The sequence below is a fragment of the Anser cygnoides genome, chromosome Z (genome assembly GCF_040182565.1).
Source record: "Anser cygnoides isolate HZ-2024a breed goose chromosome Z, Taihu_goose_T2T_genome, whole genome shotgun sequence".
NCBI classification, from domain to species: Eukaryota; Metazoa; Chordata; class Aves; order Anseriformes; family Anatidae; genus Anser; species Anser cygnoides.
Window position 1 is genome coordinate 20920066 of NC_089912.1, and position 60948 is coordinate 20981013.

Below are 60948 nucleotides of genomic sequence, written 5' to 3' on the forward strand. Positions count from 1 at the left end.
AAAAAAAGTTTGTTTGTTTGTTTGTTTTTCCTCACAATTTTATACTATGGATAATTCCCATGCTGCTACCAGACATTTGAACTGATATCTGGACACCTGACATAGAAACAGCAGTCCTGTTCACTACTAACATGAGTTCCTCCTAAAATCTTGCAATGGAGACAGATATTTTTTGTCTTCTGAAGACACTTGTACGGGTATGTAGAAGATGGAAGATACATTTTATTTATTATTATAAGTTTTCTGTAAGATCTATGGCTCAAAAGGCATCAATAATCTTCGTATTTCCTGAATTTCAGATCCTTAACTGCAGTGATATTTTTCTAGTATATTTAACATTCTTGAAATATATGTAGTTACATAACTAAAGGTGTTCCTGATCTTAGTGTTGTGGAATTTATCTCATAATATTGCAACATAAAAGCGTTAAATAATTTGCACCATACTAAAATAAGAAATTAGCATAGATCAGTTAAAATATCAGTACAAATGGCCATTCAGAATATCAGAATGTTGTTACACACCAGACTTGGAAATTCACATTTTCTTCAAGAGTTTAACATACCCTGACATTTACATAGTTTCTTCTTGTGTGTAACTTGAGTGTCACTCTTCTAGCAACTGCATGTCACAAAACATAAATTCAGGCAGATAAAGAGAGGAATATACCCTAAATGACGCTGATAACAGAATATCAGATGCTGACTGACGCTCTCATGCTCACTAGAATACTTGTAACCAAATGAATGTTTACCAATTTAAATGAAGGATTTCAAAACCAGTTACCAAATTGTAATAACAAAAGTGTTTTGATTGTTATCGTGCCATATGACGTAACATAAATGTCATGACCAGCTCAGTAAATAAACTGATATGTATTTACTGATTTATTTTTATTTTAGAAGAACTTTTAAGAGAAAAATATTTGAACTATTTTGGCATTTTCTGTTGGAACAGCTTTCAGTATTTATAAAATTAACTGTAGGCTCAGCCAAGTCTGAATGAACTGTTTCAAACTTATTGCATTGAAGCTCTTTTCATATTACTCAGACTAAATATTTTTATTGTCAAAATACTTGGAATATTTTCTGCAATAAAATTTCAAATTTTAATTCTGAATGTTATGAGATGTTCAGAAAGGAATAATAAAAATTATTGTGAATTGTCTCTGCAAAAGACATCCTTTGATCCAGCTCTAACAGTGGGTATAAGGTGGACACCTTCTTTCTCATTCTTATGTCATAAAATTGAATTACCTTTTCCAATTCACATTTTGTAATTTTATCAGGCTGACCAACTGAAGAGTACGATTTTCCATGTTTTAATTAAGTTACGTTGTAGTAGAGTGTGCCCATACTGTTTTTAACTAAGAAAAAAACACCATAGCTGTTCAACAAAGCCAACCTAAGCAAAGAGTTCACACAACTGAAAATGACAGATACACTAGAATTCATATACATATTTGGGGTTGTGTTTATATGATAGATCTTTTCCTCCAAATGCCATAATACAATTGTAATTGCAATTAACACTTATATGTTCAACTATAGATACTCCTATAACCCTTAGGGGTATCTGCTATTATGTAAATAAAATTAATAAAAACATCAATATTGCATACCTGTTTATTATTATTTTTATTAATATACAATATATCATTATACATATTATTATAATATTTTTATTAATATATATTTATTTAATATATTGCATATATTAATTTATTTGTGTATTGAACTTACATGGCAATGTTTTGGTGGTGTTGGGGCTGCAGGGATGGCCTCTGTGAGCAGAGCCCAGCAGCTGCCCCATGTCAGAGCAGAGCCAGCTCCACCTGCTCCGAAAGGGACCTGCTGCTGGCCAGAGCTGAGCCATGAGTGACAAAGGGGGGGCGTCTGGGAGAGCAGAGTTAAGGAAGGGAAAGAAGTGCTGGGCAACAGCAGCTGGGAGAGAGGGGTGAGAGCCAGGCCTGCAGCCCCCAAGGGCAGTGCAGCAGGAGGGCAGGAGGTGCTCCAGGCACGCAGCAGAAGTCCCCTGCAGCCTCTGGAGAGGCCCCTGGTGGAGCAGGCTGTCCCCCTGCAGCCCATGGGTCCCACACGGAGCAGATCTCCACGCTGCAGCCCGTGGAGGAGCCCCCGGTGGAGCAGGTGGATGTGGCCTGGAGGAGGCTGCGGCCCATGGAGAGCCCCCGCAGGAGCAGGCCCCGGGCCGGAGCTGCAGCCCGTGGAGAGGAGCCCACGCAGGAGCAGGGGGTCTGGGGGGAGCTGCCGCCCACCCGGGGGGGACCCGTGCTGGAGCAGTTTGCTCCTGGGGGATGGATGGACCCCGTGGTACGGAGCCACGTGGGAGCAGTTCTTGAAGAGCTGCTGCCTGTGGGCAGCCCCCGCAGGCTCAGTTTGGGAAGGACGGCATCCCGTGGGAGGGACCCCACGGGGAGCAGGGGCAGAGAGATGACAAGACAGCCTTCTGGAGTATCATCCATTCCTTTCATTTCTATGTCACTACTAGTTACTGGCTTACAAAGAGGTGTCCTGTGTCTGATCCCCACTCTCCTAGCATGCTTGTTCAACCAATTTGCAACCCACTTAATGGTAAATCAAGGCAAAAAAAAAATAAAAAAGACACATCAAAACACCAACCCAACCCAACAGTCTTTGTGGCATCTGGGGCAAAGTGCTACAGGCCCTGTTGGGGCAGATGGCCCATGGTGACATCACTGAGCGATGGGCTGTGACCTCGCAGCCCTCGCTGCTTATCTTGGGGCGCCAGCAGAGGCCACGTCAGCCTAGCTCGTGGCTTGACTCCTGCTGAGCGCTTGTGCGAGGCTTGGAGCACCGAGCGAGGATTTGGTAGAGCCGTGCTGTGGGGCCGCCGGCAGCTGTTCTCAGTGCCCGTCCCCACAGTCACTGCCTGTGTTTCCCCGGCCCTGCCTGTCTCAGGCAGCCGGGGCCCCGCGGGACGCGCTCGCAGCAGCGCAGGTGAGCTGTGTGGGGACACGTGCCCTGGGGCAGCCCACAGGGGGCACGGGACGGCCCAGCCGTGGGGCTGGGGGGTCCTGCTGAGGTGCCAGGGGGGCATTGCCTCTGCTCACCCTGGCACAATGAGTGACCTTGGCCTCTCTCTCTTGTGCAGATTCAGACATCCTTTGGCAGCTGCAGCGCCAGGGTAGGGGAGCAGCTTCTTCAACTCAGCTCTCCCCAGCCCACTGTAGAGCCCGGTGGCCATGGATGTGCCATCGGACTGGACCTGCCCAGCCTGTGGGGAAGGTCAGGACGATATTGCCTACATGACCCCCTGTCTCCACCAGCTCTGCTATGGCTGTGCCCTGCGGTGGGCAAAGAAGAATTCAAGGTGCCCCTTCTGCAGGGAGACAATCAAAACCATCAAATACTCGGTGAGGTCGGCCGACGATTTCTTGGAGTGTGCTGTCCCAGAGCCTGCAGAGCACTTGGCTGAGGTTGAGCAGGATGAGCAGGAGGCTGTGGAGCCGGTGCCCAGGGCTCCTGACCTCGGCTTCCCACCCGAGGTCTGGGCAGCCTTCTTCCGGGAGCACCCAGAAAACGTCGAGCCCCTGCTTGCGTGGCTGCAGCAGGAGCTGGAGACCATCTCCGGCTCCGAGTGGTGGGAGGTGGCTGCGGGCCTGAGCACAGTGATCGGCTACCTGTGCGTCTACGGGCTCGACGAGGAGGGCTTGGTGCGGGCGCTGCAGCCTTGCCTGAAAAACCAGACCCTGCCTTTCGTGGTGCGGCTCATCACTGCCGCTGTGGAGCTGTGCAGCACAGAGATCCGCCGGCAGCGTGACCGCCAGGACGCCCACGCTGCAGGGGGCCAGGAGGACAGCCCCGCGGCCGCCCACAGCCACGCCACCTCTCCAGCGGGGACTCGTGCCCCTGCCACCACAGAAGAGGAGGAGGCACCTGAGGAGCCAGGGCAGGCGGCAGCAGGTCCCTCTGCCCAGGGCAGGGACTGCTTGCCTGGGGGGCGCCGGCGCGCCCCGAAGAGGAGGGCCAGCAGCAGCCTCCAGGACTCTCCCCAGCCCCGCAAGAGGCCGCCCCGACGGCGGCGCTAGGCGGGCACCCCTCGGCTGGCAGCATCACATCTGAAAATAAAAAGATGTTACTGAAAGAGTCTCTGTATTATTGACGTGCAGACATTGCTGCTGTCCGTACCCATGTTGGTTTCACAGAATCACAGAACTGTAGGGGTTGGAAGGGATGTCAAGAGGTCATCGGGTCCAACCCCCCTGCCAAAGCACGTTCCCTAGCGCAGGCTGCCCAGGTAGGCATCCAGACGGGCCTTGAATATCTCCAGAGAAGGAGACTCCACAGCCTCCCTGGGCAGCCTGTTCCAGTGCTCCGTCACCCTCACCATGAAGAAGTTCTTTCTCATGTTGGTGCGGATCTTCCTGGGCTCCATTTTGTGGCCATTGCCCCTTGTCCTGTCCCCACAAAACGCTGAAAAGAGGTTGGCCATATCCCGTTGTCTCCCACACTTCGTGTATTTATAAACATTGATAAGATCCCCCCTCAGTCTTCTTTCCTCAAGGCTGAACAGGCCCAGGTCTCTCAGCCTTTTCTCACAGGGCAAATGTTCCAGGCCCCGTATCATCTTTTTGTCCCTACGCTGGACTCTCTCCAGGAGATCCCTGTCTTTTTTGTACTGGAGATCCCGGAACTGGACACAGTACTCCAGGTGAGGCCTGACCAGGGCAGAGTAGAGGGGGAAGATCACCTCCCTTGACCTGCTTAGCCACGCTTCTTTTAATGCACGCCAGGATCCCTTTGGCCTTCTTGGCCACCAGGTGCTGCAGCCCGTGGAGAGGAGCCCACGCAGGAGCAGGGGGTCTGGGGGGAGCTGCCGCCCACCCGTGGGGGACCCGTGCTGGAGCAGTTTGCTCCTGGGGGATGGATGGACCCCGTGGTACGGAGCCGTGTGGGAGCAGTTCTTGAAGAGCTGCTGCCTGTGGGCAGCCCCCGCAGGCTCAGTTTGGGAAGGACGGCATCCCGTGGGAGGGACCCCACGGGGAGCAGGGGCAGAGAGGGACCGTGAGGCAGCAGTGGAGATGAAGCATAATGGGCTGAACGCAGCCCCCATTCCCTGTTCCCCTGTGCCACACGGGGGAAGGAGGTGGCAGAGGGTGGATGGGGGAAAGGTGTCTTTAGTTTGTTTTCTTTGTTTCTCACTTCTCTAGCTCGTTAGTAACAGGTAACAGATTTTTCTAATCACCTTATGCTGTCTGCTTGGCCCATGATGGTAATCAGTGATCTCCCTGTCCGTATCTCAACTCATGAGATTTTTTCTCATTCCATCTTATTTTCTCCCCCTGTCCTGTTGAGGAGAGGGAGTGAGAAAGCAGTATTGTGAAGCTGAACTGCTTGCTGGTGCAAAATCACCACAAGTTGTCACCTGTAGTCATCACCGGTTTGTAAACTTCAAATAAGTAGAAGCTTATTGTCTCAGGTGACAGAACTGGTATTCCAGGTTAAAACATCTTTTTTTTTTTTTTTTTTTTCCCATGTGTTTTTCCTGGTATTAGTATATCCTACAAAAACTGATTTAGAGATTTTGATAAAACTGCCAGGGAAGCTGGTCAAATAAAGTAATGTTTTAAAAACCCATTTGACTGGTTTTCTTCATTAGGTGCATTCCCTGCACATCAGTTTCAGTGTGAAACTGGTACTAGAATTTGTATGCAATAGATCCCCATTGCTTAGGTGAATACAGGACATTTTGTCAAGAATCTGACAAGCTATGCCTGTTGTGCCTTTTCAGGTCTTCAATAAAAAACAACTGAGGTTTGTTATGCAGGAAGGGGTAAAATGGAGGAAGCACAGCAGGCTTGCACTCAGCACTCACAGGGCCAGCAGAACACCGTGCAAGTGTTTGAACCTGGGATGTTGTCATAATTATTTATCATTTCTGTAGAATTAATTTCCACAGAAAATATGAAGCTTGAAAAAGTGAGATTTGGGAAAATATTGAAACAGTTTTGGCCAAAAAGATGTGAATTTTTGAAAGAGAGCAGTGCTTGTGTAGGAGTTAGAGCTCCCTATGATTTTTCCTTCTCCATTCCCTGGTCTTTGCGATGAGGCCATCAGTCTCTTTTCCTGTAGTCACAGGGCGTTTGACAGAGAAGTCCCTGGCCATGGACACAGTCCCTGGCAGGCAAATCTACCACGGAACAAATTACAGGTGTCAAAATGACCAAAACGTCCTCCTCTTCCCTTTCCTTTTCCCTTTCCCTTTGTCTTGGCAGGGGGCCGGGGCGGGGGCGGGGGCCGGGGCCGGGGCCGGGGCCGGGGCCGGGGCCGGGGCCGGGGCCGCCCTTCGCGCCTCAGCCGAGCCCCGGGTCCCGCCGTTGCCGGTCCCGCCTTTCGCCAGGCTCCGTCCCCTTTCCGTGACCGCAGAACGCTGCCGGCCAATCGACGCCCGTGGAGCCGGCCGAATTTTGCATGTGTTGACCCGTTGCCGTGGCAACGGCGGGGCCGTGGGCGCCATCGCACGTCCCGCTCCCCGGCACGGGGCGGGCGGGGAGGTAAAACGGGGCGGCGGGCGGGGGGGGGGCGCGCGGTGGGGCACCCGGCTAACAGGGGCTGGGGGGGGCTTCAAAGTCTTTCTTTTTTTTTTTTTTTTTGGTCTTGAAAAGCATAAGTAAATCAGAAAGCTTTGCTTTCATTTCCAAGTTGTTTTTTTTTTTTTCTTTTTTTCTGAAGCTGATGTTCACAGAATTTCTTAAGATACACTCGTTGAGCTGATGGCTCCTATTATAACTCAACGCCATTGACTTCACCAGAAAGTTATTTAATTTAAATTGAATTCTCTGTTTACTCAGTTCCCGAAGACATGGCTCTGCAGCAGTAAGCTCTGGTCCTAGCCAGGTGCAGTTATGGTTACACAGTGCGGTGGGTTGGGCTCTGCTGGCTGCCAGGTGCCCACTCGGCTACTCTGTCTCTCCCCCTTCTCCACAGCACAGGGAGAAAATACAATGAAAAAAATCATAGGTTGAGATAGGACGTGGAGATTGCTCACCAGTTACCACCATAGGCAAAACAGACTTGACTTGGGGAAGATCAGTTTATTTACAGAGTAGGATAGTGAGAAACAAAACTAAACCCATCATCCCCCCATCCTTCTTCCCAGGCTCAGCTTCATTCCCTATGTTTCTGTCTCCTCTCCCACACCAAGCAGTGCAGTGGAATGGGGAACGAGAGCTGTGGCCAGGGCACAGCAGTTTCTCTCTGCTGCTCCCCCATGGTCAGTCGGGGAGAGACTGCTTTACCATGGGCTCCTCGAGATCTGCTCCACTGAAGGACCCACGGGCTGCAGGGGGGACAGCTTGCTCCACCATGGGCCTCTTCATGGTTTCTTCTCCATATGCTTTTTCTATTGGCTCTTGGAATTTAAAAAGGCTTTTATATAAAGAATAACAAAGATGACACAGTGTAAACAGATACATAAACAACAGCTTCAAATATAAATTGAGAAAAAGACCACTGTTAAACATAACAAACTACAGAATCACCAAAGCCAGTGCAACCAGTTAAGACCAGTTAAGAACTATTGTTTATCAGCCATGGTCTCTCATGCCAATTAAAAAAACACTGATGATCTGTTCTTGAGGAAAAAAAAAAAGTAAAAGAATGATGTTTTTAAGATTCATTACCAAGAGAACCCTCAAAAATGAAAGTTGTGCTACCAGTAGCCATCATCAGCCTTATGCTGTAATGCCCTCCAGTCTCATGATAGATCTGCTGTGTATTTTTATACTACTTTTAATAGCTGGTGTATCTTACAGGGCATAGGAATTGCCATGGTAATCAGATTATCTAGCTGAATATACTGTCCATATAAAGGCAGCAAAAACCTTTGTTATAAAGTCACCTGTTATTAGCAGCAGTTTCTGTTGCAAAATGGTTACGGTAGATTTACTCTGTAAAAGATGAGAACGTTTTCCCCTTATTTTATCCTGAACAATTTAACTGTGGCAGGGCAGATTATTGAGGGAACTATATTTCCTGCTCTGAATCACTTAAAACTTCTAGTGCCAGGCTCTCAGCGCATGCAAATTGTTATCCTGCATCAGGCACAGCACTGCCACATGGCTGGAGGAAGGGATTGTTCCGCTCTGCTCTGTGCTGGTGTGGCCTCACCTCAAGCACTGTGTGTGGTTTGGACACAACATTAAAAAAAGGATATAAAGCTGTTAGAGAGTGTCCAAAGGAGGGCTATGAAGCTGGTGAAGGGTCTAGAGGGGAAGACATATGAGGAGCAGCTGAGGTCCCTTGGTTTGCTCAGCCCCGAGCAGAGCAGGCTGAGGGGAGGCCTCATGGCGGCCTGCAGCTCCCTCACGAGGGGAGCGGAGGGGCAGGCGCTGAGCTCTGCTCTCTGGGGACAGCGACAGGACCCGAGGGAACGGCATGGGGCTGGGACAGGGGAGGGTCAGGCTGGGTGTTAGGGAAAGGTTCTGCACCCAGAGGGTGGTCGGGCACTGGGATAGGCTGCCCAGGGATGTGGGCACGGCACCGAGCCTGGCAGAGTTCAAGGAGTGTTTGGACAACGCTCTCAGACGTAGGGTCTGATTTTTGTGTGGTCCTTTGGGGACCCAGGAGTTAGACTCTATGATCCTTGTGGGTCCCTTCCAACTCAGGATATTCTATGGTTCTGTGATTATTATTTCCACTGACTTGGGTCAGTTTATACAAGGTGACATGCCTAGCTTCTGTTTTTGTATCAAATAGATTTATTATCTATTTTGCATTTATCCGTCCATTAGTTTTTTCCCCTGTCAGGTCAGCCTACTTTCCTGAAATTGTCACACAAAGTGCCCACTGTGCAGGCACATTCACCATCAAAATCTCTAGAAGTAAGCCAGATTCTGCACATTTTAGTCTCAAAGACAGAGGTGGTAAACAGAGACACCTGTGCTAGGAAGTGCATGTAGCTCACTTTGAGCTGTGTAAACTTACTTGCTTCAATGTCTGCTTGCTCTCACACTCCTGTGCTGTGGAGAGGATAAACATGCATAGCCTGTTCCGTATTTTATGGATATCTAAGATGCCCTCTGCAGTTTGAATGGTGCTAAATATCACAGACCTTTTGCAGCAGTTGATGCTGGTTAAGACAGTGATGATTGGTATCCTCACTGTCACCCAAACTGGGAGTATGTGTCTATGCTGATACATTTTTCTACTTTCTCATTTTTGCACAAGAGTAAATGTGCAGTCAGGATAACATTATTGATTTAAAAAGTGAGGCGAGTGCATTAAATAGTTGTACATGAGTGAAACTAGGATAATCTTCACCTTAAACAGTTATAAAACATCACTAAGTAAAATGTAACTTTACTTACGAAAAGCAAGAACTTTGGCTGTAGAGCATGAAGGAAATCTGAGAGACAATGGCATTGCTGGAGCTGTTCCAGAATTTTTAATTTTGAAATTAATGACATATTACATTTTTCAACCGAAAATGTTTTAAATTTTCCACCTATTTTAACTATTAATAGTCATAATGTGTCATTATAAGGTTACAATTTCTGTTAAATCAAAGGAATTCTTCCTTACATTTGGCAGAGGAGGACATAGTAATGCAGAAGAATTGTTGGGTCTCTAGAACCAGTCTCCAGTTTTCTCTGGCAACACAGTCATAAACTTAAATCAAATGAAGTTAATTAAATAAAACAAACCTAATTACAGCATAATTATACATAGGGTGTCCTCAAATGCCAAGTAAACAATAACTGCTATGGACATTAGTGAATTTTGGATTGACATGTAAAAGTTTAAGTAGGAAGCGAATCAGATCCAAAGAAAGATATAGGCACTTTAACAGGTCAGAGGAAAAAAACAAAAATCCTTAACTAGGTTGAGTGTCAACCAAGTTGACTAGTTAGCCCATCATGGCCAACACCTTAATTAGTTCTTTATATGAATCATATAGAAGCTTCAAGGTTATGTATTTTCCTTCTCTTATGTCTTAATGAACCTTTACACACACACACACACACACGACCTGATTTTGTTCTTACTGTGCTGTAGTTGATGTAGGTACATTTTTGAAGAAAGTTTTCATTTTTTCTAAATAACACTTCTAACTGTGGAGACAAAGTTTGTCAGAAAATTCTCAGTCAGTTCTAGCTTGTTTGTATGCATCAGGAAACTGTGGCTTTTCAGCCTGGTATTTTTTGTTTCTGAGCATTCTTGCCTTGTCCATCATCTGGCTGCATCCACGTTTAGAGATGTAACCACCAGCCTCTGATAGTACTGGGGAGAGGGTACAGCTATACGTGCAGCTGATGCTCCGATGGAACAATCTTCATGTCTGGATGTTTCTAAGTATGCATTACTCATAAGGCATTTAAGCCAGAGTGCTGCAATGTTAGATTTACAGACTAACAGTGTCATGAAGCTGCCAGAAATGGGGGTACATGCCAATATTCGTGCGTTCAGAGCTTTCAAAACATTTCTTGAGGTTGAAGGATGCATAGAAATGGGTTGTTCTCATCTATGACAAGATAAAACAAGCTGACATAGAAAACTGTGTATTTCTTATGTCTCCGTGGTCTTGTGGTCTTTAATAATGTTTAACCACATAATAGATTGTCCTTTTCACATGAGTGAAGGAAAAGATTGGTGCCTAGGACTAATCAGAGGAGACTCTTCCAGCCAGGAACCATGTACAAAATGCAGCGCCGAGCTGGAAAAATGTGAGGGTTTTAATATGTAGTTAATTCGCTAAAAATATTGTTGGAAACATAAAAATGTTTTGTTTCTTTTTCCTTTTATCTTTCAGTGAAAAACAGATCCAACAGTGAGATAGTGCAAATTATCCAATATTTTTGTCCAATTTATATTTCAGTGTTTTGTTTTAACAGATTTCTAAAATGATTTATAATTGAGCAATACAAAACAACATTCAGGACAAAAAAAATACAGCTGAAGATGTTTATTTAATTCAACATGATTTCCCTTAAAGAATAATGGGAAGCCTCACAGAAAGCATTTTATTTGGAAAGAGAGCCTCAAGCAAGGATTTCTGATACTCAACACAGGATGTCAGTTAGGTCCTTTCTGATGCCTCTTTTATATGTAAATGTAATGAAAACCCATAAATAGAAGAAAAAGAAGAAATATCTTACCTTGACTACAAATGTAGGTATCAGACTCAGGAACCCTATGACCAGACTGATTTAGTGTTGAGGCCCTAGAAAACCTATGTTCATCTCCTTCTCCTTTTGACTTGAGTTATGCTAAGTGAACCATTTCATATCTGTCCTTCTCTACCTTTTGCCCTCTTTGTCTGAGTTGTTCTTCTTTGTCTTTTTACGTAGTCCAGCCCAGACTGAGAAAGCAGGATCTCTGGACACTACTGTAGTACAATAAATTGTTGCTTGTTGTTTCTCATTTAAAGCCATTTATGACATTTATAATTTCTGTAGCGGTAAAGCTAGGTATTAAAAAACAAATAACTTTTCTTTTAGAATTCTTGTGAATTAGCTTCAGTTTACCTAAATCACCTTTATTAAGTAATCCACTCAACAACAGATGTGAAGTCACAAACAGAAAGCTTGTAACTTCAAGCACTGAAATAGGAACAGGCAGCATAAGTAGACAAGACTAAATGTGGTACTGAAGGCAAACAAAGGGAAAGTTGCCTTATAGTGAAGTGGGGTCTTGAATTATTAAGGGCTTACACAACTCTTGTGTTCAAGATCCTGGATTAACCAGTATCTTCTTTCAAGCAAAAATTAATTTGTTCTTTTTTTTTTTTGACACTGACAGATTGATCCATATCTGGACTTCTACCAGGCTGTTGTATTTGGATGCTACCATTTTGGAACCATATGTTTCCCCCTTAATTTAACGCATCATTGTGACCTGTCATACACTTCCTCAGGCAGAGCAACCCACAAAGACATTCTCATAACTCCGTTATGTGGGTCCTAATTTTGTAAGCACTCTGCAATTACAGATGACCTCTCCAAAGAGCTTCCTGCATGTAAGCCACTACCACCTCAAACATCACATTATATAAATCCTTTTCATAGCTTATCAAGCACTGTTTTAAAAACAGTAAAGGAATCAGTTGTTCCCACTATTTATACTGCTTGCTTATGGTCCTCCCTCCTAACTCAAAACATGAAAATTGGTTCTGCCTTTAGAGTGAGTCAAACATGTCCAAGGGGTATTTTCTTTGAGATGTATGAGCTTGAAAGCTCCGTGACATTTTTTTTTTTTTTTTTTTTTTTAAGCTCTGTGTTTATCTGGATTTAGCTTGTCCCTTTCTGTGCTGGCAAAGGGGAACAATGACGGTAAGCCAGCTGTGTAGTTTAAGTGGATCTTATAGTCAGATACAGCTGCACAAGGAGAAGCCATGCTGTCGGTCAGTATTTGTAAGCTGCACATAAACAGGTTCCCCAGATTATCACAGCTATTTCTATATTTTGTCCAGTGAATAAACATGGTTGTGTTCTGGCAGCAGGAGGCTTTATGCAATGTGTTCTTCCACAAGGTAAACTCTTCTTTTCATCTGGGAGGTCTCCATGTGGAATTCTTGCTAAGTCAAAAGCAGTAGTGTTGAGGATTCATTGGAAACAGCCAATTTAATCCCCCAGCTAGCACAAGTATGTTTTGTTCAATTCAGTTAAGGAATCCAGCCTTATAAAATGACCTTATAATGGGTTTTGAGGAATTGTTTACATGAGAGAATCAAGAGAGATGAAAAACAGAGTGGGTCACTCTTCAGGAACAGGCTGCATACAGGAAATAGGAAACGTATGTGTCAACTTTGCTTCCAAGTTCCAACACTGATGTGAAAGAAGACATAAAGAAGGCCATTTCAGGGTAGGAGTTTCCATTTGCCTGTGTAGGTTGAATCACACATGGCAGCTAAGAGAAAGCAGCATTACTACAGCCTGGATAATAATGCTATTGCTGTGCTTTCTGGTTAGGATAAGCTTAAAAACGCAGGACAAGAAGATAAGAGATGTACTGAACTATTTGCACTCTTATCATTCTGTTCTCTTCTGGGTAAAGTGAGGCTCCCAGCCTGATGTTGAACTAGCAGTTGCATTTCAGTTCCTTTTAATTAAATCGATGTCATCCATCAGTGGAACGTGCCCTGTCATTGCAGTTCATGAGGTATTTTTTAAGTATGGTACTCAGTGGAACTGTAGAGGAGATGAATATTTTCCAAAAACTATATGCAATGATCAACTGTACCTTCCCACTTTATTAAATAATATCATAACATTTTTATAAGAAAAAAAAACAACAAAGTTTTGTTTTGAAAAGAAATTTTAAATCCAAAACCTGTTTTACTTCCACATCTTAATTACTGAGCTTGAGAAAATAAGATCTGAACAGCTCATATGCCTTTTCATTACACTGAATTTATAGGAACTTTCCAAATAATAACGGTCAACTTGGCAGCAATAAATGTAGACCAAATGGTGTAATCCCCACAAGGAAGCATAATTCTGTTATGAAGTATTTACAATAGCAAGCTTGGAAATCCAACAATAGGGTATATTGTTAATAGGTTCTTTATAGCATCTTTTATTGACTGATTCATTCTTAATTTTAATAGATTTAGTCACCTAACATTCTTCATGCGGCAGTCAGATCGATGTCCACTGTTCCTTTAAGAATCCTCTCAGGTAGCAGAAAATTTTCTGGGATAAATCAATAAATAGGACATGTAGTTGCGAGCGTTAATCTTGCGAAGTTCAGAAGTTCCCTAAGTGTAGCTGGACTTTCTGATGCTCCCTTCCTGTGACCCTCCAATAACCCTTATCTCCCCTGCCTTCATGACCCTTTAATGTTTCTCTGGCTCTCCATTCCCTTCATCCTCCTAAAGAGCTTGGCTAATTCCCAACTTGGATTCATCCAACAGGCCACCCTCCCTGGAAACTCTCCCAGTCTTTGAAAGGGCCTTACAGTAGGGTAGCCTCTGGGCTAGTTTGCAAATTTAAACCTCACACACTCGAACCACTCACCTAACTGAATCATGTACGCTACCTCACTGAAATGGGCAAACTCTTGCAAATTTGTGGTACAAAGTGGTTGGCTTTCTTTAAAGTTAAGATCAGAAAATGTAGACCTTCTAAAAGGAAAACAAGGGAAAAGCTTTGACATTGGTGGTACTTTAGTAATATTTTCTACACAGTTACCTAACAAAGTTTTTGCATTAAGGCAACATTGTTGGTAGGGGCAAAAATTATTTCATTAAAATGTGGCTGCACCAATTTGGAGTCAGTTAGCTGCCTGCGTATTGTTAATTGTTCCTGTCCAAACTGCTTGTAACCTTTGTCTCTTTGTTTTTAGCATGCTTTTCCATTGGATGTTTTACAACTATACACTGTGTAGGCACCAAACAAAAACGTTTTTTGATACCTGAGTTAAAAATTTCAGTGCTATAGTTTTGTGTGTCCTTTAACATACATATGTTATATGAATGTACTATATATGAATATATATATTATATATGAGTGTATTATATGAATGTCTGATAGCTTCAGACACAAGGGGATGGCACAGCCTTGTAGTTTACTATATTGTTCCACAGACTGCAGTTACCTAATAAAATGTGAGAGGAGGTGTTAACTCCGAGCGCTAAGTACACTGTCCCTCAGGAATTTTATTTTTAGGAGCTAGCTGCAAAATACTTTTTCACAGAGATGCATTCCAGTACAAACCACAGACTGGCTCTGACGATCCTCACATCTTCCAATTTGTGTACAAACATATCTGAGGAGATTTTTTAAAATGAGAAAGTGTGACAAGTGTCCCTGGAATATGGAACCTTGTGAATATTTAATCAAGCAGTGTGGATGCAGCAGTCTAAACATCTTTGTACACCTGGCAAATCGTGAACCTGTTGGCAACTCTTTTTTTTTTTTCCACTGTTGCCTATGTCCTTAATCTATCCCCGAGAATTTATTGGAGGCTAGAACTGACTCAGGGCTTCTCAGTGGTGTAGACAAAGTTTGTCATCTCAAGGGTAATGGCAAAACTGTGTCCTCATCCTAGAGTGCAGGAAAATTCATCCCCTCTGTTCAGACCAGGGAGTGATAAAAGTGAAAAGGCTGTTGAGTGGGAGCAAAGTCTCCCGTGGTTGATACAACAAAAGAGCAGCTCAGGGGAGATCCAGGTTGATCAGTTACCTGAAATGGGTCCGTGGGATTTCTGGGTAGATAAGTTTGGGAGTTAGGAAACCCTGAAGACGTTAGAGTGGTTGAGATCGAGTTTAGAGTATTTGCAAGGGGATTCTTAAGTGAAAGAGATGCCACCTCAGACTATTGTGCCTTGACCTTACCCTTGGTGGCAGAAGAAGAAACAATCAGCTATTTCTTGTGTTATCGATAGACAACGGTGACCCATCCATGCAATCACTTCCATGCTGGTGACTAGAAGCTAGTCTGCTAATTATTCTGTATTCTTGCAATAGAAGAATAACCCCTGCAGTAATGTGCTTACAGTCTGAATTTTATTTTCTGATCCTTGGAGGATAAGCCCAAAATGTTGTCTCTGTGAGAAGTGAATGTTTAAGTGACACAACACAAACTTGCCTGTATGTAGAGATAGACTGCAAACTGAAAAACTGAAATACGTTTGGCTGTCTTCTTGGGACTAGACAAGCGCAGTGTCCCCAGCTTCTTGTCATATGTCATGTGCTTTAGTCCCCACATCATCTCAGTAGACCTTACAGACAAACGCGCTCCATTTTGTTAATATCTCTCTTGTACTGGGAGATCCAACACTTGAGATAGTACCTCACAAGTGCTGAGTAAAGGGGCCTTGTCACTTGCTGCAACCTGCAGACTGGGAAGATTTTCCTTGTTAATTAATCACCCTTTGGAGGTGGATGTTAACATCTCTCTACTAAGGGGCATTTCTCTTGAGGCAGGAAAATTATGTTTAACTATCAATATAAGTAGTTTAGAAATTATAGACTGTGTCAGTTCTGTCAGAAATTGAAAATAAAGAATAACGATTATGCTCAAAAGCGAATGTATTTCAAATACTTCCCTTTATACAAACCTTTCCACTTTCCTTTCCTTCATGGCTTTGAACCACCTGAGTCTAGAATTTCAGATTTTCATTGTTCAGGTGATAATTAGGGATAGTTGGTATTTGATGTTATATGCCTACTATTTAAAAATGTAACGGAGTAGTACAGTCAAGTGATCCTTGTAATAAACCACTGGTTGTAACCATAAAAAAAAATAGTATTTATTAATGTGTACTGACTGAATTTGTTTCAGGATCATGCAAGACCAAAAAGCAAAAGATAAACACACAGAAACCCTCCTTCTCTACTGAAACAGTCATTAGATGCAATTTTCTAGCTTTGAAGGCTCTAGTACATTCCAGCCCATTAAACTGAATTTAGGAGCTGGAGGACCATGCTGAATAATAGACTTTCTCGAGTCCTTTATGGGTAGAAGAGAGAGAACTTGAAATGTACTCTTGATGGAAGCAAATGTCAATAAAAATAATCTGAACAAAATTAGTGACACTCTGCCAAGTGCTGGAGACACCCCTGCTAGTGTCTCTGCCCTCTTGCCTTCAGAGCAGGTTGCACCATCAAATGTGCGGGTTATTCCCCGAATCTTGCCAGAAGAAGTACATCTAGAAGCTGGACCCCAGAGAAGGCGGCCAGGCACTGCAATAATATCAAAGCAGTCAGACTCTTCAAACATGTCTCGAATGCCACTGAATCGACCAATCATCCCACCAAGAAGACCTTGCTTCAGGGTATGCTATATCTGTGGCAGAGAATTTGGGTCACAGTCCATTTCTATACATGAACCCCAGTGCTTAGAGAAGTGGCGTATTGAAAATGATCAGCTACCAAGACATCTGAGAAGACCAGAACCTCGGAGACCTGAGGTCCTTACTGGTGGTTCCTGTACGCTTACAGCTGAAAATGAAGCAGCTTATCAGAGTGCTCAAGCCCAGCTTCTGCCCTGTGGAAATTGTGGCCGGACCTTCCTTCCAGACCGTCTCATTGTGCACCAAAGGAGTTGCAAAGGAAGTGGCAGTGGTGTGGGGTTACCAAGTTCTAACCCCCATAAATCTGGCTCAGCAAGAGAAGATCCATGTAAGACCAGTCAACGGAAGAGCGGGGCTGCACCAGCCACTTTAGACAAGGTAAACTGCTAAAGCATACATTGTGTGAAAGGGTGTGGATGCATTTTGTTGCAGGAGCGACTGAGTTCTTACCAAAATTCAGAATCGCTTTCTTTCAGAAGAACCTTTTGGCTCCATACAAATGTTTCTTTGATGAATAGTAGGCAAAGGTGAGGGGGCTATTGTTTGAATAAAGAAAACTACTTATTCCTATCTCTTTTGATTTTTCTGTTTAAGAGAGTAGTTTGGTACTTGTACTCTGTGTTCCTATGAGAGTTATATTCCCAAAGGGGACCTTTATATGCTATAGTTTATTAGGATAGTCTGTTCAGCAGCTTAGGCAAGCTTTGAATGTTGTGCGTTTTAGTAGATATTAGGCACTTTTATTTAGTTAACATGAAATACAATTCTTCATTATTGTGTAAGCACTACAGTGAATTTCATTTTTTGCCATTATTCTTAACCTTGGCTTGAAATATGAATTTACTGAGGACTGCATGTTCAAAGGCAGCAGAGTATAGCAACAAAATAAATAATACTGCACATTTCTTTCCACTGAATTTGATTTGATTCCAGATCCAAAAAAAAAAAAAAGAGAAGCTGATTCACATTACCCAAAAGCTACACAAAGTTTTGGAAACTGGCGTATTTTTTTCTGTGTTTGTTTCTGCACAAGTTGTCTTTTTGGCTAGGACTGTTTTAAAAAGATAGATGTCTAAATTTAGGCCTAGTGTCAAAAATAAATGTCGTGATGTTTTTTCTCAGTGGGGTTTGGACTCTAGGTTGCCTATTTTACTTCTGAAAATGGCCTTTAGCTATCTCAGTCACCAAAAGAAAGAAGGAATGCAATGCTATGCAGAGCACTTCTAAAAAGGTTTTAAAAGTTGAAGCATGGTCTTCCCCAATTCTCTAGCTGCTAAATATAATTGAGTTGATTGAGGCAATGGCAAATATGAGGATAAAAATGTGAGGCATTTCAATATTAAGCTACTTGAGGCCACTGACTGATAGATAATAGCAATACCAGGCACTGGTTCTCATGGGGGATTTCGATTATCCGGACATCTGTTAGGTAAGCAACTCGGCCAGGCACGCACAGTCCAAATGGTTCCTACAAAGTGTTAAAGATAATTTTCTGACGCAGGTGGTGGAGGAGCCAATGGGGCGGGGGGTGCTTCTGGACCTTGTCCTTACCAACAGGGATGGGCTTGTTAGGGACGTGAAGGTTGGGGGCAGCTTGGGATGCAGCGACCATGAGATGGTGGAGTTCAAGATGGAACTTGGTGGAAGAAGTAAGGCTAAAAGCAGGATTGCTACCCTGGACTTTTGGAGAGCCAACTTCAACCTCTTCCGGGATCTGCTTGGGGGTATCTCATGGGCTAGGTTGCTAGAAGGTAAGGGTGCTTGTAAGAGCTGGGCAACATTTAAACAGCACTTCTTCCAAGCTCAGGATCGGTGCATCCCTAAAAGCAGGAAATTGGGGAAGGGGGGCAGGAGACCTGCGTGGATGAGCAAGGAGCTCATCGACAAGATCAAAAGGAAGAGGAATGTCTATGAAATGTGGAAAAAGGGCCTGTCCTCTTGGGAGGAGTATAGAAGTGTTGTCAGGGTCCGCAGGGACGCGACGAGGAAGGCTAAAGCCCACCTAGAGATGAGGCTTGCAAAAGAGATAAAGGATAATAAGAAGTTTTTTTTTTTTTTAAGCATGTAAACAGTAAAAGGAAGACTAGGGATAATGTGGGTACCTTGCTGAATGAGGGGGGTGTCCTGGTAACAGGGGACGCCGAGAAGGCGGAGATACTGAATGCTTTCTTTGCATCAGTCTTTGCTTCAAGGACTCCCCCCCAGGAGTCCTTGACCCTGTCGGGAGGACAAAGGGTCTGGGAAATGGAGGGCTCCCCCCTGGTTGATGAGAGAGTGGTTCGGGAGCGTCTGAGTGGGCTCAATGCACACAAATCCATGGGTCCCGATGGGATGCATCCACATGTGCTAAGGGAGTTGGCAGAGATCGCTGAACCGCTCTCTATCATCTTTGAAAGGTTCTGGAGAACAGGAGAGGTGCCTGAAGACTGGAGGATAGCCAATGTCACTCTGGTCTTCAAGAAGGGCAAGGAGGAGGATCCGGGAAACTACAGGCCAGTCAGTCTCACCTCTGTCCCTGGAAAGGTGTTGGAACAGCTTGTTCTGGATGCCATCTCCAAGCAATTGGAAGAGAAGAAGGTTATGAGGAGTAGTCAGCATGGATTCACCAAGGGGAAGTCGTGCTCAGCCAACCTTGTTGCCTTCTATGATGGCATCACCAGCTGGGTAGATGGGGGGAGAGCAGTGGAAGTCATCTACCTTGACTTTAGCAAGGCTTTTGATACTGTCTCCCACGACATCCTGCTAGCAAAGCTGAGAAAGTGTGGGATAGAGGAGTGGACAGTAAGGTGGGTTGAGAACTGGCTGACTGGCCGAGCTCAGAGGGTGGTGATCGGTGGCGCAGAGTCCGGCTGGAGACCTGTGACTAGCGGTGTTCCCCAGGGGTCGGTGCTGGGTCCGGTCTTGTTCAACATCTTCATCGACGACCTTGATGAGGGAATAGTGTCCGTCCTCAGCAAGTACGCCGATGACACAAAGCTGGGAGGAGTGGCTGGCACGCCAGAAGGCTGTGCTGCCATTCAGCGAGACCTGGACAGGCTGGAGAGATGGGCAGGAAGAAACCAAATGAGGTTTAATAAGAGCAAGTGTAGAGTCCTGCACTTGGTAAGGAACAACTGCACGTATCAGTACAGGCTGGGGGACGACCTGCTGGAGAGGAACTCTGAGGAGAAGGACCTGGGGGTCCTGGTAGATGACAGGTTGACCATGAGCCAGCAGTGTGCCCTGGTGGCCAAGGGGGCCAGTGGGATCCTGGTGTGCATTAAAAGAAGCGTGGCCAACAGGCCAAGGGAGGTGATCCTCCCCCTCTACTCTGCCCTGGTCAGGCCTCACCTGGAGTACTGTGTCCAGTTCTGGGCTCCCCGGTACAAAAAAGACAGGGATCTTCTGGAAAGAGTCCAGCAGAGGGCCACAAAGATGATACGGGGCCTGGAGCATCTCCCCTGTGAGAAAAGGCTGAGAGACCTGGGCCTGTTCAGCCTTGAGGAAAGAAGACTGGGAGGGGATCTCATCAATGTGTATAAATAACCTGAGGTGTGGGAGACAGAGGGATTTGGCCAACCTCTTTTCCGTGGTTTGTGGGGACAGGACAAGGGGCAATGGCCACAAAATGGAGCCCAGGAAGTTCCGCACCAACATGCGAAAGAACTTCTTCACGGTGAGGGTGACAGAGTACTGGAACAGGCTACCCAGGGAGGTTGTTGAGTTTCCTTCTCTGGAGATATTCAAGGCCCGTCTGGATGCCTACCTGGGCAGCCTGCTCTAAGGAACCTGCTTTGGCAGGGGGGTTGGACTTGATGATCTCTCGAGGTCCCTTCCAACCCCTACAATTCTGTGATTCTGTGATTCTGTGAAATTATGTCCACACCTCAGGTCTTTTATTGCCCAATTTCATATAGTGCAAAGTGCTGCACAGGTACATCTACAGCTGTAGGAAAGGAGATGTTCTTGTTGCCTTACAATGCATTGTACTATTTACTGAAGAACCATTTACCAAATGCATTGTTTTAAGGTGATTGCGCAATGAAAGGCATGGGTGTGAAGCCAAGAGTTTGTCCATCGTGCACAATTCTGTATGTTTAAAACAGGGGGAAGTGGTTGTATGAGGAAAAATGTCCATAGTTATAGTGACACACAAAAACAAGTTTAGCATGTGGTTTGGCATTGAGAATGAATCTGTAAAAATGCTGCCCTCTTGCACAACGTATCGGCTCCCTCTGTGGACTCACTCACATCTGCTGACTTGTTGAACAACAACATTATTACCGCTTTTTACTTCTGTGAGCTCTACAGAGCCAGATTGAAATGTGTTCCAATCTGTTCTTCCCTGTGTGTGAACAGCAGTTTTCCTCATTTACTTCCAATCAGTAAGTTTTTCAATTGCAGCCCTACTAATGAGGCTGTACAGTTCGCAGTTTGTAATTGACTCTAAAGGACTTCACAGTTAGTGATGACTTTCAAGAAGGGAAGATGTTTTTTCTCTCTTTGTACTCAATAATATTTTTCAAGCTGTCCGTCTGTACAGAGGTACACTTTCAAAGCAGAGATGGGTATGGAAAGAGTGAAAGAAACATCCTGTGATTGCAGTGGCTGTTCAGGATCGGAAGACTTCTTCTAAGAAGCAGCCAAAGAAAGCATCTCTTCCATTGATTTAAACTCTCTATGTGACGGTCTCCACCTCCAGTTTAAATTTTTGAAAGGTCCACATATCAAAGGATGTTGAAAAGCACTAAGTTCATGGAAGGACAGCTGATTCACTGTGAGCACAGATAAGGTCAGGGTCCTGTATACAGTCTTCATCTTTTTCCAGCAAATGGTTTTAATTTGCTTGCCCTAACAGCTATTCAGCTGCTTATTAATTCTATTAAAATATACTGCTAGTGGAATGAAATGGCAGTTTGCTTTGGTTCTGGCAGGAATTACATCAGTTACTCCTGATTAATGAAGGGTTATAGTTAAAGCAGCTTCCAGCCCTGTTTTCTGTAGGCTGATGTAAATTCATACGGTGCTCATGGTGGCTCATGAGGGAAAGAGTCACAGTGAGTTTACAGAGAGACTTTGCAAGCTTCTTGGAGGAGAAAAACATTTGGGGAAGTCCATGTTTCTCTTAACAGACCTAGTCAATGTGACAGTAAATTATTTAAGCACCTCTTTTAAAGTCCTGATTCAGTGAAACATCAGAGGGGAGGAATAACTGAAAACAAAGATGAACAAACAAAAAACAACTGAGTCTGTAATACTTTGAATGTAATCAAAGAATCATAGAATGGTTTGGGTTGGAAAGGAAGAACCATAGAATGGTTGGTTGGAAGACCAGCCAGTTCAAACCCACTTACTGTGGGCAGGGACACCTTCAGGACCAGGTTGCTCAAAGCCCCATCCAACCTTGCCTTGAACACCTCCAGGGATGGGCCATCCACAGCTTCTCTGGGCAACTGTGCCAGTGCCTCACTGCCCTCGTAGGAAGGAATTTCTTCCTCATATCTAACTTAATCTATGCTCTTTTAGTTTAAAGCCATTACTCTTTCTCCTATAACCATACTCCCTGACAAAGAGTCCCTCCCCAGCTTTTCTGTAGGACTCCTTTACATATTGGAAGGCTGCTATAAGGTCTCCCCAGAGCCTTCTCTTCTTCAGGCTGAACAACCCCAGCTCCCTCAGCCTGTGTTCATAGGAGAGGTGCTCCAGCCCTCTGATCATCTTCATGGTCCTCCACTGGACTTTTCTAATAGGTCCATGTCCTTCTTGTGCTGGGGGCCGCAGAGCTGAATGCAATGCTCAAGGTGGGGCCTCACAAGTCCAATGTAGAGGGTGAGAATCACCTCCCTCACCCTGCTGGCCACGCTGCTTTTGATGCAGCCCAGGACACAGTTGGCTTTCTGGGCAGCAAGCGCACATCGCTGGCTCATGTTGAGCTTCTCATCCACCAACATCCCCAGGTCCTTCTCCTTGGGATCTCAATCCATTCTCCACCCAGCCTGTATTTGTACTTGGGATTGCCCTGGCCTGGGTACAGGACCTTGCATTTGGCCTTGTTGAACTTCATGAGGTTCTCACAGGCCCACCTCTCAAGCCTGCCCAGGTCCCTCTGGATGGCATCCCTTCCTGCCAGCATGTCAACCACAGCACATACCTTGGTGTCATTGGCAAAGTTGCTGAGGGCGCACTCAATCCCACTGTCTATGTCACCAACAAAGATGTTGCACAGCACCGGTCTCAGTACCTACTGCTGAGGAACACCACTCATCACTGACCTCCACCTGGATACTGAGCTGTTGACCACAAATCTTTGAGAGCAGCCATCCAGCCAATTCCTTACCTACCGAGTGGTTCATCCATCGTATCCACATACCTCCAATTTAGAGATAAGGATATCACGGAGGACAGTGTCAAATGCTTTGCACAAGTCAAGGTAGATGACATCAGTTGCTCTTCCCCTATCCACCAATGCTGTAACCCCATCATAGAAGGCCTCCACATTTGTCTGGCATGATCTGCTCTTAGTGAAGCCATGTTGGCTGTCACCAATCACCTCTTTATTTTCCATGTGCCTTAGTATGTTTTCCAGAAGGATCTGTTCCTTGATCTTGACAGACACAGAGGTGAGACTGACCAGCCTGCAGTTCCCCAGGTCTTTCTTTTTTCCCTTTTGCCTTGTCAGCCACTGCTGTGTGAGCTGCAGGCTCCTGGCGGGTCTCTGCACTCCCATGGACCTTCCCTGGCCAGCTGCAGGTACTTTCGTCTGAGTGTCTCTATCCTGGAGAATTCTTTCCCTTAGCAAGTGCAGGGTCAGCCAGACCAATACTTACTGACAAACTCTTGCCCAGTTTGGTGTTAAATGCCTTTAGTGCGGAACACTCAACAGCCTCCATAAGACGTCGCTTCAACTAACTATCCTCGCTCTGTGAATACATGAACACATCTGAGTTAGTCAAGTCTGACTACATAAAACAAACAACTGCCTATGCTTAATAGAGTCTCAAGAATGACGTCAGCTCAGAAATCCTATTTCTTGCATACAGTTTGGATTCTGCTGTGATACCTTAGGCAATGGAAGTGATGTCTGGAACTATTGAAACTCAGACTTGTGGTAGAGCAGAATGTGTTTTTTTTTTTATTCTTGCGTAGACCAAAATGTTTGCTACTGCCTATGTAAGTGAGTATTAATGACTTGGTGTGGGTATATGTTTTACAGTTTTTTGGATAACATATGGTGATAGCATTGAGCCTAAAATCCTATCAGATGTGTCACTAGCATCTGGTGCTGCCATCTGCTGTTTTCTTCTTATCATGTTGACTACCTAAAAATAAGATTTTAGTGTTCTCCCTTTACTGTAATTCATTTTAACACAAGATAAGTCTTGCAAACTTGTGTAATAACAAAATATTGATTTGTGTAATAACAAAATGTTGTATCTTCCTCTATCATAAAGTCATCTACTCACTTTGTAAAATGAAAACACCTTCAGCAGCCCTGTAATTCAAAGGAGGATGGGAAATGATAGACTTTGTCTCAGTTGTGGCAGTTTTTGATATCTTCTTAGGTGAGTCCTGGCAAATATGCTGGCAAACACAGAAAGTAGATGAGAATAGACAGTGAAAGAATTTTTTGAATTAAATTTAGTGTATATTGTCACTGCTAGTGGTAGAAGTTCCTGCCTTTCTACTTTTACACAAATGCCGTGTTCATTATACTGATTTTTTTTTTTTTAAAGGTAGCACATCAGGATTAAAATGGGATATTCTGCTGATTGCAGTAGGGTAACATCTTTAATAACCTGCATCATCAGGCAGAATTACCTTGTTGTTCAAGGTCATTTTATACCTTGGCACAAGGTCATTTTATACCTTGGCACGTGACCAGTCCTTACATCTGTCTGCTGTTGTGGTGGGGCGGAGGCTGTGAAATGCTCCTTTGGGTGGAGAGCTGCTCCACAGGTTGCCTCTGTCCCTGGTGCAAAATGCCTCTTGCTTTTCAGAGAGGAATGTCTGAAAAAGGCTGTTTTCATACAGCCTGATGCTGTTACTAAGTCTTTATGCCAATCTTTTTTTCTGAACCTGTGTTCCTTGGGCAAGTAAAGCATATGATGAGAGCTGTGACCTAGAGATGGAGGCCTCCCCTCCTCCCATTAAAATACATAGACAATTAAACAAATAACAAATGGGAGGTGGCTTTCATTCCTGGATGACAAATATTTATGGAGGGGAGCTTGGGAGCCAGTCTTGTTGGATATGCTTAAGAAGAAATTAAAAGCTTTGTTCAGTATGGGAAGGTTTGACCTCATGTAACACCAGAACAGCAGCCTGGGGCTAACCTCAAGTAATGTCAGGTCTATTGAAAACACACCATTTTGTAGCGCTCTGAGTAAAATGACTTCATTCATGGTAACAAAGGCATACTTAGCAGTCATGGAGAAGAAAGAAAATACTGAGGCACCAGAGGAAAGCCTAACTGCACCATGAGGTATTTGTAGGTATTTTTATAAGAACACATGTCCTCAGGAACAGACCTTTCTTACTACCCTTTTTAAAAGTGAAAAACAAAGCAGGGAGCAGACAGCCCAGCCACTGGCCTGTGAGTAGTTTGGGTTGGAAAACTGTGGTGATTCCAAAAATAGTTTAGTTTCAAACTGCAGGCCTCCAGATGTGACATTTGGGGTAGGCATACTCTGAAGAGAAAAAGAAATGAAGGATAAATATGATCAGCTGTAGAAATTCCAAATAAAGCATATCATACCAAGGATTCCACAGTTAAGCAATGAATAAGCTATTACTACAATTGGATTAATATGGTAGTATTCTTCAGATTTTTGGTGGGTTTCCTTTTTTTTTTTTTTGGGGGGGGGGTGGAGGTTGTTTTTTTTTTTTTTTCACTGTGTGTATTTGCAGGAAAGGATTTGTGTATGTAATTTAATATGTGGGGATGGTCCAAACTCACTACATTTCTGGAAAGTCATTCCATCCTTACAGTGATCTGATTCCTTTGAATTAATTTTGGTTTATGCTATTGTTTCTGCAGTTTTTAATTCTGAAAGTTACAAAACAGATAAATTCTACTTGAGCGGATTTCTTAATCATTTTTTTTTCACCAAATAGGATTTAGCATTGAATCTGTCTCAACTGATAAGCTTGGAAAAGAGAATCCTCTATTTAGCTGCAGGCCTGATTGTGTTCACTTGCACCATAAAACCCACCTATTAACTCTATCAGTATCTGGAGGGATCACAGTATTGCTCATTCAATCTTTAGGTTTTCAGGTGAGACTATCAGAAAGACCATCCTGGTGAGCTGTGGAAATGTATCCAGGTTGCACTGCACTTAGTTTTGTCCTGTGGGTCTGTGGCAGCTGTTCAACAGTGAGACATTACAATTACTTTAGTACAAGAGTAACTGATCTGAGTGAAGCAGTCAGAGATAATAGGCTATACACAATCACTAGGGAAATATTTTTAAGATAAAAAACACTTGATTTCAGCAGTGATTTTCAATGTTTCTTTTAAATTTATTGTGAATATTTATTTTTAAGTGATTTTTCACCTGGGTCATATCAGGACTTTAAGTCTTCTTGAAGCTACACATTTGTTTTTACTATAATGCTCTATACAGTGGAAATGATTACAACAGTGCAAGCCAAGCAAGCTTGATTTACATTTTTGTTCTAGGATTGCTTTTTACCATCCTGGTACCATAAAAAGCATCACTACATAATGAATGTAAGTCAAATTGATCTGTCCCACTTTGCATCCAGTAAATCAGCTGTTTTACTGAACAGCAGAAACATAGCTAATGGAAACTAGAAAAGAAAATGTGTTGCTGGTGTTCTTACAGTTAGCAGTCTGTTTTAGAAAACTACTTCTAAAACACTGTAAGCATACTCAAAGCAAACATGTACACTGAAATGGGTCCTCTAGCCTCAACCGTCTGTGCTACAGTGTCCTCATCTAGAGCGCTTTGGAGTCTGCAGAGAATCACTCACTGTCTCTGCCGGGACCCAGAGTTGTCTCCAAATCAGGCAAGAGCTAGGTGAAGAGCTGAAGTAAGGAGCTTGGTGAAAGTTGATAAAGAAAAGTTAAAGGGCACTCTTAAATCAGCAGTTGCTATGTTCAGCTGTGAATAGAAAGAGGTGGTTATGCATTCATATTTAAATTACCTTGTTATCAAAGATGACTTAGGAAATTGCATTTGAAAGTTAAGAAGATGAAAAAGTACTCAGATTGACTGTCTTTGGGTAAGTTATATTTCAATTCTATGTGAGAACTTTCCAGACAAAGCCCAACTTTTCCCAGCAAAAATACGCTTTGTAGAGTAGTATTTCTTCATGTAATTGAGTTTACATGTGTGTTACAGGAAAGAAAGATGCAGATTATTCTCTAATGACATTTTCAGACTGTAGCATAAATGCGAGAAGAGCTGCCCAGACTTTCTTGAATACACTGATGGGCTGACAGAGAGAGTCATAAATACTGGAATTGGTTATGCTTTGTCTTACACAGAGGAAAAAATGAAATCCCCACCTCCCTTGTTTGAGTGAGAAGGGCCTCCCGTGTTTGGTCTGGCACGTTCTCCCCCTACCTTTAAGAGGACAGGGAGTAGGTTGTCTCTTACTGGCATTTTGCAGGCAGGAGTGAAGGAAACAGTGACAATTGCGAGAACCCTCACTATGTCTCAAAGTCCTGTCTCTGCAGCACATTTCTGCTTCACACTACTCCTGAACTAGGGCTGGTGCTGACACCACGCCTAGCGCAGGACGTGCCTTAAGACACAGTCAAGTCCATAATCTGCAATACCACAGTAATTATATATTTTTCAAGCTTAGAATGTGTATCTGTGGGCCTTGGGTTTGAGGGATTTATTTTTTCATTTTTTTTCTTTTTTTTTCTTCTTTTTTTTTCTTTTTGTTGAGCTATTTATTCCTGCAAACAAAAGCAGGTCTGGAGTGCAGAAACAATGACTTGCTTGGAGTCTAGCTCTGCCCTCTCTGCTATCACTGGCAAAATTCACACTGAGGTCTTTGGGATAAACAAGAAACAGTTCCTTTTTCTCCCAATACTGAAATATCCTGGATCAGTTTTAATCCTTCAAGGCCAAAAATTCCACTGGCTAACTTATCTGTAATAGAAGTAACACAGTGTTATGGACCAGAATCACAAGCCTGAGGCAGCTGCCTTCACTGTCCAGCTTAAGGGAGGTGGTAAGGCCAGACACAATGCTTGAATGGGGGCTTTCTGCTACTGGATGTGCGTATCAGCAGTTCAGCTGAGGAAGCTTCTGTTGCTGCTGGCCATGCTACTTCTGTTTGATAGATTAAAAAAAAAAAAAAAAGGCTTTGATGTTTAAAATGGTTACTGTGCTGCAGCAATCCGATCAAGAGTCAGCATTTCCATGAATGTGACGGTGGGAAATAAAAGAGCTGAAATCTATGTAGCTAAGTATTAACTAGGTGACACACATGAATTTTCAGCCCAGTATCTGCAGAAGGAGCCTACCTATTCCAAATTGCCAGTTTATGCGGCAATGTCCCCCCTACAATCTCCAAGACTGAATCCAGAGGTAACAAAACTGACAGAAACATTCACACTGAGTTCACACGTATGAACCAGTTTCTTAACATACACGCTTGTTTTCATTCAGAGATGTTCTGATTCAAAATTAATGTTGAAAACAGTGCTTATCCTTCTTTACAATTGTTATTTGCAGGCACGAGTGGTAAGACGGCCTCCAACAGTGATTTGTTACATATGCGGCCGTGAGTATGGAACAACATCTATTAGTATCCATGAACCACAGTGCCTGAAAAAATGGCACCAAGAGAATGACATGCTATCCAAGCGCTTGAGGAGGCCAGAGCCCAAAAAGCCTGAAGTCAATCCCGTTCAAGGTAAGCTGCAGACCAAACAGGAAACAAGGGGAAGGAAGTGGGAGGAAGAAAAAAAGAATTTTAAGCACTAGTTTAGTAATTTGCAGCTACTTCTTTCCCCCATTTAGTCTGAAGGGAAGGTAGTCATCATGGCTTGTTTTAAGCCTTCTGTTAAGTATCCTGTTCTCTTTTTGTGCTCCATCCAGGAGCAATAAAAGTAGTCATTGCTTTGCGGGACGTGCCTTCTGGGACAGTTCTCTTTATGTGTCAGTATATTCTGAATCAAAACACAAAAATATTAGCAACCTGCTTCACCACTACATCATTACTTTTTGATTTCTTTCAAAACTGCAGAAACACATATTTCAAAATGAGCAGCAGGATCCAAGAATAATGTGCAGACTTGATGCTTATAGTCATTAAAATAAAATATCCCTCAGGCAGCATTGGGATTGATAGTTCAGTCAGGTTGTACACCTGTGCTGTTAGCTGTAAAAAAGGCACAACACTAGCACTTACCCAAAGGTAAATAGTAGGTGACCTTGAAAATAGGAGTTCTGTGGTGAAATAAGAAATACAATTCAAATGGATGAGGAGTAGTAGAAAAAAAGGTATTTTTAAACACTGCATAAATATCTATACTGTAGTTTTATGTTTTTGTTAAAATACATGTATAGATAAAAATGCAGTGTCTTCTACAATGAACATCCAGTGGATGTCATTGGTCCTTTTTTATTTACAAGCCTGAGAAGATTACTTTGTGATACACTGTGATATAAACATACTGGGAAAAATATATGTAGTATAAGAAGAACATTCTTTTTCTGCTGATTATGTGTATTTGTGCTTTGGGTTCTTTTTTGTAAGAGGCCTAGATCCCGCTTCTTCAAATCAGTGAAATAGCTGATCCCCAGCACCTCACAGAGCTGGGCTCCTCTGAGTATCCCAGAGGCGTGTGCTCATGGTAGAACCAAAATGAAATCTTAACTGTGCTTTGCCTGGAAGCTGCTCCCAAGACCTCTCCATTCCCATATAAAGTTATTTCAGTTCAGCTGGATGTTTTCCCTGCGCCTGCCAGCTGTTCCGAGATACTTCGTGCCAGGTTTGGACCACTTGCTCACAGGCAGTTAATTCACCCACTTTTTATTTTTATTCTCCGTGATTTCCCACAGTTTCCTTTAATGTCTGGAAAAGTAGATAACTTCTCCTCCAGTTCACTGGGAAAGAATCATACACTAGATCAGTTTACAGCAGTACAAAGAAATATGTCCCCAGAAGACACACAGAGAAGAAAGCAGGACCGGTGAGAACACTAATCATCTGTACAAAACAGTTACAGCTCAAACAGTATCAAATTGAGGCTTGGTTAACAGACGCCAAGCAGCAGAGTTGAATCTGCAGGAAAAGATAGGTTTAAAAGACATTTCAATTGTATTTGCTGTTTTTGTTGTTAGGCTTTTTTAATTACACGTTATGTGGTAAGAAAGATGGAGAAAATGAGAATTCCATCTGGAAGAGGAGGATGCAAAAGGACAATTCAGGTTATTTTGAAATATGCTATTCTTATTTTGAGGGAGTGGAAGCAGAAAGACAACTGTTCTTTGAGAGAACAATCCAGCAGAAGGCTCCCAGATATGAATCAGAGAATTGTCTCATTTATGCAATGAGTCATATCAGGCGCCACGCATCTCCTATGAGGTGTTGTGTGCCCACAGCTCCCCAGGGGGCACTGACCTGCTTCCAGCATCTGTCCCTAAATGCTTGCTGATGCAAGTCTGATCGGTTCTGTAGCTTGAGCTAAAACTGTTCCCCCTGCGGTTGCCTCATGCTCCTGGCCTCAAGAAAATAATCTGTGTTGTTCTTTTTCCGTAAGACTTACTCTCGATCATCTGGTAAATGCTATAACTGACCTTCAGACCACATACACGTACTGCATGTCTCTCAGTTTCTCAGTTTAAGGAGGAGGGGTTACCCCTGTTGTTGAATGGAACTGGCAGTGTTCAAAAAAAGCTCAGAAATATTAACTGCTTACATAAAACTTTTTATAACTTACATAAATCTTTTTCTGAAAACTCAAGTGTCACGGGAAGACAACCGCTGCTCTGATTACACAGTGTTTTGTTTGTGGAATGCCTAACACATGCCTGCAAGGAGAAAGTCATCTTTCTCTCCTTCTTTCTTTCTTTTTCTCTTTCTCTCTCTCTCTCTCTTTTTTTTTTAATATATATTCAATAAACTTTCCAAAGTACAGAAAATACACATTCATTTCCTGCAAGTAAAAGGGGTATTTGTCTCAGCCAAGAAAAGAAACTTTACTTGGTTGCTCTTCTAACAAAAAGAACATTAGGAACAGGCATATTAAGAGATCTAAGGCTTATTGTGGTTATGTGAACCATTGGATATGAATCATATTAAAACTGTATGGGCCTTTAATGAAGAGCTCTATCATGTGCCAATGACAGAAACCATGGAATATTTTTAAATGCACAAATCCTTTTCTTTTAAGATTGTGTGCTGCTAAGAGTTCAAAGACAAAAACAATTTTTTAGTCTTTTTCTGTATTGTCACACTTTTTGGAAAGGGTGAATCAAACACATCTTCACATCAAACCATGTAGATCTTTTTCTTCATGAACTTCAAATGTAGACTCTTAAGATCTAAGTTCTGCTACTAAGCAGCCTACCTTTTGGAAATCCATTTGAAGCAACACTGTGCAAGGCCATTTCAAGATGGAAGTAAACAAGATTTTTTCATACTGAAATACAATCTTGAAAATGCATCTGAGGTGAATGTTTAAAGAATGCTCCTGAGCTTTGAGCAGTCCCTCTTCCTGCAGTGGAAAATAACTGAGGGTAAGACTGGGTTAGAATTTAGATGACAATAGGTGCGATGACCTCACTGGAAGTTGTGGCTATGGAGAGCTGTAGGTTTTGTCTGTAAGGTTACAGGCTTACCTAAGCTTTACTCCAGTTATTGGCAAAACTTGCATAGGCTTCAATGGAAGAAAATTGACCCCCCCTGTCCAAAGCAGTACAAAGAGCATATTCTCAAGTACGATACACTCCCCCTCATAGCCATGGTCAGATAACACATGCTTATTAAACAGAATTTGAAGTAAAGCCAAAAAGTGAAATTTGCTGATAATAGTATGTATGCAAAGATGTTAATAATTAGTAGAGAATGAATATCATAACACACAGCATGATGTTTTCTCTGTAGTCTCATACAATACAGAATGATTCAGTTTGAAGTTAATTTAATTCAACCCCTGGGACAAAAAGCAGAGTCTTTTTATATATATTTTTTACTCTTTTACTTCTTTCTTTTCTTTCTTTTTCATTTGCAAAAGCAATATGGTTTGGTTAAACTGAAAGGCTCAGTCAACAGGTATTTCCTGAAAATATTTTCCATAAAGAGTTGAATGTGGGTCTCCAGAATGAAAACTGATACTTTCTTTTTTTAATTTTCCAGCCAAAGGTTTCTATGATCTTGATGCTTTAAATGAGGCTGCCTGGATCAGCGCCCAGAACCAGCTAGTTCCATGTGATATTTGTGGGCGTACTTTCCTTCCAGACAGACTGATTGTACACCAGAAGTCCTGTAAACCGAAACCTGCAACATAAAGTGGATGTGACACACATACATACATATGCATGCATGTTCCCCCTCCCCCTGCCCCCCTGTGTGTGTAGGCATGAAGGTGCACTCATGCACTTGTACCTTTCAACCAAACTACAGAAGAAATAAAACCCAGCTGGAGAGCCATGGGCATAAAAACTGCAGTGCGCTGTTAAATCGCATGATCCAAAAGTTTCCAGGGTAAAACCAGCAGTTGCTACTGCAGGGTAATGTCAAATACAGTGATATTGAGCCCAACAGTAGCAGATATGCTTCCTCAGTTGAGATTTTCAGTTAGCTTCACCTTGAAAACACAGTTTGAGAGGGATGGCATAGAGAATGCTTGAAAGTAATGTTAAATACCACCTTCTCACTCCCACTCCTGTGCTTTGCTTCCTGTTCTGGAAGGATCCTCCCAGGTTGTTTTTTATTTGCTTTGCTGTCCTCATCTCTGTTGATTGAATGCAACATGTACAGGGCAGGGCATTTGGATTTAGCTAGCTGGGCTTTTGAAAAATCTTGTGCCTTCTGCATGTGTTTCCTGACTTATGTGCCATGTTTTGGTATTCAGCAAGGGACAGAAAGAAATGAGCCATAGCTGCAGAAGGTTTTTCACCGCAGAGATCCCCAAGAGATTATCCCGCAGGGATCCATCTTGTGGTCTTGTTTTTCAACAGATCTGTGAGACTGGGAGAGATGGCTTACTGTCAGGAGCTTCCTTGTCAACAGGCACATTTGGCTACAAATGCTGCTCTCAGTGAATGCACTTACTGCTTCAGAAACTGAAATTTCAGAAAACTTTTAGGAAATCAAAGTTTTGATGAGGACTGGATTTTCAGTGGAAGCAAAACCAAGTGATGTTGGTCAGGAAAATTGTTTTTGAATGATCATCTCAATTTTTGCCTCTCCTTCCATCAAAGACTTGTCTAGTCAGTGTAAGGACCTCCAGCTGAACTTGAGTAATCAAAGAACCCAAGCAGCTCCATTGTTGTTGGGCTTTGTCTGTTGTTTTTTTTTCTTCCTTTTTTTTTTTTCTCCCGTCATCAGTCACAAGACAGTTCATTGACTCCAAACAGAGCTTAAATCCATGCAGCACCTCAGCACTCATACCCTTGTGGGGCAGCGCAGTTCCTGAAGCCTGTGACTACTGCAGACGAAACATCCCCATACAAAGGGATCCATCTATGGAGCAGAAACAGAGGCTGGCTCTTTTAGAAAACACCCCAAAAGGGTGCTCTTCTTGGATCATTTCTTGTTTAAGAATGATACCAACAGTGGGATTTGCCCTCAGCTAGATTAACCAATCGTGCCAGAAGTCATAAATGAGAGGAATCACATCTTTCTCATGAACCTGATAAAACATATTTGTATGTCAATCCAAAAGAAGCATGGTGTGTCTGGTGGATGGAATAAGATACCACCCTGCTCTCTATGTTAAATGTGACCACAGCAGTGTCAGTATGGGCAAAAAGGGTAGGTATTATACAAGAAAGCGTTGGGGAAGGTGTTTGAATGTGTTCCTTTGAAAAACGCTGTTATGTTACATTGCAGAATCAGTGACAAAACACATCAGTGAATAGGTTAAACACGAAGGAAGTAATACTTTAACAAGGTACAGCAGAGAGCACTTTTCATTGTTATTTTAGTTTGAAGTTTTTTATTAAGTAGTCAGTGAAGTTATTCAAAAGGTATGACAAAATCCAGTACAAGCTGTTAACCACCAATATGTGCTTCCTGATACCATGAAATAAACTTTATCTTATTATGTTTTCACCTTCAGGCTTAAAGCCCTAGAGGTATCTCTTACATACTGTGTGACCAGTGGGACTTTTCCCAGAGTGTTCACACTCAGTACTACACTTACACAAATCAGATTAAGTGTTACATATCATGGACGTCCTCATACACACTAAATGAAATATGGGTACCAGCTTTTTCTTTTCCAAGCCATCAAGCTGTGTGACTTGTGGTGTAAGTGAAATGAGGAGTAATGTCGTTATTCAGTTATTACGAGGAACACTCTTGGCTCGAGCCCTGGAGGACTGTTAATTCAGACTGGGAGAGATACCAGCATTCTTTGGTGAAAATAATTTCCAAAACAATCAAGGGCACCTCAGCAGCCCTTTCATCTACAGAATGAAAACTGTATTGTTTGAAGATACTTATCTTCAGAAGTCAAAGGTTCAGTTTCTGCTCTAGCGCAAAACTGTGCAAACCCTGCAGATCGGTCCTCGTTAGCATCTCCAGTGTGAGGAGAGCCACCAGTGGACCTGGACCAGTACCATCCCTGCGCCGTTCGCCTGGGAGAAGGCAAGTGACCCGAGGAGAGGAGAGGGGCAGTGGTTTGTGACTGCTGGACTAGCTCCCAGGAGCTGCTGGCAGCGTACGCTGCAGGAACCTGGAGGCTGCTGTAATTCACATCAGGTGCTGGCCCACTGAAGAGTGCCTTGGTGACGGGAGGATTATGAATGTCATGTGTCCCCTCTTCCTCATCTCAGGCCCCTCTGCCTTTTTTCAGACATGAAAAATGTTTGTTGACTACATCTGCCCCACTGTGTCATCAAGCTTCATTAGTCACTTCAAGAGCAAAACCAGTTTTAAACGGAATAAGCACCCCCTGCACAGTCAGTGCAGTCTTTGGCGTTAAACACTTAGCAGCTCAGCTTTCAGTGAGATTCAGCTGCCCTATGTCGTTCTGAAAGTTGGACTCGGGGTGCCAGTGACTAGCTTTGTCAGAAATTTTACCAAGATGAGTTTTTCCATATTTCAATGTAAATTCTCTTCCTGTCTACTTTTCTGGATTATAACCTCCAAAAGCAATAAAATCTGCTTTACAAGCTAAGAAGAATGATTATAAACACTCACAAAAGTACTGATATTAACCATACTTTTACTGAAGTGGTGTGTCTTGCCCAGAAATATGCCTGTACCTAGGGGCTTCTACCATAGGTCTGAAATAGTTTCCTTGTCAGTTTTCAAGGGAGCAAAATGAAGATTTGTCAAAGTGAGGGCTGCCTCTGCCTATAAGTTTTTGCAGCTGAGCCCTGAATTTAAGATGGGATCTGTGAAACAGGAAGCCCTACCATGCTCAGAGATGAGATAATATTGGGCTGTGAGGGCTGATGGTGAGACAGGAGCATGCAGGAACTCAGCAGGAGGCAACAGACCTCAGAGAGAGCTTGGAGGATGTGACATCTTCCCTCCGTAACACTGTTGGTGCAATGATTTTCAAAATATGTAGAGAGGTAGAAAGCACTGACATGGGAGAGCATATCATCCCATTGCAAACACTACCAAGGTATCGCTGTCACTCTCATCTCCAAGTCTCTCTGCCACGAGCTTTTCTGCTGTGTTCACTGATCCTGATGTTAGTTTGGGCTGACAGTGATGGTGAGTTCTGTGGCAAGATTTGTTCAGTGGGAAAAGCACTGATAGTGCTTTCATGGTTTGCTCTCAGTGGAGTTAAAATAAGATCTTACAAGCATTTTGTGTTATTGCTTGGCATCATTCAGACTTTTTTTTTTCTTTTCTTTCAGAAGAGGAAAAGGAAATGAGAAATTGAGCTACTTTGCCTCCTTTGTTTCTGTACTTTGGTAATTTGTCACTTAACCTTATCTCATCCAGTTGGCTCACAGTGATTCCCAGCTCGATCCTGTGTTTCCTACTGGACATTACATTTAAAGAGCTGAAAAATGTTTTCCTGTACTTCAAAAACAATGATATTCCATTTAGCTTGCTACAAATGTGCTGATAGGAGCTAAAACTATTCTTGGGCAAAATGTACAGAGAGTCAGAATGTGAGTTGACAAGCAAAGTTCAATCACATTAAAAAACAAGCAAACATCCACTATTAGACTGCAAACATAATCCCTGACTGTTGTTTTTATTCAGCCTGTTCCTACCATTCAACTTTTAGAAACAGAGATTTTAGAAAAGCAGTCCTGAAGAACTTAGAAACTTATGAGTTTAGTTACAGACCTTAAAAATTGGATATTAGTGAAACAAGTCTTAACTGCAGGTAAGGATTATATGTAAAGTGGTATAATTTAGCAAGTTGACAATACTTCAGTCCTTTAGTTACCATACAAGCCTTAAAAGGTCACACATTTTCAAGGGCAATACCAAAAACTGCATAGCAGTCCTTCATAAAAGGGCTTCATACACTCTTTTTCTTAAAGACCATCAGCACTTGGTAGCCTGAGGAACAAAATGCAATGTTAGTTTCTATTTGAAAGGTGGCAAGGAACCTACATAGATCAGTGAGTTCTACATACCATAGACCTGGAAAAAACATGGGACTGTATAGAAATCTTGCTTTCAACTTTACCTCCTGGCCACTGAAAATGTGTATGCTTATGTTTTGATTAAGTCTTTGTGAACAGAATATTTGATACTGCTCTCACTGAAGCAAAGTCCCCCCCTGGCACAGGAGTACGGGATGGACCCAGAAAAGAAAGGGGTTAATAAGATATTGACATGTATGTGCCTTAATTAAATTATTTCTTGGAGTTTTTTTGGATGCTATGCAAACCTTCCTGGGTTTTGTTTCCTTAACAATAGAATTCCATTACTACAAATTATGTTTGTTTTTATTACTCAAGTCAGGTAGCTGATCATTGCACAGGGAATTCAGGGGAGGCTCTCATCTGATTCAGTGTTTCCTTCAGGGTCCCTGTCTGCCCAGGTGGATAGTTTTGCTTCATCCTCAGAGGAATAGAGTTTCCTGAATTCTGTATTTCTATATTATGTCAAAGTGATCTCAAGTAAGTTTTCTACATCTGGAGAGATGCCACACTCAACAAGACAGTAGGGTCATACAACAGGAGCATCCAATTTGTGCACGAGTTCCACTAGGAAACAGAAATTACAAGCCTGGAAAACCCTCTCAAAAGTTGCCTGAGGACGTTCTGTAACCAAGAGTGACAGAAGGTGGGGACATTGTTTTTCATTCTGGATATTTCCTCATCAGTGAAAACAGTGTATTTTTTGCAATCCTATTCACTATTGTCTGACTCTCTTTACCCTGAGCTTCACTCTGTCCTCCCTGAAAACTTTCATGGGCTTTTTCTGCTTCGTTTCCAGCTATTTCCTGTGTATCCCTTTTTCTCTACCTTTTTCTTTGAAGGCAAACTTACTGCTTGTCTTTAGCTACTTAGTTCTAAGGCAAATTAAGATTACTTTTTTTTAATTTTAATTATGACAGTGGTGTGACATTTGAAGACAGCTAATCTTCTGTCCTATCAGTTTGTTCTGTCCTGTATTGATCTTGCCTGTTTAGGTTTTTAAATGTTCAGAGCAGGGACATTCTGTGTAAAACATGTCTGTGTTCTCGCATGCTGTTCTTTGGCATCTTACCTGCTCCTCAGTCCGTCTCAGCTCCTGAGGTGTACAGAGCACTATTGACACTAGATTCCTAAATCTGTTGTTCTTAGAAAAAGAAAACTTGTGACATCTACAGTTCAGGGAAAATTGCTCTGATCTGTATAGGGTTGAGAAGAGAGCAGTGACTATAGGACTAGAACCTACCTGATAAATCTTCAGGACAAGGAAAAAACTATTTGCAAAAGTCTTAGAAATATATTATGAGTAGCCAAAGGTATCTGAATTAGGTAGTTAATACTACAGGGGTAGCAAGTAAAAAGTAGAAACTGAAACATGAATACCTTTTAAAAGTCTTTCCACCTTTAGTAGCCTGGTATCTACAAGTGTGTTTTCACTAGTTACCAGACACTTCACTGATGTGTCATTAAAGATACCCAATAACATTTCCAGAATATCTGGTATACACTTCAGAAAGACAAGTGAGGACACTGAGGCTAGCTGAACTCAGCTATCCTGAAACAGCCAACGGAAAGTATCTGCGGGTCCTCTAGTGTCTGCCATGTGTTACGGTCTGTGAAGCTGAGCTGAATGCTGGAGAGATTAACCTCAGAAAGTTAATAAAAAATGGCTATGATACGAAGTGGCCTGGAGAGGCCTTTCTATTTCTCCTGTGAGACTATAGTCAAAGGAGGGGTGCTTACATACCCCCAGAGATCCAGCTGTGCTTAAATCCATAATTGTACGTTGTCTCAATGACAGAGTGAGCTGTTGCTCAAACTGAAGCACAAAACTATGGGCACAAGCTGAAACACAGAAGTTCCAGCTGAATATGAGGGAGCACTTCTGTACTGTGAGGGTGACAGAGCACTGGCACAGGCTGCCCAGAGAGGCTATGGGGTCTCCTGCTCTGGAGACCTTCAAAACCCACCTGGATGTGATCCTGTGCAACGTGCTCTAGGTGATCCTGCTTGGCAGGGGGGTTGGACCAGGTGATCCTCAGAGTTCCCTTCCAACCTCAACCATTCTGTGATTCGGTGATTCTCTAATGCCTAATAGTGAAGAATGAAGGGAGTTTCTATCCCATACAGTTCACAGTAACAATATACATGCTATGGATGTCTTGACATTTCTTATTAGAAATAGGAGAACATTTCTTAGTTCTCTAAGAGTCCTCTCAGAGCTATAGTTTCATTTCTTCCTGAGTGTGACCTCTCAAATTTTGATAGACTCTACTATTCTAATGAAAAACTGCATGTAGGGAGGTGGAGGTGGTAATGTATGCCCTGTGGTTGCTGGACAGTAACTCCAGGCCAGGAGAACTAGTGCTAACTTGCAGGTTCAGGGTGCACAATGGACATCAGCACATTCCAGACAAGTCTGGGGGATTCTCAGCATTTCAAAAAGCTCAAGAAGAAAGACTCTTGCCCTTAATAGCTGTTGCTTTATAACACAGTTCTAGCAATCCAGCCCCAGGTACAGGGAAAGATCAACTCATAGTTTTCTAAAGCCAAACTTTAACACAACACATTCCTTATTCTCTTTTATTTTTATTTTTTTCCTTCTTCTTGAGTTTCCCTAGTCCAGTTTATAGCCTCCATCTGTCTGTATCATCCACCATTTGAGTCCTGCAGTTGTATTCATGCCTAAAACCTGATTGCAACACTTCTCCCTGCAAGTGGTTGTTTTGCTTGGTGACTTGGTTGGCTCACTTGTGGTCTAGACTTTCATAGTTTCTTTTCAATTTTACTTTTTATTAAGTATTTTCGTTCTTTTAAAGAAAATTGCACAAGAAAACTTTGGTCTGTATAATTGCACTGATGATACAGATATTTAGTTTAAAACAACCTTAAGAAATAGCTACTCTTTGGCATCTAAAAGCTGCCATACCATTCTGAATCCCCAGTAAAACAGAACTGGCCCTTGCAGAGCCATTTAGAAAAAAAATGTCATTGTCAAAATCTGCATGAAGTGATGGTAGAGTGAGGTTTGCTCTCCTCGCTGGTGAAAACAATTATAAAAAGCCAGCTGAGTCGACATAAGTAGTGGGGGTCTCCAATGCAAGCAAGGTGTTTGCCATGAATTAAGAGTGGAGCGGCAAAAGGATGGCAGTTGTTGAGAGCACAGTTCCAGGACATACCCTCTGCTTTTCTACGTTGTGGTTATACAGATGTTTCTGATCAGTTCTGGTTAGGCCAGCCAGGAGATTTGCAGCTTTCTGAAAGGAAAGGCTGTAACTGAAGCTGACCAACAACAAGGTTATGCTACAGATTGTGGCATTACATTCAAATGTCCAACTAATTTCAACTCTTCAAAATCTGACATTGAAAGCAGTCTAAACTTCATAGTCCAAATAGGCTAATACACTCTGTTTGCAGGCACACTTTGCAGCATGCATGGTGTTTATTCTTGAGATCAGGTTCTAAACTCCTTAAAAATATACCTGCTATTCCCATTCATGTTGCATTTCTCGTGCATTACCCTAAGTCTAGGATCAATAGCAAGCCAGAACCCTTTGAAGAATGCCAAACATATCTTATATGTGAAACTTTTTTTTTTTTTTTTTTTTCCAATTGCATGTTTTCCCGTAAAACTTGAATAAGCATTTGTAAATCCTTTGTTCAGAGGCTGGGAGAACCAAAACAATTACACAAATGAAAGCTGATCTTTTTTAGGGTTGGATGTTTTACCAGTTTTAGGAAGCTGTTTGTTCAACAGCATAATAGTGAAGGGAACAAACACAGTATAGGATAAAAACTGTAGGACTGAACTATTTCTACCATTTTGTCCTTGTGTCTCAAAAGTAATATCTTCTGCCACCTTTTTTTTTTTCTTTTTTTTCTTCCATCCAAAGAAATATTATATTCAAAATTTCCCCAAGTATATTGTCTCCTTAGATTTAATTTCACTTGTTTCCTAAAAGCTATTTCAGTGGAAGAGTGAGTATTATTATTACAGCACATTTGATATTTTAATGGCAGAGCCCCATATGCAGCAGTTTTCTACTAGTCTCCACTTTCATGAGTTTTCTAAATCTAGAGAGTTATGGAGTGTCATACACAGAACAGAGAATTGCATTTGTAAAGCACTTTGTTTTACTGCAAACTTGTAACTAATTTTGGCCATTGCTTATGTTATGCCAAGTACATCTTCCTGTAGATGTGCTGCTTTGCATAAAATGATACTAAATGATAAACTGCATTAAGACAGCTGATTACATTTTGAAACTGGATTAATCTTACAGTGGCACAAAGAGCAGTCTAAAATATTTGTGTGACTACCATAGTGACTAAAGTATTCAGAGAATCATAAAATCACAGAAAGGTCTGGGTTGGAAGGGACCTTAAAGACCATATAGTTCCAAACCCCCTCCTATGGGCAAGGACACCTTCCACTAAACCAAGTTGCTCAAAGCCGCGTCCAACCTGGGTATTTAGCACAGAGGAGATGTCAATTATTCCAGAAAGAAACAAACAAACAAAAACCAAAACAGTGCATTCATATATTTTATGTTACCCTATCTCTACAGTATTAGATAGTGCAGTGCAACAAGAACACCCCACTATTCAGCATGCCAAATATATTCTATACCCACTTTTGAACAGATAATTTCATGTGTGGTAACAGTTACCAAACATGCACCTTAAAACGGATTTACTTCCATTTTAACAAAAGACAATTGGCCTAAGTATAAATTCACGAGGAGTAGTCTGCTGGAGGCATTAACGCATGTGGGTTTTTTTGTGTGTGTGTCACTGTCTGCTCATTCAACTTGAAATGATTGACCACTCTGTATCTGCAAGAGACATTTGAAAAACTGGTGTGCACATTTGGGAAAGAAATTGTCTGATTTGCTTTGTTTGCTCATGAATCAGTGAAGCCCAGCAGGTGGCAATATAAGCACTTCTCGTAATTTGAAATCATTAAACTCTTGTCATCCAATAGCATCAGTATGATTTAGTCATTTATAGCTCTAGCCTGCATGGAAAATAAGCCTCAACACAGAAGGTGATTTTAGTCACTAAAATAATGCAAACTCCATGTGCGAGAGTCTGGCATTCTTTCCACCTCTGGATCTTTCTTGTGTCTTTGGGATTTACCAAGTACTATTACATTCATCTCAGGTTGAACAGGGTGTCTTGCAGCTGCTGGGAGCAGATTACATCTAGAAACACACCTCAGATATATATATATACATTTTTTTTTTTTTGAATGACTTTTTGAAAGTTGACAGAGTGAGCTCTGATCAGAGAGCTCTCCTGAAATGCTGGTCTAAGCATGTTTTACGTATGAGTCACATGAAGTAAATATTCTCATCTGGTTAAGGTTTCAGAATGTTTGCTCTATCTGCAATTAATCAGCCTCCTTCAAACACTCAGTATGACTTCAAGGTCAAGTCTCTTGATAGTTAACTGATTGCCAATTACTTTTGTACATGAACGTATACTATTTAGAGATGGGTGAAAATACTTGAGATTGGAGCAGAATGTTTTGCTCCTAAACCCACTCAAACAAAGAGCTCATGGAAAAAGAGCAAGTGTAGGTTACAAAGTATGTATTTAAGGAAGGTGTTTCTAGCTATAAGCTACTTTTTTTGAACCGACCTGAATATCTGTATATGAGAAAGTGAGCCTAGAAGACATCAAGTTTTCTTCTGGGCTTCTGGGTACTGAGGTAACTGGAGATTCTCCCTGGGTGAAACTAAGAACTAAAAGTGCTGCACAGCCTGTGGGAGCTCTGCAAGTACCACAGAGAGATCTGACAGACGCTAATAACTGTAATGCTTTGCACTCCCATCACACCTTCCCTCCAGAGCTCTCCAAGTAGTTAAAACCCAGCTATTAGTTAAGGCTTACAGCCTCCGCCAGGCGAGCCTCATTAACACTGTTTTAAAGCTGGGGAACTGATTACTGGAGTGCAGCGTTGCCAATCAGCCCTGGGTTCACTCACTCTGACCTCCAAGAAAGGAACACTAGCTACGCCATTTGGTAGGAACTTGAAGTTTGCAAGAGCCCTGATCTTCTGAACTATAACAACCAATCTACAAATTAAATTTCATATTTAACATTGCAAGATCGGTTCTAGAATAAGTCAGATGCATGTGACCAATCTGTCTATGTATATATGGTTTTAAAGCAAAAGAAGGTAGATTTAGATGAGCTATTAGGCAGAAATTCTTTACTCAGAGGGTGGTGAGGCACTGGCACAGGTTGCCCAGAGAAGCTGTGGATGCCCCATCCCTGGAGGTGTTCAAGGCCGGGTTGGATGAGGCCCTGAGCAACCTGATCTAGTGGGTGGCGTCCCTGCCCTGTCTTTAAGGGCCCTTCCAACCCAAGCCATTTTGTGATTCTGTGATCCCAGTAAAACTTTTGATGTTTTCTATAATGCTGCAGGTAAGTAGGTCTTTGGATGTGGGGTCTTGGACTGGGATTATGGAGACTAGAACAGGTTGCTTCTGCTCACAGTGGTGCAGTTGCTTGAGAAGTGTGTTGGGGAATGTGGTCAGCCACAGACCCCTTACTGCCCACTTGTACAGACGTAATACCTGCTATTTATTTCATGCATCTGGAGTGAAAGATGTCTTATGCTGCAGACAAACCACGTACTAATGAGAGACTAGTTCTCTCCAGGCATTACTCCTGGCTTCCAGGTGCCCTTACATCTCATGAAGAAATCCTCCAATAATTTCCAAACCCACCATATGTAAGGGGGAATCCAGGAGATACCTTTATTTGATGGGAGAACCATTCGGAGGATGCTATAAATACCAGTATCTCTCACATGCTGCACAGCAATTTTCTCAGCATTTGGCCCTCAGCTGTCTGACACTATACTTACACTCTACTTGTAGAGCTGTTGGTGTGGATTTGCTTGTTTGTTGTTTGTTTGTTTGTTCGTTTTTGGAAAAGAAAAAAAAAGAGAAAAGGGAGTGTCTCAGGCCGAGTCAGACAGAGGGCCCAGAGGAGATCACTGTCTGCCTTATGGCCAGGCTATGCCAGGAGCCCAGGAGAGGCCTCATGGCTTTAGACTCAACGTGTCTCCTCAGCAGCAGCATCAGGCTGGCTATGACAACAGCAGAGGCCCTGTCAGTGAAAGAGAAGAGCATTTTTTTTTTATGTTATGCTGTCTGACAGCCAAGCACGGGGATAGACCACAGTCTGACAAGCCAAACTCTCCTGCCAGCACTGCGTCATGGTGCTGCTCATGGTCTGTGACTCCCTGGCCTCAGGGCTCGGCCTTCAGACACGGCCCCAACGTGGAAGAAAATCATCAGGACTCTGGCCCAACATCACCATCTGGGTTTGATGAAAACCACCCAGATTCGAGGCCACCCAGTAAGCACAGGGCACAGACACGTCCCTTAGCCCAGCTCTCCTGTGCCACGCGGGCCCTCAGTTCCAGGAGCCCCGCTTCGGTGACGGTGCAGCACCGCGAACACTTGTTCCAGCCCGGGTGAAGAGGGGGTGGCAGAAAGAGCACGTTTGGGGGGCGCCGGGCGGGGTATGGGAACTGTCAGCAGCTTCCAGCGCTTTCCCACATCACTCCTCCCTGCTGCGTACCACCCACAGGCTGCGCGGAGGGGCTTGCTCTCCTCGCGGCAGCTTCCCATGCCCAGAACGGCGAACGCCGCCCCGCAGCCTGGCTCCCCAAAGCCCGGGGCCATGTTCACAGCGGCAGCGACGGCTGCTATTGTGTATGGAGCCCCTGGGCAGCCCTCAGAGGCATCCGTCCCCTGCCACAGCCCTGGCGCTGTTCCCACGCTTGAGGGATTGTGCAGCGAGCAGTCGTAAGGGACCAGATGAACATCTCCAGGAGAGATTCGGCTTCCCGAGTTTTGAAATGTATCACAGAACCACAGAGTCCACCAGTTGCTCTTCCTAACAAGAGGAAATGCAAGTCACGCTCATCAGAGTACAGTCATAAGGCTGAAATTTCTTGGCGCCTGGCACAGCCACATTTGTTTAAAAAAAGAGGTTGTTTATTGGGCAAATAAATAAATAAATAAATAAAAATACTAGTAATACAGGCAAGGAGGTGAGCCTTTTGGATTCTAGCATGCATTGATTTTATCTCCTCTTACATTCTTTGAGCTCCTTTTATGGCTTTCCTCCCTCTTCTACTTTCCTCCCTCCTATTTTCATTTATTATCTATCTATCTGACCATGTCCCTGTTAGCTTGCTTTAAGTGTCAGCTGACATATTTTAAACATTGCCAAATCTTGACGGGGAAAGTTTCTGTATAAGCATTGTGTACGCTCTACCACAGACTTGGAATTTTTGAGGACCAGAAACTTGGTGGAATATCATATTTGCAAAAGGAAAAAAAAATAAAAAAAATAAAATAAAAGAAAGAAAGAGACCGAAGCCTAAGCCTTGGTCTCATTTACATCAGACAACGTGCTGAAATTAATTTTTTATTTAAATTTGTGTAACTGAGAGTAGACTTTGGCTGTAGCCATGTGTTCTGTCAGAAGCTGAAGACCACAGCCACCTTTGGGATAATGGTCAATTAAATAACCATCAGGCTGCCTTTCCTGTGCAGGTGGTGCAATCTCATATCACGTGTTTATTCTCCCCAAACATCTGACTTAGTAGATCTGCAAATGTCCCAGACTCTATGAACTGTTCTGTAATGAGGAAGAAGTTAATGGCCAAAATCAGAGATGAGCCACAGACATGAGTTCAAGTCCAGACTGGAGCGTTGCGAGATCTGGGGCTGGGAAGGAACGTTTGGTTCTAGGGTTTCAGCTCATCTAATTAATGTGGAGCAGAAATAGGCTGGGGGAAGCTGTTTGGCACCTGCAGATGTCTGCAGGTGCTCAGCACCGATTTAGTTATGACCCAGTAACAGTATTCGCAAGTGTAAAAAGAAATTGGACTATTCCCCACACATGCATGTGGGATTAGGGAGAACAGCAGGAATAGCTTTTACAGTATCCTCCTGACCCTGAATTCACCTCATCCTTTTTCAGTACATAAACTACTGTAAATATCAGATGTGACATACTGCAGTTTGATGTAAGCCAGTACAAAATCACACATGGTTCACTTAAAGAAATACCTCCCCCTGTAGCAACTGGACAGAATCAAAGATGACCGTATTTCCACTGTTTCCTGTGTGCACCTGATATTTTCTTCTATGAGTTCCCAGTTACTGCTGGAAACATGGCACATCCTGTGCAGTAATGCTAAAGAGAAGAAAATGTTTGCAGTGTACTGAAGCTTTGTGATGGTTTGCTTTTATCCTGGCCATACAATCCACCTCAACACCTATGGTGAATCCTACAATGAGCATTATTTTAAAGGGCGGCGAGAGGTACATTTAAAGTTAAGAGGTGGTTTTCTCAGTCTCTGCCCGATTTCCTTACTGAGGACATGGTTCCCATGATGTGCTAGAAGACAGGCAGGGCTAGTGCAGTGCCCCACAGATGCTGCTTGCCAGAGTACAGGTGCAAACTTAAACAGAAGGTGGGCAGAACCCGAACCTGGCTTTGGAGAAGGAAACCTCTAGCCATTATTTATTATCTGGCCATTATTTATTCCCCTCCTCTCCACTGTCCAAGGGTGCCAGGAAGAGCAGCTGCAGCTGTCGGAGGCAGGAGTGCATTAACCAGCCTAACTTCTGAAAGCTGTCACCAGTTTTAAGTGGGGCAATGATTGGCTCCTGTCTCCAAGCCAGGGTCCCCTCCAGGGAGATGACATTTTTCTTACCCACCAGGCATCTGTAGAAGTAATACCCACCTCGACTGGCTGTGACAGCTTTGCCCTGATGCTAAAGCCGTGAAGTGTGTCAGCTTCAGTTGGGTTTTCTCTCAACACAAGCATCAGCTGGGCTCTGCCTCCAGCAGTGAGACGCTCTCCTCGCGCTCCTGTCATGACCTAGCACTGGAACCGAGCCTTCAGGTCAGGTTTCTAACCTGAAGATGAAAGAGAGGGCTATAAAATTTGAAAGTGGTTCCAAAAGAGAATTAATACATAGTTAAAAGTAAAATTCATCTTCTTCTTCCACAAGAATGCTGTCTGTATGTGACCTAAGCACTGGAAAATTCCTTCTGAGAACAAATCCTGTCCACTAATGTAGCGACAACAACTTCTGACTAACTCCATTGGAAGAGGTCCTGAACAAAGAACATGTCCACAGACATAGTGGGCGACGTTAGGGTCTTATAGGTATTCACCAGTTAAACACTTTGGTAAGCAGACTAAAAATTAAGAATACTGAATTACCGATTAGATTTCAGCAAACACTTGCATTCATCTTTGTCCATACTACAAGATCTCCAGTCTATGTATCTGTGAAATGTTCTAGGAAAAATAGTAATTAACAAAGTGCAGGTACTATGCTGCACTAATCAATTTAAAATCTGCAGGATATGCAGAAAAATCAGATGAAATACTTACTATTACACAGCACTTTTTATTTACTCTTGTCTCTCTGGTGTCTAAGAAATATCTTTTCTTTGCAGTTGTAGATTTTTTCCATAAAATATGTATTTTTATTAATCATTTATTACTAAAAGCAAGTCAATATCACCCAGTTTGCAGACTTAACAGATACACCCCTGTAAACAAGCTAAATCCACATCACTACTTTGTATGTTTGTCTCTGTGTGCTTGTTTAGATGTCTCTGTTAGGCAAAGAAGGGAAAGATTACCTTACAAATGAACTAAGGAGGTGAAATACATGTGGCAGGCTTTTGTTTCAGCACCTCTAAGGTTGTTTATTATATACTAGATTTACTACCTCTTCGTGAAGCATGAAATGTGCTCACAATTATGGGTGCAACACAAATGTGTCATTCTTTAAAAGCTGATACATCATGGCAGGAAATACCACAAGAATGGATTTTATCAAAAACAAGGACTGGGTGAACCTGGCAAGCTGCAAGGTATCAGTAGCCAAAAGATTATCATTCCCTAGTGGATTACTTTTTACAATACAAACTCCATTTTATGCTTGCTCTTGTTGAGCATTAAATACATGCTGTTGCTAGGGAGGGATACTGTAGTTTGAAAATAAAGGCTGTTTTTCTCAAGACTGTTTTGGTTGTTTGGAGCACTCCTGGAGGGTCTGCTCTGCCACCAGTGTGCCCTGTAACATCACTGGAGCGTGGTCCTCCCCTTTCCAAGTAAGGTAGTGCTGCTTGGCCTTCCCAGCAATGTTACTTCACTGGCTCAGGCTTGTGCGTTAACGAGGGGATTGCAGACGTTCAGTTTACAGTGCTGCTGTTGTTAGTCACAAAGCATAACAAACTGAAGCCCAGCCACTTTCTGGAGCCTTTGAAATGACCTTTTCCATTCTTTAGGACCTTGGGTTTTATCTTTGTATCTGTTGTGCCTTTGTGTAAGGCAACTTTTGTAGGAAAAAGAAAAAAAAAAAAGAAAGCTAAATTCCTGTCCATAGAAGCCAATAAAGATATTACCACTGTTTGTTGCTTTTTATTTTTTATTTTATTTTTTATTTTTTTTACAGCAAAAAGATACAGGGGCATTTACCTGAGGCATGGTTCTCTACCTGAGTAGCTGAGTTGTTCTGTATTAGCTCATTATTCTGTGAGCATTAAAATAATATTCTGTGTTTCTAGCAGGGAAGTAGTAATTATTTTTTTCTGTGGCATGGAGTTGCAACACAATCTTGGCTCATCACAAAAAAAGTTATGAAGTGCTAGCAATAAATGCTTAAGTGAAGCAACTCTTTAGATCTGCAAAACAACACTAAATCTGGGTATTTCTGAAGGCTCAAATTCTCCTATTTCCAGTGGGTCCATATTTCCTGCCATATAATTTCAACTGGCCTTTTAGATATTGCTGTAATTGTCTTACCTCTAAAAGACAGTTTCACTTAGTTTGAAGGATGGTTTGATGCAAAAGTTCTTGCCTTGGTGAGTACTTCATTCCTTTAAGCCATAAATCCAAGCCCTAATAGCATCAGTTCACCTATTCTTTCCAAATCAAATCAGAATTTCATGCCCTTTTCTTTGTTAGAAGAATATGAGTTATACTAATTATTCTCTGGCACTACATGCAGGAGATTTTTCAGTACCTTTGATCAATCTTCCTTTCTTCTCTTTATTGCTTAACATATTTAATGTGTCTTAGTTTTCTCTCCTTCACTGCAGAGGAATAGAAAAAAACTGGTGATGCTGCACAGCCATAATCTGAAAAGTTCTTTGTAATAAAACACAAACAGAAGAGTAAATGCTATGTGAAATAAAATACTGGTCTCTTTTAAAACAGTTTTTTTTGGGGACAATGAGGATCTTCAGGAAGATCATTTGCAAAAAGCAAAACAAGAAAAGGGTTGGTAAAAGTTTATCTCAGAGTTCTCCCACAATGCTGGTGCCCTGTGTGACTCATGCCAGCCTGTAAAATACAGTTCTGATTTCATAATTTATATTAGGCTTTCTCGTATTCCTAATCTACCAGCACATATAGAAACTTTGAAAACAATGAGACTTGTTTTCCTTGAATGCTCATGCAGTGTTTATGCTGCCTTAGAGTGTTTATCCAAAACGTACTCGTTTCCAAAGGATAATGGCACTGGTCCTCCTTTTCAGTGAAGTGGGCAAACCAAACATCATTTAATTCAAAGAAGCAACATCAACAAAAATAAAAATACAAATATTTTAAGGAAAGTACCTGATTTCACTGTTTAGCCATCCTGACTCTTTAACTATCCCTCTCTCCTGATTTGAATTTATGCCCATGAAGACCTCAGTTCTGCAGCTCACTCTGTGTTCAGACACCAACCCAAACCCAAATGTTAGCACAATGTAAGTCATAGCATCCCTTTTCTCTTTATGTAGCATTGTGCACCTACAGTAGTCTGTCATATCTGAAACATTCTGTCTGTGGTAAAGGAATAAGAAGTTTTGTAATTGTGACTGGTTTCTGCATTTTGCAAATTTTCAATAAGAATTATTTGGAAAATAATTCACAAAAAGAAATCCTTTTTTTTTTCTTTTATTTTTTCTTTTTTCTTTTTTTTTTTTCTTTTTTTTTTTTTTTCTGCATTTGGAAACCATTTCCAAGTTTGCTGTATGAGAATTTTATATTATGACCATGTGACTCTCATTTAAGCTGCAAGATACACGCTCTTACCTTTGCTCCAAGTAGTGTTTTCCTCTGGCATTACAATGGCATTTTCGTGTGAGCAGAACCAGGCTTACTACATAAAACAATAAAATGGGACAGTAAGACCTGTTCTACAGCTCCTTTGTGTCTGTCCCAATACAGACCAGCTCTAAAGCTACTGCAGCTTGCTGTAGCCTGGCCTCTTGTAGTTCAGAATGATCAGTCAAGACTTAATATTACCATGGCCTGGAGGGATGTAAAATAGATGAACCAAAAAAGACAAATAAATTTTGAGCTTTCTTGAAAATCAAACCAAACCAAAAACACCTCCTACACAGTGCTTAGTATTTCGGGGTCTGTTTTGTGATTAAAAACAAAGAAACGGCAGCAACAACAAAAACCCATAATTGTCAGAAACAATGGATTTCTGTTTCAGAGCATTTTCAAAAAATAACAACAAAATAAGCAAAGATATGGCAGATTAATTAACAGAATCTTTTTTTTTTTTTTTTTTGTATGACAGCTCAGTTATCAGAAAATCCACCAAGATACAGCAGCTCCAGGCTCAATCCTTCCTTACAAGACTTCCAGCTGATATAAAGCACTGAAGAGCTGTTGGAAGACAAAGGTGCTTCCTCTCAAGGGACTGTCAAGGTACCCATCAACACAAACAGCTTTGCAACCTCCTTTGTGAAGGGAGCACTTCATACAATGTGAATCCTCTCTCTTAGTAGATGAACCTCCTTGTCTGGCTAATCCTTTCTGAGCTGGAAGGCCCAACTGCAAATCCATTCCCCACCTCAGTAGTGTCAAGACGGACTTGTCAATCATTTCAGGATGACATGTCATGTTTGAGGGACAAGGACGGTACTATTCACCTTGGAAGTGCTACCCAGTTTAAATTGTGACACTGCAGCCACTGACCAAATCTCCACAATTTGGTCTATTGGCAGTTACACCAGCAGCCAGTCCACCTGCCCACACAGGACTCTGGAAAGGCACAATGATCCTTGGAAAGGGGGCGAGAATAAAGGATGGGGAAGTATTCTGGGTTTTGTTGTTTCCTTCTGATTCTGCTTGATATCAAAAGTAGTTGAAAACCTATGATCTGCTCTTTCTATCAACACATTACCGAAGATGGAGCCAGAGAAGCCCCGAACAAGCTCTCTGTGGCCTCTTCTTTCTGGTTTCAGGGGGCAGGAGAGCTTGGGGTGAAGGACAGCCTTGGTGCACCTGCAGGAAGTCGCTGCTATTGCTGTGTGCTTCCCACCCCACCCACCTTCTCTGCTGCCCCTCACCCTTCCACACTGACTCGTGTGGATCACTGTCCCTGTGGTAGCTGTGCAGAGGTATTTCTGGTCTCTGCTGGGCTGGAGGCACTGCAACATGGCAAGTAATAACAATATAATAATGGAGCGACTACCATAGAAAGGACGTAAATGCTGCTTTAAGGTATCCTGACATAACCAGGTACTGCAGAAATCCCACTTGCGAGAACCATAATAACTGGTATTAAAGGTATCTCAGCTAGTGTGTAGTTTAATACAGCATGTATACTCAAATACTTAGCCAGAGCCAGATGAATTATGGATATGATTGTGTGTGTGTATTTAAATGAGACAATTAACTTTATAGTTTTACCTTTCTTTCAAACATGGTCTCTACAGTAAAGCAAACAAACAAAAGGAACCAAAAACCCCACTCGTATTGTAATTATACCACTTCCAAAATCCAAAAGGATCAGTTATATGAAGCAAAGCCCCTGCTACTGACACCGTATCCTGCCTGCGGCTCTTCTGGATCTGTGGAGCCATTACAGTGAGTGTCTTTTACGAGACATTGCCTCTGATACTACTATCAGACTCTCCAGACATGATACCATGAGAGAGCTGCCAGTGTGCTGCTGTTGCATAGTATGTCACTGAATTTTTCCATAACATGGCTGAAACTGTCACAAGAAATAGCTTAGATTTGGGTGGTATGTGAGTGCACACAGCTTGTGTGCTGGGGGAGCTGCTTAAAGCAGTGAAAATCACCATTTCATAGTAAGAACTAAGGGACTTAACCCGCGTTTCTTTTATTGTTGCCAATGGCAGCTTCCTTTATCCAAAGAGAGTAAAATATGCTTTTAAGTGCTTGCAAAGCCCTGGAATGTGTGGTTTACAACAGTATTAAGAACTGACCTATAATTACAAATAGACGTGGCACTAGTAATTTATTTGGTAAGCTCCTGAAATGCTGACTATTTCATTCCTTCTTATAGATTGAATTTCGGTTGTACGAAAGCAGGCAAAGCAGAGGGTCATGGTTTTCCCCTGCCTCCCCTTCTCTCAGGAATTCGAACAAAGCATGTTTTCTTCTGCACACGGTCTGAATCTGAACATTTCCTTTACTTCAGAATCCATGGTACCGAAGCATACTGGGCTCTGTCTGATCCAAGCTGATGCTTATGCTGGTCAGTTGTTTTTTATATGGTACTTTTCCTGGCAGGGATTATCTGGTTTGTAACAGTGGGTTCTGCAGATAAAGCAGGAGTTGAAGAAGGTGACCTTAAACAGGATCAGTAATAGCTTACAGGCACCATCTTGCTGTACAAGATCAGTCTTGGTGGAAAGACCTATCACATTTGCAGGGATAAGGAAAGTCCAGACACTGATTGCTTTCTCCATGGCATGCCAAAAGACTTTGCCAGACTAGTCAGTGGAAAACAGAGGCCTTTGTCTTCACAGTCTGCTAGATGTACTTGCTTGAGTGAATCTGAAATATAGCTATCACCTATACCCAGAGCCCTAGCTCTTGAAACAATGTTTACAGAGCAAAACCAGGATTTCTCTCTTCTATGAATAAATTAGTAACTGATTTTGTTGCTACTGATAAAAAAAAAAAGCAGATTTACAAGTCAGATCAAGACTTTTTTTTTTTTTTTTTTTTTTTTTTTGGCTCTTGTTGAGCTTTTTGTCCACCAGAACCCCCAATTTTCTCTCTGCAGAGCTGCTCTCAGTGAGTTCTTCTCCCAGTCTGTGCTTGTGTCTGGGATTGCCCTGATCCAGGTGCAGCACCTTGCAGTTGAACTTGTTGAACCTCATTAGGTTCAACATGGGCCAACTTGTCCAGCTTGTCTACGTCCCTTTGGATGGCATCCCTTCCTTCTGGTGTATTGGCTGCACCACTCAGCTTGGTGTCATCTGCAAACTTGCTGAGGGTGCACTCGATACCACTGTCTATGTCGCTGACATTTGTCTATGTCATTTACTCATTCCAGTTCCAGACATTAAAAAAAAAAAAAAAAGTGGGTGACAGAAACAGAAAATATACGTACCTATTAAATTTCCATGCCTCCATCTAGACTTATATGCCAAAGGTAAGTGCACAGATAGCAAAGTGGGTATTTTTATTTGGTCTGAGTTTTTCTGCAATACATTTCTTATTTGGTATCTTGCCTTTATTTTATTTTCTATTTTTCCTGTGTTCTGCTTATTTTGGCTGTCATCCCTTTATTCTTCTGTACCATCTCATGAATACAGAGCTCTTCTTCTCTAGTCTTTAATAACCCAGATGTGACTTCACACTTCATGAATCTTATTTTGAAACCAATTTAATTGAGAATATAGCAAAAGATACAATGAGTAACTGTTTTTTTTGGATAGCTTTACTGGATATTTTAAGTGCGTGCTTTTCATCCTTACCTTCAGAAAAGGTGATCATGAAGGATAGGTGAACTTTCCATCACTGTATTGTTGTTTTCCAAAGACACACCATTTTGTTGTGGTTGTTGGAGTGCCCCAAGGAGTTTGTAAATTCTGCTGTGCTTTCAGCACCTCAATGCGCTGCAGACTATCGATGTTTCAGGAGGTGAAAGTTGGGAGGAGGTAGTTGTATTCCTTTTGCTTTGTCTCATCTTCCCAAGTAGCAATTTGTGCAATGCACACAACCAGTAGGGTCTTCAAGTATTTCAGGTGACCATACAGTACAAGCACTTGAATTTGATCTCCACATGTACATAATTTATTGAAGCAAGATGAAAGATTTATGTGATATTTTTCCTTTATTTACCACAAAATTTTATTTAAAGAAAAAAGATAAATTTATTTGCATGATGAATCATGAGCTGATAAATCTAACTCCTGCCCTAGTTTTCAGACTGTGCTAGTCTCCTCTAGTGAAAATCTCATATGATAAACTTTTCATGAATTAGACTTCCAGGATCATAGCTGACAAAAACACTACTTATAAAGGTGTTCTTTCATGCGTTAGGGGAAAGTTTTATCCAGCTTGATCCTATTAAAGACTCTGTTAGCACAGCTTATACTATTACCATGGCAGTGCTCCCTAACACTTCTGTAGCTAAAAGTCTGTCATTATTTCTCCAAACGTTAATCTCTCTGAACAACACCCACCTCTTCTTTTCTCTCTCCTAGACTTCACAAGTGTACATGCTTTAAAAAATGTGCTTTGGCTAAACAAGCAACAGAGATATCTATAACCTAGTTGTGTGAGTTCTTAGGTTGCAATATGTACATTGAAAATGGGCAATAACATCAAAAGCATGTGAAAAAAAACAATAGAGTGGTGGTGGACATATTGCTTGGAATTAAGAAAACAGCTTGATGGAATAAATGTCTATTTCTATCAAGTATCTGTATTTTTGTGTAACCACATAATGTTCTATCTAAAAGTAAAAATATGAAATGAGAGCTTTGGCCTAAGTTACACCCTAAAAGAAAGCACTAAGACCTGTTTTTAAAGCTTTTTTTTTTTTTTTTTTTTTTTTTTTTTTCCAGCAGAACAGAGGGATTTGATACTTCAGGGCTAATTTGCAATCCAACCCTGTCCCTATGAACCTGTTCTTTTCTTCCTATTTTAAACTGTAAGAACAGTTTAATTACAACAGTATAGAATTACATCAAATAAATACAAACTTCTTATATTAGCAGTTGTTGCACTCTCTGAATCTCTCAAAAAGGTTTGAGCTCTAAGGGTCTACCTCACTGAATATGCAGAAGGAAAACATAGGTCAAGTAGCAAATCCGTTGACTACTATGGTATGGAAGTGTGGTGTATTTCAAGTAAAATCCTGACCCTAGTGAAGCCAGGGGAGGTTTGTCCTTTTTCTTTTTGGTAGAGATAAAATTACTCTCTACATGGGAGCTTGCAACACTTTTGCAACACACTTTGAACCCTGTACATATATATATATTTTTTTTTTCAAAAAGAGAGGCAGCACACTGAAAAAGATTGTTTCAATAAGTTGATCCACTTCTCTTTACCAGAACCAAGGGATGTAGTGACAATACATAGTTTACTCTGAAGAGGTGTGCCAGAACAACTCCAAATTAATGATGGGTTGTCCTTGAGAGGTTGAATTGATCCATACATTACTGAAAATGGAACTGCATTACTATGTCTCATTCGCAACAAATAGAAAAAAAACTAATCTTACTCTTTGCTGTCAAAGTCTTCCATCATCTTCAAGCCCAAAAATACTCAGAAACAGGGAAATGAAATCCATTAACTTCAGATGAAGAGAACTCGAACATACGTAATATTACATTTAGCACACTTACTCTTTCCTTGAAATCTTAAATGTAGTAGGGTTTCTGTAGCCAACCATAACTCTGGCCATAAATCCCCATCTATGGGATATTTTTTCTCTGTATCTTGAAGTTCACTTTATGTATAATACTTTCAGTATTCATGGCTGATTATTTTGGAAATTTAGTTTGTCTCTGACTCAGAGAGAAATGGTGAAAAAGGATAGTGCTCTCCAAAGGACACATATACTTAAAACGTGAGAAATTTATTATTTATTGCTGATGTAATAGCTGAAATAGCAGGTCAGGAATTAAATTCATTGCACATCAACTTGTTCACCAAATGTTCTGTGTATCCCTAGTACATTTAGCTCAAATCCACTCTGCAATTAGATTGAAATAAAGATGAAAGGGATAGATACCTCAAGTCAGGGATATTCCATCCAAAGTAGCAGCTGACTGAAAGAACACTTGGCAAGGCAAATAACAATGACAGAGATATGCATCTGGGTGTTGTGTCAGAATTACTTCATATTCAACTACATGAAATGTTTTACTGTTTCCTTTAAGTCAATAAGGCGTTGAAAAGCTATCCCAGCAGTCCAGGGACGTATCCTATTTATACGCAGTGTCAGAATAGATGGCTAACAATGAGTTGACCCTGGCAACAACACTGGACTTTCATATAAAAGACTAATGAAAAGAATACATTGAAGAATTCCTTTACCTTATCAGTGTCACTTGGGCACCTGCTTGGGCACTACTCCCTGTTCTCACCAATTAAGGAACAATACATTTTATACCCATGTGGTCTGAAATTTCTTTAAGGTATTTCTCTTGCAGTTAACACTGGTCTGACCCATTTTCTCTGGATCTGCTGGCAGTATTCACAGTCTTCTTACATCTCATAATCAAGTTGTCATCCAGACACCCTAGACCCTATATAAACCCTTTTCTGGATGTTTGTTACAGTGTTTCCTATTTTTCTAGATTTATTGTGACTTCATTTTCTGTTTTCAGGTTTCTACCCACTTACATGTTCCAAAATACTTTTAGAAAAATTTTGTGAAGTTGGGGTGATTAATCTTGAGAGGCACTGAGACTTCAAGCTCCCCTGCCTTCCTTAACTGAGGTGGCTTCAAAGGGAGATGTAGGGTTCTGGTACCTGTCAATGTCAGATCAGAATTACTCTTGCTTTGTCTAGGTTATCCTTAAAATTTACAAATCCTTTCCTAGCTGGTTCATAATTACCTTCATGATCTCTCCGGTGTTGAACTATTGCTTACACTTGCTTTTGCTAACATCATCCTCAAATGAAATAAGTGACCTCAGACTCTTAGATCCACTTGTGAATTTGGCCTTTTCAAGCACCTGGAATCTACAGGCCAGTCAGCCTCACCTCCATCCCTGGAAAGGTGATGGAACAGCTCATCCTGGAGGTCATGTCCAAGCATGTGGAGGATAAGATGGTCAGGAACAGTCAGCATGGATTTACCAAGGGAAAATCATGCTTAACCAATGTGGTATCGTTCTGTGTTGAGAAGACTAGCTGGGTGGATGAGGGGAGAGTGGTGGATGTGGTCTACCTTGACTTCAGCAAGGCTTTTGACACCGTCTCCCATAACATCCTCATAGACAAGCTCAGGAAGTGTGGCCTAGATGAGTGGGCAGTGAGGTGGGTTGATAACAGGTTGGATGGCAGAGCCCAGAGGGTTGTACTTAGTGGTGTAGAGTCTAATTGGAGGCCTGCAGCTAGTGGTGTCCCCCAGGGGTCAGTACTGGGTCCAGTGTTGTTCAACTTACTCATCAAAGACCTGGACGATGGAACAGAGTGCATCCACAGCAAGTTTGCTCATGAGACAAAGCTTGGAGGAGTGGCTGATACCCCAGAGGGATGTGCTGCCATTCAGAGGGACCTTGACAGGCCGGAGGGTTGGGCTGAGAGGAACCTCATGAAGTTCAACAAGGGCAAGTGCAGGGTTCTGCACCTCGGGAGGAATAACCCCAAGCACCAGTGCTGGCTGGGGGCTGACCTGCTGGAGAGCAGCTCTACAGAGAGGGACCTGGGAGACCTGGTGGGCAGCAGGCTGACCATGAGCCAGCAATATGCTCTTGTGGCCAAGAAGGCTGACGGGTTCCTGGGCTGCATTGGGAAAAGTGTTGCCAGCAGGTCAACGGAGGTGATCCTCCCCCTCTGCTCAGCCCTGGTGAGGCCACACCTGGAGTATTGTGTCCAGTTCTGGGCTCCCCAGTACAAGAGGGACATGGAGCGAGCTCAGCAGAGGGCCACTAAGATGATTAGAGGACTGGAGCACCTGTCATACCAGGACAGGCTGAGAGAGCTGGGCCTGTTTAGACTGGAAAAGAGGAGGCTGACGGGAGACCTCATCAATGTGTATAAATATCTGAGGGGAGGGTATCAAAAGATGGAGCCAATCTCTTTTCAGTTGTGCCCAGCAACAGTACAAGAGGCAATGGGCACAAACTGGAGCACAGGAGGTTCTGGCTCAATATGAGGGGGCACTTCTTTACTGTGAGGGTGACAGAGCACTGGGACAGGTTGCCCAGAGAGGCTGTTGAGTCTTCTTCTCTGGAGATATTCAAAACCCACCTGGATGGATCCTGCACAACGTGCTCTAGGTGCTTCTGCTCGGCAGGGGGTTTGGACCAGGTGATCCTCAGAGGTCCCTTCCAACCCGCCCATTCTGTGATTCTATGATTCATGCTTCACCATTACTAGATATCCAAAAAGCAATAGCTGGCAGAAGTGCCTTGATTATTGTGACTGGACAGGAGACAGCCTGTTTTGGCAGATGGAGATTTGGCTATGATGACCAATGAGCTTGTGAGCCTTCAGGCTTCATTATTGCAATGTACCATATCTATCCCAGAATAATTTCCCACAGGGTGAAGGAGGTGACAGCCTAACCCTGTACAAATTCTGGAGTACAGATACAGCATCTGATCCAATAGGTTTCTGGGTTAAACTCCAAGTTCTTGATGTAGATTCTCTGAGGCATTCAATTTCAACTTGGCAATCACATAAAGGGAAGTGTGGGGAGGAGGGCGGAATAGCTTGATCCTCATGCTGGTCCACTGCCAGCTGCCAAACAGTTTAAAGCAACCAAAAGGCACTTCTAAACTACACCAGCTGCTAGCAGCTCCGGAGGAAGCATCTGCCAGGTTAGCACATCCCATGGCCTGATTATGCAGCTTCCATTTCTTACAATAGGGTGATAAATTGCATGTAAGACACCAGCTAGATGTTAATGCAAGGCTTCCTTGGAAATTAGGAAACTCTGTCCTGGCAGCTGACAAGTTTCAAGCCCCTTTATACTGTTCTAGTATGGCAAAGAGAATGGAAGAAGAGAGAGAAGATACAATTCCACATCTTGCTTTTCCAAGCTCTCTAGGCTAAGTATTCTGGAGTTGTCCTCATTACTCTAGCACACCACAATAACAACAAATATCCAGAAAAAGGGAGTTGTCACTAAGTGCAGAGGCTGGTACTTCCATGGTGGCCCAAGGGTGTGCAACATGCTGCCAAGAAAGATTCAAATAAATCTGTTTTCTTCTGGAGAAAAATTAGGAACCAGTTTCTTTGCCAGTTTGAATAACAATAATAGCTCAAGGGGAAAGACACAAAAGAAATAGGAGGAGAAAGGAAACTCTTCTAGAGAAGAAAGAAAAATAACTGTAATATAGTACACAATACTAAAAAGACAAATACAAAGAAAATATGAACACTGTGTAAGCCAATGTGTTATCATTGGCTACTATTAAGATCCTTATTGACTTATTGGAAGGAAGAAAATGAAAGATCAGAGCTGGAATCTCCACGGGTGGAAATCAACATCATTCTTCCTTGACTGCAAAAAACTAGGCCAATTTAGAACAGCTGTTATTTGGCTGGTATTTTTTTTCCTACTTTTATTTTTGTAAATTACAGTGATGATCATGGGACAGAGGATGGATTGACAATAGGAGCTGTGAATCTCATGGGACATGTCTGCTGTTTTTAGTTTTTGTAGTCCTTTGAATGCCTAATGCAATGCTATTTGAATAACTAACAAGGTTTTCTTTGGCAGAAACCCTATTTGGTATCAGAAGAACTAAATGAGGACTTCAAATGATAATTAGCTAATTGTGTTATTGCTGGTTCATAATTACATGTTAGAGTGTTGGGAGAGAGAGAAATTAAATTCTGTATCATTGACCGTGTCAGGAGAATTGTTATTCTGAGTTCAGGGGGAGTTACTTTAGACTTCAACTTCTCCTTTGAAAATATGTTGCTGTTTTTTGTTTTGTTTTGTTTTGTCTGTTTGTTTGTTCTGTTTTGTTTCTTTGTTTGTTTGCTTTCCTTACAGAAAATAACATGTTGTTTCTTAATTTCCTTTTGGTCTATTTTGCCCTCACTCCTTATCTGATTGTCAAGGATCCTTACAGAGTACCATCATCCAACACATCTTTATAATTGTGATTCTTTTACAAATGAACTATTGCAAGCAAATAAGAGTTCATATTACTTAGTAACATTGGCAGAGTTGTAGAAAAGGAACACAAATAATTTCTTCTTTACTTCACAGTTCTTTAAATAGCTATATGCTAGGCTTCAGAGATGGCAAACAGATAAATAATTAGACCAGAGACAGAAAACAACAGTGAAATAAAACATGCCATAGCCAAAAGAAAATGCTGTCTGAAATGATCTGGTTTCTTATCCTCTGTGCAAGGGTAAGAAAGAGAGGCTTTCCCTACACAACTATCAGAAACCCTACACAAACCTTAGTCACGTTAAGTCAATTCTAAGAGTCACAAAATAATTCACTTTATCCACCAAAAAATTACAACATTGCTTAAAAGTTTTTGATTTGAAGTGTTAATTATTGTAAATGAAAGCATCATTCTCATTCTCCTGTGCTCTTCCTTGTTCACATTACTATTTCAAATCTTAGACCACAGAGAAGACAGGGAGTTGGTTTTAGCAAGTTCTGGTGAACACAGATTTGCTAAATAAATCATTTGAATCAGAATTTCTGAGGCTTTATCAACGTGGAGAAGAGAAGGCTGCAGGGAGACCTTATAGTGGCCTTCCAGTACATAAAGGGGGCCTACAGGAAAGCTGGGGAGGGACTCTTTGTCAGGGAGTGTGATGATAGGACAAGGGGGAATGGCTTTAAATTAAAAGAGGAGAGATTTAGAATAGATGCTTGGAAGAAATTATTTACTCTGAGGGTGGTCAGGCACTGGACCAAGTTGCCCAGATACATTCTGGATACCCCATCCCTGGAAGTGCTCAAGACCCACCATCTAGTATTCTCCATCGAGTAGATGGGGGTGGTGGCATCATTCCATGATTCTGTGATTCTATTAATGCAGCTTTAAAGTTCAGTAGTATCTTGGTCTTGTCAGCCACATAAAAGGATGAAAACCTCAACACCTGATTAAAAAAATGAGACCATTTTTTCTTTGATGCTGCAGGTGAAATGGCTGTTTTCTGGGGCAAAGTAGCACATTTAGTAAAAGTTTCCATAAAGTCCTGCCAACACTCATCCATGAAATACCTGTACTCTACTTCAGTGCTATTGCCATGTTCCCTTGATATCATCCTTCTCAATATATTGAAACTCAGTTATTATTTTTACCCGAAGTAGCGTCTTTGACCTTTATAGGAGTATTTTGAAACATTGTCTAAGAGGGCATCACAACGTGTGATCTTTGACTAGGTATTGCAGTGACTATTAACATCCTTACTTTTATAAGAAGCAAAGCAGAC

The 60948-nt window shown here is 42.2% G+C and overlaps 1 protein-coding gene and 1 long non-coding RNA gene across 3 annotated transcripts; one reads left to right on the forward strand and one right to left on the reverse strand.

Annotated features, from left to right (window-relative positions):
• The first annotated feature begins 6387 nt into the window (after positions 1–6387).
• ZNF475 (zinc finger protein 475) lies at positions 6388–35392 on the forward strand. Of its 2 annotated transcripts, XM_066988229.1 has the most exons (5): positions 6500–6535; positions 11781–11997; positions 16265–17153; positions 28470–28650; positions 32101–35392. In XM_066988229.1, exons 3-5 carry the CDS (start codon positions 16473–16475, stop codon positions 32250–32252), a joined length of 1014 nt encoding a protein of 337 aa, XP_066844330.1. In that variant the 5' UTR covers positions 6500–6535; positions 11781–11997; positions 16265–16472; the 3' UTR covers positions 32253–35392. The 2 variants fall into 2 exon arrangements, with proteins under 2 accessions (XP_066844329.1, XP_066844330.1); XM_066988228.1 differs by lacking the exon at positions 11781–11997 and having other exon boundaries at positions 6388–6535.
• A 9597-nt stretch (positions 35393–44989) lies between these two features.
• On the reverse strand, positions 44990–49544 carry LOC136788997 (uncharacterized). Its single transcript, XR_010827677.1, has 3 exons — positions 48611–49544; positions 46309–46484; positions 44990–45194 (listed from the first exon to the last, which is right to left on the reverse strand). It is a non-coding gene; the product is annotated as an uncharacterized lncRNA (long non-coding RNA).
• Between the last annotated feature and the right edge of the window lie 11404 nt (positions 49545–60948).

Coding starts and splice junctions, on each gene's coding strand:
- ZNF475 (XM_066988228.1), top strand. CDS start 16,473: ATGGAAGCAAATGTCAATAAAAATAATCTGAACAAAATTAGTGACACT. Junction 17,154..28,469: donor CACCAGCCACTTTAGACAAG/GTAAACTGCTAA, acceptor TGTTATTTGCAG/GCACGAGTGGTAAGACGGCC. Junction 28,651..32,100: donor TGAAGTCAATCCCGTTCAAG/GTAAGCTGCAGA, acceptor TTAATTTTCCAG/CCAAAGGTTTCTATGATCTT.